At 45.4% G+C, this 52,104-nt stretch overlaps 1 pseudogene; it reads right to left on the bottom strand.

The window, feature by feature from the left end:
* Positions 1-38,979: 38,979 nt before the first annotated feature.
* Positions 38,980-39,099, bottom strand: LOC136656290 (5S ribosomal RNA; annotated as a pseudogene).
* Between the last annotated feature and the right edge of the window lie 13,005 nt (positions 39,100-52,104).

The raw sequence follows: 52,104 nt of genomic DNA, 5'->3' as shown, positions 1-52,104 counted from the left end.
TTTTTAATGCAAACCAACACCCAAAGCCAACCATTACACCAGTGGTTCTCACACATTTAGCACCGGGACTCACTTTTTAGAATGAGAATCTTGTCAGGACCCACCGGAAGTGATGTCATGACCAGAAGTGACATCATCAAGCAGGAAAATTTTTAACAATCCTAGGCTAAATCCTACCCACACTTACCCAGGAGCAATTGTGTATTTCCTTTATCTATGCCAATAAAGGTCTTATGTATGTACTATGTACCCAGGAGCAAGTCCCATTTGCTGTCATTGTTAAAAGAATATACATAGTAGCTTGTTAAAAGTACAGGTCTGTAACATTTCCCCAAATGCAGTCACAGACCATCAAGTCTAATCTATTAAAAATAAAATATTGAAATGAATGGGGACCCACCTGAAATTGGCTCGCGACCCACCTAGTGGGTCCTGACCCACAGTTTAAGAAACACTGCATTACACGAAATGTTAGAATTGCCAACTGGTTTGGGGGGGGGGGGCAGCCTGGCCTGCTCCAGTACAAAAGATTTGGTATGCTAAAATCAGTAGGTGAAGCTTTTTGCAGCATGAAGATAAATTTTTCCGTTGCTAATTGCTGCAGATCAAAGCTCTTTTAAAGTAATAGACACAGAGGCTGGTTCAAAAGTTGGCAACCCAACTTTAGTTGGCAACTAAAAGGAAAGAGCAACATGTTTCATTGAAATAATTATTAGGAGTGAATAATTAGGCAAAAGGGTATCGCATTTCATTAGAATAATTATAATGGATGCTATACAAGTAGACCTGAACAGCCCTCATAATCATCTTCCAGCCTCATCAGCCGTGATAATACTTTTCTTGTTACAGCCAATTACATAGCTGAAAATCTAGCAGAGAACAAGAAAAGAGGCCTGCGCTCCCCCCATCCGTCATGCATTTTATGACCAGATGGGCACTTTTCTGCTATAGGCACCTGGGCTATTTCTCCTTCTTCAGTAGGAGTTCTTCTTTCACACCTGCATGTTTACAGCCAACTGCACCTGATGGAGATCTGTCAGAGTTTTATTTGGAAAGATGCGCAGGGTGACTTCGTGATGTTTTGAAAGCATGACGTTCCCTCCAAAGGAGGCATGACTATATAAGCTGCCTGCTACTGAGACCATTGGTCTATCTAGGACAGCATTGTGTACACCGACTGGTAGCAGCTCTGTAGGGTTTCAGGCAGGGTGTTCACCCGCCTTACATGGAGAAGCTAGACAGCGGCCATGACAAAGAGTTAATTGTGTCCAGTCTCAGGGTCAAAAAGGGGGCCCGGGAGCCAAGGAAGAGGCCCCAGAAATTTCCTGGGATCTTATATTTTCCAATCTCATGGAGGCTCACTGCCTACACAGGATCCCTTCAACCTTTGCTGTGCGGCCTCTGCCGCTGCCATGCCGTATCCAACCTGGCCTCCTCCAAGCCATGCCTGGGCACTTACCATGGGCCGTGCAGCAGCAACCGCAGCCGCAAGCCATATGCACTGGGCTGAGGAATGCATACATTATAGTCTTGAGCACAGTGTCAAATCTGGGATGAAACTCACCTGCTACAATAGGAGCAGCACAGGGACACAGCTGAGGGATTACAGCTGCTGCAGAAGTAAGTTTTGACACCCAGAAATTGCCTGGGATCTCAGCTGGCCTTGTAGAGAGACAGATAGAGGCCGAGCTGGCTGGGTGAGTCGACCTGGGCTCCAGAAATTTCTCAGCTGTTGCTACCCTCCCCCTGCCCTGTTACACCCTGTTCCCTCCCCCTTTGAGAAAAGACTCAAAACAAACTTTGTATGCCCTGGAAGAATTTGTCTCAGGGGCCTGATCCCTGATCCCAGGGATCAAAAGTGAGACCATTTGAATGCAAGGCATGCACTCTGTCACTGAGCTTTTGAGCTCCTTACACAGTGCATCTGCTCAGCCTAGAATGTGCCTGAATCATCTCTTGAGGCTACATATTACAGCAGAAGGACAAATGTTTACAAACTGCTTTTCAAAGTAGCTTGTCTGCAAGGTCTCCTCTTTGAATTTAGGAATCCCTGATAAGCTTTGAGAAATCCTTGTTCTTAAGCTGATAACCACTGTGGGGGGGGGGAGACTCTGCGCCAGTAACAGCAGTGTTACAGGCATAAGTTCAAGAGGTGCAGCCCTCTCCTTTAGCATTGCCACCTTGACAAAAGCACAGAATCCATGCACATTGTAGCAGAAGCCCTTCCTTATGAGTCAGTATGAAATCGTTCATTAGTCATTAACCTAGCATATAATCTTGACTTTTTTTCTCTCCAAGACATTTCTATGGCCGAAGGAGAAAGGGCCCCTGGAACTGTGGCACTCCACACCGTTGCTTAGTTCTCAATCATGGCAAAGTCAGCCCCAGCCTTTCAATAAATTATTTGCTGCATTTATAGACTGACATTGCTGCCACGGTATGCAGGTTGGCTTGTAATTTAGTATTAAATATTTAGTAATAAAAAATACACCTGCCCCCCCCAAACATCTACAAAACAGTGGCGTCACTAGGGTTGGTGTAAGCCAGTGCAGAGGCCAGAGCACCCCCATGATGGACCTCCTCCCATGCAGTGGGCGGAGCAACTCCCCAAGCGGTGGGCATGGTAATGCACCATTGCCCTGCACCTGCTGGGTTTTTTGGCTATAATTTTTGATGGAATAGAAATATTTTAACGTGGTTTATTTCATTGCATTTTGCACGGAATTACACATTGAACGGTATATAACATGATGGTACTATTCAAAAATACCACGATTTTAAAAATTTTGACCAGTGAGCATCGCCTGGTGTGACCCAGACCCCCTGTATTTCCCAGCAACGCCACTGCTGCATAAGGCAAAATATTAAAGAATACAGACTTTTCTCGAGCCATTGATCAGTTCTGGCATGGGAGTTCTTCGGCCTGGGCTACTTCTCATTGCCTTCTGTCTCGCTACGCAGGCTATTAGCCATCTCCTCAAGGGCAGCTGGCTTGAGCTCCTGGCCTGGGCTTCTCCTATTCTCTCTCAGGGCACTTGACTAGCCTAGCCTTTGGCAAGATGAGGAACAGGTGCAATCAAAGCCTGTTTTTCCTGCACAATAAGCTTCCGTGAAATATGATCTATTTCCATGCAAGGCCCTCATGAGCGTTGAGCTCCTTTGAAAAATCTGCTTTGAAATTTGGCCTGTTGAGGCTTTCTGAGCGTTTGTTCAGTTGGTCCGCAATGACGACTGCAGGGGAATCAAGACAAGAGGCCAGTGTTCGGAAGACCACTTTTCAAGCAGGGGTTTTGTAGCTAACACAGATAATGGCCTATGATTCACTTCCCTCCAAGAATGGCTGGCCCGACATTCGTATTTGGGGAAAGGGCTCTAGCTTCGTCACTCCTGATTTAGCTGCTATCATTCTGTCACACTTAGACTGGAGCTCAGATAGAAAACAGCATCTGCTGAGATGAGGCAGAAAAGCAGGCAAGCTGGTTCTGAAGGATTGTTCACGTTTAACTCCATGCCGAATACGTTAAATTTATTTCCAACTGCCAAATTCCAATCACTTAGCCCAGCACTCAGTTCCACTTGTCCCTTTATTAGGTGGACATCATGCAGTGGGGCTGGCAGCACCATTCAGATTAAAGTGACCCCATGACACCCTATGAATACAGCACAAATGCATGCTTTATCACACAGTGAAGGCAAAAGGGAAAAGATACGAACCTCACTGTGCTCAGAGGACTTTGAAAGTCCCCCAGAAACTGTGGCCTGGGGTGCTCTTGTTATGTCATCACTTTTAATCTATCACTAATTACTTGGGAAACACACACACACACACACCATGTTAAGAAAGAATTGCTGCTATTGATGGGAATATATCATTAATTCCAGTCTGGACAGGGTCTCTAAGGAAATGGCAAGTGATCAAAATTCAGCATGGCTAGGCAATCAGTGACTGTTTGTCACACCAGAAATGAGTTACCAGTTGAGAGAGTGTGTTGAATCACTAATGGATCTTCATAAAATCCACATCGTGACCAAGGTGTCGCTTCAGAGGGCAAAGATGAGACATCTTGTGAATAGAACCACATGTAGCTTCTGCTGCTTTATAAAATCCTCCTGTACAGATGTAACTTGTAACTTGTTCAGGCCTATGCCCAGTTGCTGAAGATGGTTTGTCGGAACTCACTTCCTGTTTTCCAATCCTCCTCGGAGGTAGGAGCTGGCTCAGGTAAGTGAAAATCACCCCCATTAGTCCTGGAAGTGGCACGATCCTGGGGATAGTGCTGCTGCCTTTCCCTTCTCCTGCCCCTTAAGGGACAGAGAAGGAACATCTCAAGCTGGGAAATCACAACACCCCAATTTGAGAACCTCTGTCCAAGCCTGAATTCCGATCCAGGCCAAGCCAAGGTGACACCTCAAACAACACCCATATTCAACCCTTTTCAGGAGATTTTGGCATGTGCATGCATTGCCATCTCCTTTACCTCTTCTTCTTCTTTCTTGCCTCATCAGCTACCCACTGCATCTTCAAAATGGCCAGATGAGGAAGATCTTGGGGTTCAGTGAAGGCTCAGAGGAGCAGCACGAAGCTGTCAACTTCCTGGTTGGTGGACAGCTATTGGGAACAGGATTGCGCAGGCCACCCCTGTGCCATCCTCATCCTGCTCGCTTTACCAGGATGGGACAATGTCAAGGTGGAGCAGGGTACCCCTGCCGGTTTGCCATTTCCCACAGCCCAGTGCTGGAAGTGGGCAATTCAGTAGAGCTTATGGGTGGCCTGTCCCTATTTGGGTTGTTCAAGTTCTTGATCAATAAGGGCATGACAGAATGTTGGGAATGTTGATTTGCCCCTAGTCAAAGTTGGGAGAAAGGGAGAAACAAAGAAAAAAAAAACCCATTGTCCTTTTCTGCAATTCCAGGCCAGCCCAGACCCATTGCAGTTACCCTTGCACTTGTAAAAATGCACATTCACGAGCTAATGAAGTGATTAATGCCCCAACTAGTTTGGCTGCAAGAATTTTTAAACATTTAAAATCTGCAGCAGGATGTCCTGAAAATGATTTATACAGCCTTATACTGGCCCTCAGTTCCGTGGCGATTGAGAAAAAGTTAACAATTCACAAATTATTTTCCCCATTTATAGGCTACTTGTTGACACCAAATTAGTTTGGGGGATGAACACAAGATCAATGTGGGGACATAAAGAGGGATGCTGTAAACACCTTCTCCAGAAGCCATCATTGCTTAAAAGGACAGAAACCAAAATGCCAATAGGGGTGAGAGTACTGCTTCATACCTAACAGACATAACAAAATTTAACCTTGGAACAACTAAGAACAAAATACACAGGAAAGTGATTATAATCTGCAGGCTATCAGGAAAGAAGCGGATACTTGAAATATTTCCATTTCTGAGTAGTTGGGCTGCCTACACGCTAACTTTGTCTTAGCTCATGGGAAGATGGAGAATTTTATAGTAATACACTATCTTTTTTTTTTTAATCCTAATACACTATCATTTTAATAAGCCATCCCCAGCTAACACAGAGATTTACTAACACTTCTAGCTCAGTGGGAGGTCTAATACAGCAGGTGTAAGCATGCATTAAACTGCAGTCTAAATTTACCAGGGTCATAGCTTAAAATGAAATGCATGACATAATCATGTGCTGTTTGAGGTTTTACATTAATGGGTTTTTTTATTTTTAAAAACCAGTTTTTGTTCTGTCACAGTCACATTGTTGCAAATAAATGAGCTAGATAACCAGATTGGTGTCAAATAGCATCCCTGATTTGCCAAATATTATCAAATCTCAGTATGGCTTGGAAATAATTCTTAAGCAGTTGTTAGGCACTTTCCAGAGGCCTGGAACCCACGAGAAATTATCTAATAATGTTGTATTAGTAATACTGACATTCCAAGAGAAGCTCTCAAGAATGAAATCACTGTGCCTGTTACACTACACCAGTGATTTCCAAACTGTGGGGTGGGTCGCAATCTGATTTTTGGTGGGTCATGGAAAGATCAGTTAACTACCAAGCCCTGAGGCAATTAAAAAAATCAGATACTGTAGCTGATAATTACTCTGCAAAGAGCTCAGTTCCTGCAGTTTGCAAGCACGTGTAGATATAGGGAGATGTTTTTTCTGGTCTTTTTCTGGTTATTATCACTTATAAATAAACAAAATATTATTTCTTTCTAGATCTCCTTTTTTAAAGACTGATAAACCTGAGTGGGTACCGACAGTGTCATTTTAAAAAGTGGGTCCTGGTGATAACACATTTGGGAACCATGGCACTACATTAAAGAAACAGCAAGAGCCACAAGAAGGGGAATCAGGTTGTGTTAAGTTAAAGACGCAATACAAGAATGTGGCTGTAACCCTATCCACACTAACCTGGGAGTAAGCCCCATTGACTATAATGCGACTTCTGAGTAGACATGCATAGGATTGGGCCATGTATTTCATTTTAGCAGAATGAAAAAGCAAATACACAGTCCAGTCTTTGTAGGAATGATGTTCTTTGGATAGAACCACATTTAAAGAACAAGTTCTCAAAGCAGACTGAATTTTTCTAGTTCACTTTGGAATCCATATATACATAGTACCTTTGAAATTGTTTATGTCAGGGGTCAAGCCCTTGTCCGACCCCTGCCTTACCTGGCTGCAGGCCAGGGGCAGAACTGCCTGGCCATAGAGCCACCACCACCTCTCCAGCTGACCAGGTAAGATGTAGGGCAGCTGGGTGGGAGAGACCGTCCTCCCAGGGCTCACCTGACCTGAGCAGGGCTGAGTCACCATTAACCACCAAAGAGGAGCAAAGTAGGCCAGGGTCAGGGCCCCTTTAAGCCTAGAGAGGGAGGAAGGGGAGGAGCTGAGGGTGTGGCTGGGGAGGATAAAAGCAGGGAGGACTGTGATGACAGGCAGGTCTGGAGAGGAAAGGCAGGAGGCTGGAGCCCCTGCCTGAAGACCAAGGGCCTCAGGTCCTGCCTCCAGGGTGGCGGACTCGGGTGTCATGAACCCCCTCCCCCTGGCTTGGTCTGGGGTTTCCCCTGCAAGGAACCCCAGGGAGGTGGACACCCCACCCAGGGGTCCCATGAGACCATCCAGCCGACCCTCGGCACCCCGCCAGATGATGCCCTGAGACTCCCCCCTTTTCAAGGCACCCCTCACAGTTTATTTTTAATTTTTACTGTGAATGGTATAGTTTGGTGGGGGGGGCACGGTTTTGTTGTGTTTGCTGTAATTACTTTGCTGGAAGGAGGAGGCTATGACCACTGACATCATAAAAATGGATTGAAGAAATCTGTTTCTTATAATTGATTTTTGCATTTGTCACACAGTAGGATAATGTGGTCTGCTGAACCCTTGTTGAATCCAGTCGGCTCTCAAGTGACGGCAACCTTTATTAACAGAGTTCCCTACCAAGACTCAACATAGGTGTACAGTAACATTTCTGGGCTAAAGGAAGAGAAGGAGGTAGGACACTAAAGGATCTGTTTAGCCTAATGAAAACATATTTAAGGGTTCCAAGCTTTCCAAATGAGATTCTCCAACAGGGTGCCAACCAGGAAACCTTCAAAGCAGAGACTCCTGAGCTAGGACTTCCAGAGGCTGCTCCCCTTGAGCTCAATCCCGTCAGAGGGCTGACATCCCCTTTCTCAAGGGTCTCAGGCTCCATAGAGCCTGCTTGCAAATGCACAGACGAGAAGGAGGCAGGACTCAAAAATATCTATTTAATATTTTAAGGGTTCCAAACACGCTATGCATGAAGATAGCAAAAAGGCAACTAAATGCCAAGTTTCAGATCAGAGTTCTTCTCCCTTAGGTTTGCCATTCCTCAACAAAGGAGTGGAATCTGAGAAAGATAGTCCAGACAGGGAGTATGTATTATATAAGGGTCCCAGACTTGAAACATAGCAAGTTGGAACAAGTACTATGCATCCAGAGAGCTGCCCATTGTTCTGAAATACCCGTCGCTAACCCCAGTTGCTGGTTGAAATCTTGGTCTTGTATTGAACACTACCTGCCCCAACTGGCTGGACCTGAGCCTTTTTGCCCATCTACAGGCTCCACCTCTCTGAGACTGGACAACGTGAAGCACAGAGAAGTTAAGATTCAACAGACAACACAGTAAGGACCGATTCATGCAATTCTACGATGGTCTGCAATTGCGTGTGTAGGTACCAGTGGGCATGTGACCTCACTAGAAGCCTGTGGAAGTGCCAATTATATTAACCAGAAACTTCCATATGGAAGTGGATGTGTGACTGTTACAGTTTGCATAATCACAGAGGCTCAATACAAGGCTACCACAATCAAACAAATGATAGTAATTGTGTGTTGATGATTGGCTTGTAGAGGTTCTACTTCATAGAATAAGTTTCACTGAGAGACCACAATAGTCCAGTGGGGTCCAAACCAACCTGTGTGGTCAAAGAGGTCAGGGGGCAGGGACAGGCAGATAAGAATCCGAAAGGTCAGGGAGAGAGGGCATGGTAGAAGGTGGGTGGGTGGTTGAGTATGGGGCCAGTCAGATAAGGCAGCAAGGTGAGACAAGAGTCTGTTAGGCACTCTCTTCTGAAGATAAAGAAGCTCAAACTAGGAAGCCAAGGCCAGGGGAGCTGTTGCTGTCAAGAATATTTATATACAGCATTTCGATAAAAAGTTCCCAAAGCCGTTTACAGAAAAAAAATCTACTAATTAAATGCTCCCTGTCCAAAAAGAGCTTTCCATCTAAAAAGATGCATAAGAAACACCAGCAGTAGCCACTGAAAAGACACTGAGTTGAGGTAAAGCAAGACGGCTATTTTCCCCTGCTAAATTTATGAGGATCACCACTTGAAAAGGTGCCTCTTTGTCCAGTTAGCAGGGTAACTTGACCAGCAGGGATGCTGTTAGCTTCCATTTGATTCTTCCTGGGAGGGCTGGCTGCAATTTAGCTTTTGGCCACAGTGAGGGGGGTGCTGTAGCGCAGCAAAGTTTAACTCAACCCATCCCCCTATGTGTTCTCCTGGTTGTGTAGACTAGAACAGTGTTCTTCAACCTGTGGGTTGTGATCCCAATAGAGCTGAAAAGCATCATTGGGGTGACATTATGGCTACCTTTCAAAGCCAGTGCAAGAGACGGCTTGGATCCAGTCCAATAAAGGTACTGCCCAATGGTGTCAATAGGGTTTGTGTCACCCAGTATAGGAGGCCAGCACATTACGCCCAAGATGGGCTTCCTCCCATGCAGTGGGTGGAGCAATGCCCCGGGTAGCGGGTGTGGTGATACACCATTAGCCCACACCTGTCGTGTTTTTTTTTGGCTACAACTTTTGATAGAATGGAGATACAACCCAGTTTCTTTCATTCAATTCCACATGAAATTATGCATCAAATGACATATAACATGATGGTATTCTTTGAAAATACCCAGATTTAAACATTTTTGACCAGTAGTGGTGTCACCTGGTGCAGCCCACACCCTCCGTATCGCCTAGCAACGCCACTGGTACTGCCTTCTCAGAAAGTTCTTTATATAATCCTGCACAGCCTCTTCTCACCGTCTCACTAATTCTCACAGCTCCTGAGGCTGGTTCTGCTCAGGCCGCACTACCTCACAGGGTTGTTGTGAAGTCACAAAACGTAGAGGGAAATGGGGCAGACGAGGGAGTGGGCTGGTTGGGTCCCAGAAGGGGAGTTGGATCAGCACTGGGTCCCAATAAAGGCTCATTCCTTATTGGGATCATGGCACAAAAAAGGTTGAAGACCACTGGACTGCAGCTTAAGGCACCTGAGTCCTGCTGCCAGACTCCATGGCCCAAGATTCCTGGTGTTGTATACAGTGTAACTGAGGATGCTGGCTACATAAGCCTGCCTAATGAATAAGGATGATTCACAAGATATCCATGCTCATGTGTCACACATCAAAGCAGGGCACGAAGAGCACTTTCAGAAATGTTAAAATGCCACTGTGTTATGAGGCGGGGGGGGGGAGGACTGAAATTCCCCCCTCCCCTTTCTGAACAAATGAATGGCAGAGCATTTGCTTTGACAGAGCTCCATGTACTGAGCCCCAGACATTGACATGCAGGTGGGAACTGTGCATGCAGGGTCTGCTTGCGCACTCCGTCACTCACTGAGCAGGACAGGGGCAGAAAGCTCTCTCAACTTCAGTGTTCTTATATGCACTTAATTCCTAGTTACAGAGGACTGCAAACATCACGTGAGCTGCAATTTGCAATACATCTGGGCATGAATTCCTTTCATCTGTGAAACTGAGTTCCAAGAGCAGGGACTGGAAGAGCCTTAATTGTGTACAGCCGCATAGGTTATTGGCTAAAAGTGTGTAAACAAACAAAAGATGGGCCCTAAAAAATGGTGCACTGGCCAAACGAGCAGCTCCCATTGCAAAGAGTGCAGGGCTGAAGGCTTGTCTCAGCAGCAGGTTGCCCAGGACAAACCCACCTTCAGCTATACATACAAGAAAATAAACATTGCCACAGAGCCTGTATTATACTTCCCAATCAGGAATCCTTGCTGACACAGAGACTGTGTTATACTTCCCAATCAAGAATCCTCACTCCCAGTATGGCTTCTTATTGCCTAGCACAGGGGTCTCCAAACCCCGGCCCGGGGGCCAGATGCGGCCCGTGGCGAACCTCAATCCAGCCCGCGGCCAGCCTCTGATCCCCTGAGAGACTCTGGCCCAGCTGACCAAACACAACTGGAGTTGTGCTTGTGGGGTGGGTGAATGGGGGGGTCCATTTAAGTGTGTGCTTTGGACTGCATTGGTGGTTGGAGAAATCTTGATCATTTGAGCCCATTTATTCATTCACCTAAGTTCCATCTCCAATGTATTTATTTAAATTTTATATTAAATTTTTTTTCCGGCCCTCGACACTATGCCAGATGTTTGATGTGGCCCTTCAAAGGTTTAGAGACCCCTGGCCTAGCACAGTGACACTGGTGGTGAATTGGGTATAATATTGAGACTTAGGGCTTTTCCGACACATTGCATTTTAAGGTAAACTAGATGTTGCTCTTGTTGAGCGCTCAGCTCGTGGACAACGTGCATAGGCAGACTTCAGGATCATGACATCTCTTCTGTTTTGTACTAGAATCCCGACACCCATCAACCAGAGCCAGGTACAAAATAGTGTCAGGGGGTGATGGAAACAGATCAAAATGGTGACTCCGGGGAAATTGTACCCCATGGGCCACAGACTGAAGGTGTGCATACAAATCGATGCTTTTCAATCCAGTATTTTTATTTTAACAAAGAGCACCAGGGGGCCACACAAAATGACCTGAAACCATATTAAGAAAGTTGGGGGGCTTGCACACTTAGGGCCCAATCCTATCCAATTTTTCAGTGCTAGTGCAGTCATGCCAATGGGGCATGCACTGAATTCTGTGGTGGGAAGTCAGTCCTCAAGATATGGGAACATTTGGTCCCTCACCTTGGGCAGAGGCGTCACTAAAGGGGGGGCGGTGCACTACATTTTGCAGAGAGCCTCCCTGTAGCGTGCAAGTGGCTCCTCCCCCCCTTGGGAGCCATTCGCCTCCCACCCCCTACCCACATGGGGGTTTCCCTTACCCCCACCCACATGGCTGCAAAGGGGAGGGAAAGAGCCGCTTGCACGCTGCAGGGAGGCTCTCTGCAAAACTTAGTGCACCACCCCCCCTCTAGCGATACTTCCGACCTCAGGTCTGCATTGCAGTTGCACTGGTGCTGGAAAGTTGGCTAGGATTGGGCCCTCTGTCCTCACTGCATCTTCTAATCTAGCCTGATCACATCTTCCTCTCCCCTACCCTCCACCTACATACTATTTATAATTCTTTAGAAGATTCTATTGAACATTCGTTTCAAATCATTTTGGAGTTGCCACCCCAGGCACTATTTGTTAAAAAAAAAAAAAATTATTCAGGTTGAAAGTATGCATTTACATAAATGTGTGATTTTACCCTAGGATAATCTGCATATGCAAATATAAATTTACATCTTTGTATATCTACTATAGGTCAAAGATTCTAACAGCCTAATATATGAAGGGGTGCACTTTTCTTCTTATGGTTATTTTAAAAAATTGGGGAACCACAAAATCTTGCAAACTGATTGCAAATCAGCCTGTGATCTCTCAGTAGATCTGGGCCTACCTGCTACTTGCCCCTGCTGCACACTGCAGCAGCTATACACATTTTATACATTGTGTGTGATTGCTGTTGGGAGGTACTGAGACCCAAAGAAGTTCAGATCCTGCAAGTGGACATGCAGAAGACCAGTAGTTTGTTGCACAGGGAGTCTCTGCGGGCTGTCTCAGCAAAAGATTTTCCAGACTAAGGGATGACAGTGAATGTGGGAGCTTTATATCAAACAGTGGCAAAGAATTAGCCCTCTGATGCACTCAATCAGTGGTGTGGCCATAGGGGGCACAAAGCACTATGTTTTGCAGGCACCTGAAGGTGCTGTGCAAGTGGTACCTCCCAGTCTGCTTTGGAGCCGTTCTGGATGGTGGAAGCAAAATGGAGGCGAACACCTTCAGGCTCCCATCACCTGGAATGGCTCCAAAGGGGAGGGCTCCAAATGGCTCCAAATGCCACTTGCACGGCGCATTTACACACCTACAAAACTTAGTACTTTGCGCCCCCCTATCTATCCCACTGCACCCAGTTCTCCAGGCTAGGATGATTCCAGGCCGTTCAGAGAGGGGTTTTTTGCTGGAACGCTACATGAGGACCATTCTCATGAAGACCAAATTCACAGTCCATGAGTGGGCATGGACAGGGGTAGGAGTCAGTGCTGGGGCCAGCTGCTGGCAAAGTCAGTAAACATTCAGGAAGTTTAGAGAGGCTTTCATGAGAAGGTGTTTGGCAAAACATAATCCCATCACCACAGTTGTTTTTCTTATACAGTGGTACCTCGCATAACGAATGCCCCGCGCAGCGAAAAACCCGCAGAACGAAAGCGGTGTGCGAAGTTTGGTAACTCGCATAACGAATTTTTATGACTTATGCTTCGCATAACGAATTTTTTTTTTATTGTCCTGGTTTGTCTTAAGGGGGGGATCTTCATGTCCCTTTATGATCCCGTTCACCCTAGTAAGGAGCGGATCTTCATGTCACTTTATGATCCCGTTCACCCTAGTAAGGGGCGGATCTTCATGTCCCTTTATGATCTCGTTCACCCTAGTAAGGAGCGGATCTTCATGTCACTTTATGATCCCGTTCACCCTAGTAAGGGGCGGATCTTCATGTCCCTTTATGATCCCGTCCACCCTAGTAAGGGGAGGATCTTCATGTCAGCTTGCTCCCAGGAAAGGGAGCAAATCCTTGCACAGGATTACAGCCTTCAGACTCCCCACTCAGCATCCCCCCATCACTCATTCACCCTCTCACTGCCCCATTTCCTTCACGTTTCCCCCCATGATCATGGCAAAAGCAAGCAATTGAGTGCAGCTGCTATGTCCTCCCCAGCTTAGAGCACAATCCTGTGCGTGTCTCCTCAGAAGTAAGTCCCATTGTGCTTACTCCCAGGAAAGTGTGCACAGGATTACAGCCTTCAAGCTCCCCCCTCAGCATCCCCCCCGTTTTTGAAATCCTATGTACAGTATGTATGCCTTTAAAGAGCACTTAATAAACACTTTGTAAACCAAATTTGACTTTGTTCTGACTTTTCTTGCCCATAGGAACGCATTAATTAAATTTCAATGCATTCCTATGGGAAAACGCGCTTCGCAAAACGAAAAACTCGCATAACGAAAGGACTTGCGGAACGGATTAATTTCGTTATGCAAGGCACCACTGTATTTCATATGAATGCACCTTATTTGCTCAAGATTCCCACAGAACTAATTAAGCTGGGGCTATTTTTATGGCTCATAGCAACTAATAATATTCTTTCATAATATAGTTCTTCGGCTGACTGTGGTTTTTTAAAAAATAAATGTTTATTGATATTTTACCTATTTGAGCTAATGACTTTGTTGCTATTCAAGGAGAGGAGTTGAGATGTACAATAAAATCCTGGCTTTTAATATAAAAGGTAATTAAAGATTCATTGGTGGAGAACTGGATGGCTTGCGGAATTAACAAAACAGGCATTGCCTTTCAGTCTGGGAGCACTACCTCTACCTTGACCTGAATGAAGAAATGGCCCAGTGGTCCATTTTTAGTGGATTGCTGCCTAGAGGTTTCTATGTCATAATTAGCTTGTTATAATTTAGTTCCCAAAAAACCACTGCTTAGCTAAGCCCCTTATTTAGGACAAAGATTTCTAATTAAAGTTGCCAACTTTTTAGCTTGCGCTCATAAGCTGTGCTTTTGACTATAACCCCGTCTTCAGGCATTTGTTATTTAAAAAAAACAAAAAACAAAACACCTGGCCTGCTGATTTTTGTAGATCATCCTGCTCTTAAAGACACAGAAGCAGTGATGGGGGTTTTCTTCCTGATCAGTTGGCAGCCCTAATTTTAATAGCCATGGGAGTCTAACTTACAGAGACTCTGTGTTGCAATATTATTTCTTTGCAGGGCCAAGCTAGATGAGCCATTTTAATGCGTGCCTTTAAGCTGCATGTATCAGAGTTTCAAAAATCTAAATAGCAGTCAAAGTTACTGGGAGCAGGCAGGGTGATTGGGCATGTGGAATAGGGGAGGAGCTTAAACTCTGTGCCCTGTCATGTTCCTGCCCTGGACCTGCCCAACAGAAAGCCATTGTTGGCCCTGGGTGGGAAGATCCCATTGATACCAACTAGAGCTTTCCTTCTGGGGCAACTAGCAGGCAGAGTTGGTGCTCTGATCTCACAGGGAGTGTGTTAAGGCAAAGGGTCACTACCTCAGTCTGGATTAGACTCTCCATTTGGCTGCCCTTTAGACAAAAATCAAATGAGACACACAACATCAAAGAACATGTGAAAATGTCTTTATCTAGTTTGGTCCTCATTCCTGTATATTTATTTATTTATAGAATTTATAGCCCGCCTTTCTATCCCGGTAAAGGGCACTCAAGGTGGCTTACAAAAGAAATCATATAAAAACATAAAATACTGTGTTTCCCCGAAAATAAGACACTCTCTTATATTTTTTTTGGCTCAAAAAAACACACTAGGTCTTATTTTTGTGGTAGGTCTTATCTTATGTCCTGGGGCTTATGTCCTTATCATGTCCTTATCTTATGTCCTGGGGCTTTCCTGGCTAGGATCCTGGCTAGGATTGCAGCCTGTGAACCCGAGCCTATGTGTGTCTACCAGAGGCGTCACTGGGGGGGGGGGCGGCGCAATAAGTTTTGCAGAGAGCCTGCCTGCAGCGTGTAAGCGGCTCCTCCCCCTCCCTTCAGGAGTAATTTGCCTCCGTTTCCCTCCCCCCCCACATGGCTCCAAAGGGAAGGAGGAGGAGCCACTTGCACGCTGTGGGGAGGCTCTCTGCAAAACAGTGTGCCGCCCCCCCCCGTGTCTACTCAGCAGTAAGCCCATAATAGTCAGCGGGGCTTACTCCCAGGAAAGTGTGGCTAGGATTGCAGCCTGAAGCTGCTGCTCAACATGCTGAGGAGAGCGGACTTGCTGGCACCTCCACGGGGAAGGACACAAAGAGGGAGGGCAGAGAAGGGCCAAGTGCCTGCGGGGCCGCTCCACACCTGGATGAGCGAGCGTGTCAGTCAGTCAGTCAGTCGGCAAGGAGGCCGCGGGCTAGGAGAGTGAGTCGGGCTCCTTCGGACAGGCTGCGGGCAGAGGCGGGCACAGCTTCCTTGTATGTGGGCTGGTGGCGGCAGCGGCGGGAACCTCCCTGCTGCCCCCAGCCTGGGCAGAGGAATACAAGCTGCAGCGTTTGCATCTTCCCCCACAACTAAGAGCAATTGGGTGCCCTCACGTGCTGCGTGCACTCACTACGTGCCCCGTCTACTCAGAAGTAAGCTGAGAAGTGGAGGCGCCTGTCGGGCGGAGATCACAACTAGGTCTTATTTTCAGGGTAGGTCTTATTTTGGGGAAAACAGTATATAAATATGTATAAAAATAAAGTATTAAAAAAATAAAACAATAAAACTTGGAACCCAAAAATTAAAATAAATTTTTTTAAAAATCAACTCACTCTATTAATGGTGGCTGCGCTCCCACCCCCTAACTCCCTTGAGATGTCAACACATTACCCTTCCAGAGGGTTGACCCATAAACCACACAACCTCGACCACACACTCCACTCGGCGTTCAGTCACTCTCACTTCACTATTAAATTATTACTACATACAACACCCCCTCTCACTGAACTCTCTTGCCCCCTGTCCCCCTCTCACGGAGCCAGAGGTCCCCACCTTCTCTCCTGTCTCCCTCTCACGGAGCCAGAGGTCCCCACCTTCTTCCCAGTCCCTCTCTCACTGAGCCAAAGGTCCTTCTGGCTTCGGGGACAGGGGACCTTCTCCCCTGTCCCCCTCTCATGGAGCCAGAAGACACCAGCTTCTCCTTGAGTTCCTTAATCCAAGACCAAAGGTTAACACTCCTGAATCACAATCAAAACTCACTCACATGACACCTCCTCAACCACCCACTCACAATCCTGCATTCAGTCTCACACAAACCCTGATGCTGACACAATGCCTCCTAAGCCCTCCCAGATATCCAATTATAAACAGCAGGGCACTGCATAAAAGGGGAGGGTGTAGTGCTGTCCATCAGGGATCCAAAGATGATGAGCTGCTCAGCAACAAGAGCCACAACAAAGAGTCATACAGCCTCCTGATCCACTGTCTTGATCCACTGGAAAAGAGCCATGTGGCACTTACTAAACTCAACAATTATGATAGATTGACCTTTCTTTTTCCCTAGGAGGGCTGCTTTACCTAGACATGACAGACAGAAATTCTGTCATTGCATGGCATGGAGTTGGTGATGGGAAACACTGGACTTTGTTGAATATCTGCCTGTCACGCAACAGTTAAACCCCAGGAGCACTTTCAGAAGAAAAAGTGACAACCGCACCCATGTTGTCTGTTCAGTTCACCATGAATTATAGACTAGTGCAGTATTATCTATTTGCTATTTTTATGAAATGAAATCAGAAGGCCGACATGCAGATGGGAAGATTTTGCATGTTCTGGGCTAGAACTTGAACAGATGGCTAAAGCATGGCCTGTGAGTTATATTTCACTACATCAACACCCCCTACAGATTCAACGCAACAAAATCAATTGAAGATTTTTCTGACTTTCCTTCTGACTATAGTGAAGTCACACTTCTGACACCCATGTTCTCCTGCAAGGTGGTAGGCAGTGGTGGACCTGCCATTAAATCAAAGGGGCAAGTGCCCCAGGCGCGGAGACTCGAGCGTCTCTAGGACCGTACGGAAGCCTCTCCAAGACTCCCAACATAGTTGGAAACTGTGCTTCCGGTTTGCCGGATGCACAGTTTTAAGCATTGGGGAAGCTCCAGGAGGTTTCCCCTATGCATCCTGGAGTCACGCAAGACACTGTGTACTCCAGGTAAGTGGGGGGGGGGGATTTGTGCGTGGGAGCGGCAGATTCCCACAGGGGCACCATTGTGGACCTTTGCCCTGGAGCATGGGGCAGGGAAGGTCCACCACTGATGGTAGGTACAATATGAGAACTAGAGCAGGGTGCCCAAACCCCGGCCCCGGGGCCACTTGCAACCATTTAGGTCTCCCAATCCGGCCCACAGAGAGCCCTCAGTCTCCAATGAGCATCTGGCCCTCTGGAGACTTGCTGGAGCCTGCACTATCCGACACAACTGCTCTCAGCGTGACGGCCAACTGTTCAACCTCTTGTGTGAGCTGTGGGACAAGGGCTCCCTCCACTGCTTGCTGTTTCATGTCTGAGATGCGGCAGCAAAGGAAAGGCTGGCCTTGTTTTGTGCAAGGCCTTTTATAGACCTTGAGTTATTGTAAGACCTCCATTCATTTATATAAGTTCCATCTCTAATACATTCATTTATGTAAATTTATTCAAATTTGAAATGTAAATTAATTCCTTTTTTTCCCGGTCCCCGACACAGTGGGGAGATGACGTGGCCCTCATGCCAAAAAGTTTGGACACCCTGATCCCCATTTTTCAGTCTTGCTTGCATTTTCAAAGGTTCTTCTTGTTGTGTTATTTCTTGTGGCTTTTCTAATCACACATCTTATAAAATGTTTTTGTCCATTTCCCTATATCTTTATTTTTAAATGTTGCTGAAGGGCCCAATTGCCTGTGGGGGATTTTGCAGGGGAGGGGGGTATGTTAAGAGAAAAACTCTGGACTTTGAAGCTCAGACTGGTTAGAAAGGCTTTAGACCATCAAGCATTTTATGTATATTAGATGATCAAGCAAGTCCAGCTAGAATTTCATCTGCTCATGAATTATAGATACTCTCATCCTGCTCATATCACACACGATTTTGCAAAAGCTTATTTTTCTCTGGTGCAAGAATAATTTAAATATAAAAGTTATATCACCAAAGCCACCAAACCCCTTGCAGTGAATTAATTTCAATGGTCTTAGGATCAATGCTTTGTCATACCACTATTAAACAAACATTTTTTTCACGAATATTTCCAAACGGACAGATCCTTTCTTCCTTTTCGTCAGTCGGTACACTGTTCAGGTACACCAGATTTATAGCATAATGGAAAGACTTATCATGTCAGCTGGAGACATCCGTATATCACCTGGCTGCTCTTTTAGATAGTTCTGTATCCTTCCTGACATTTATAGTTCTGGGAAAAGGAGGCATGATCTTTATCCCTTGGGATCACATTTTCATTTATTTGGATATACAGTCGTAAGCTATTTTGAACCAGAATTTGCAGGAGTTAGATTATGTGAATTCTGAAAGTGCATCCTTCTCTAAATAATCAGTGTTTCAATGTGTGTGTTTTTTTCTTACCATTTCTCATCTAAAATGGAGAGCTTGGACATGTACCACAAGTCTTATAAATTGGTATAATAGTTGTTAGGGAACGATAATTTTGAGAGTATGGGCCAATATTTCTAACAGAACTCTAACAGGACTCTAACTCTAACAGGACTAACCGCATAAAATTATGATTTCCAGAATTTTAGAGGGATTGCCATGACAATAAAACTGGCAATACATTTGACATGGTCATGACCCCGGAGTTAGGCTCTTCTATGTTTTCCTCTAAAGCAGTGGTTCTCAAACTTTTTGCACTGGGACCTACTTTTTATAATGACAATCTGTTGGGTCCCACCAGAAGTGTTGTTACTAACCTGGAAGTGATGTCATAGCCAGAAGTGACATCATCAATTTAACCCTAAGTCACGATCAACTTCAACCCTAAGTCGTGATCAGCCCAAGATCCCATTACATAGTGCATAGCTTGGAATTCAAACATTCCGGCTTGGAAGTCAAAGCAGAATGGAGACTTGGATCCTTCTCCGACCATGTAGCCCTTCCCCTTTGCAGCACCCTATCATCTCACCTATTCAGGACCATGCCCCTCTCCCCTATCGGGAGCCCGCCCAGCCCAGTAGCTCTGTAACCTGCATTTTCAGCTCTGTATTTTCAATGACGGCTGAGTTTGGTGCTACGCTACCCACCTGAAATTGGCTTGCGACCCACCTAGTGGGTCCTGACCCACAGTCTGAGAAACAATTGCTTTAGAGCAGGGGTGCTCAATAGGTGGATCACGATCTACCGGTAGATTGCGAGGCAAAATGAGTAGATCGCGGAGCCCTGTCTCTCCAAACTGTTAATATGTCAGTTTCGTCTAGTGACTAGACGAAACTGACATATTTAGCTGACACTAAACTGACACTGAAACTGACACTTTAGCTGCTCTTCAGGCATGCAGCAACAAAACTGACGAAACTGACTAGACTCCAGCAGGGGCTCCATACATTAAAGGTGATGTCTGTCAGATGCTTCCTTCCCCCCTGGTAGATCTCCGGGCCTTGCTGGGTTTCAAAGTAGCTCTCGAGCCAAAAAAGTGTGAGCAATATCAATTTTTTAAAAATACTGTTTCTGGATTCACCTTGAAAAAGATATTTGGTTGGTTGATGTATTATTATTATTATTAATTATTATTATTATTATTAAATAATAATAATAATAATAATAATAATAATAATAATAATAATAATAATAATAATAATAAGTGTTTATATCCCAGTTTCTATTCCTGTAAACCAGTGTTTCTCAAAGTGTGAGTCGGGACTCACTCGGTGGGTCACGAGCCAATTTCAGGTGGGTCCCCATTCATTTCAGTATTTTATTTTTAATATATTACACTTGATAGTACAAGTATGTCACTGCATTTTGGGAAGTATTACAGACCTGTACTCTTAACAAGCTACTATGTAAATTATTTTAACAATGATAGTAAATGGGACTAACTCCTGGGTAAGAGTGGGTAAGACTGCAGCCTAGGATTGTTAAAAATGGTCCTGCTTGATGACATCACTTCCGATCGTGACGTCACTTCCGGTGTGCCCTGACAGATTCTCATTCTAAAAAGTGGGTCCCAATGCTAAACGTCTGAGAACCACTGCTGTAAACTATTCCCAGGGCAAGGGTATTAATCAATTTCCATGCATCTGTGTTCATAGGCTCGCTTTTCGAGAACAGGCATAATGTTAACGGCAAAAGAGACATTTCTATGAGTAAATATTCATAGAGTCCAACTCCAGGGAACTTGGAAGCAGCTCCTTAGTTTCAGCGTAACCAGAAAGTGGAACAGCAAATGTCTCCAGTGGAACCCCATCTGTCCCTAAATACAACTCATAATCATGTAGATTTTTGTAGCTACGTGATTGAAGGCCTTGTGTATCTGACCATGCAAAGGGCTCCTGAACAACAGGGAATGGAGGAATTATGAGGTGGCTGGGCAGGTTATCTTTTCCCAAGGCATTTGCCCCTGGCTTCTGTTTTATCTCTCTGTTAGCAGCCCTTTTCAATGCTTTCATTAGTCTGGCAACAAGTCGGCAAGACAAAATAACAAGCCGGCGCACATAGAACAGCAGTGCATTTTAATTAAATGCACTTGCCTCCTCCTCTTCCATGTTAAGCAGGTTTGCAGTCCTGTTCAATCCTGTTTCTTATCATTTTTCCGAGGCCTGACTTGTGTTTTCTTCCACTTATCTGTTCCTAAACACTTCCAGTCAGTTTGGTTTATGCTGTAAAGCTGAAAACAGACAAAAGAAGATCTTTTGTATAGAATCCAGTGAGTGTGGAAAGCACTTCACATTGTCTTTACAACAACTTTGTAAGCTGAAGAAGTCTTATTATCCCCATAATGCAGCTGGGGAGCTGAGGCTGAGAGCAGTGGCATCCCTTGGGGGGGTAAAGGGGGAAAATGCCTCATGGCACCATGTCTGCGGGGATGGCACCACCTTCTTCGGCCCCATATGAAGACCTATGGAGGGCCTTTAAACCCCACTTCTGGTTTTTGGATGAAAACCAGAAGTGACGTTTTAGGCTCTTAGAAAGCCTTTTGAGGGTAGGGGAGTGCACGCACAGCCCCCTAAGCCCTCCAAAGGGCCTTTCCTTTAAACTCCACTTTCGGTTTTCAGATGAATGCATGGCCTCCTCCAGCCCTCCAAAGGCCACTGGACACGATGGGGGGGGGCATGGCATTATCTTCTGTGGTGGGGGGGCAGCATTCTGTGGTCCTGGCCCCAGGCAGCACACAGGCCAAAATTGCCAGTGGATGAGAGGGAGTGGCTTGCTTAAGGCCATCCAATGAGTTCATGGTAGAGGTGAGATCAGTGGTGTAGCAAGCAGGGACAGGAGGGCAATGCGTCCCGGGTTCCATGATGGAATGTCCTGTGAGGGGGTACCACATGAGGCCTAGAGAAGATGACAACAGCCACCTCTTAGTGTTTTGATGGCTTTCTGATTGGCTACCACTTCTTAGTATTTCAGCAGCTTCCAGACTGGCTGCTACCTCATAGTGTTTCAGTGGCTTCCCACAAGAAGTGGCAGTTGCTGCCAAGTGTTTTGGCAGCTTCTCAATCAGGAAACCACCAAAACATTAAGAGACAGAGGCAGGATCTGGCCGACACCCTCTTCCTCCTCCTTTGAAGGAAGTCCCGTTAAGTCTCCAAAGGAGGAAGGAACAGAGGCCAGATTGCAAAGCCACCAGTGTCCCCTCTTCTTCTGAGAGAACCTGTAAGTGACATCCTGATATTGCCACCTGGGGCCCAGGGCCCCTAGCTACATTGTGAGGCACGACTAGTGAAACTAGTGACATTCTGATTTACAGCTGAGTCTCTTACATCCCAATCCTCTCCCCCACCATTTGGTGATGACGCAGCCACGATAACAGGGTACATGTTGCATCCAATGATGTGGGGGCAATCGGGAGGCCTGGGAGAGGTAAGGAAAAATAGTTTTTCTCTTGTCTTTCTGTTGGCCACCTGTTGGCCTATGTGTCTCCTTGGACCTATGTCAGCTATATAACTGGTGTAAGTCTAAGGAGTGAAAAGCAGGGGATATGGCTCTGACGGCAAAGGAGATAGCTCAGATGGAGGAAAGCGCTGATGGCTTCCATGGCTCTGACAGTGAGGGGGAGGGGCAGCATACACGGTGCACTGAAGCACCCTGAAAAACTTACTGCTGTGCCCCCCCTGTAGCTATGCTACTGACTATGCTAAGCTACTGACTCTGGATGTGACACTTGCTTGGTCTCGACTATGCACTTCCCTCTGGTCTACATGAACTGACAGTCAGCTCCCTGCCAATTTTGGAGACTGAGTCTCACTAGGGCCTGACACACAGGTTTACATTATGTTATGATTCTTGTCTTGACTTTGTGTACCTTGGCTCAACGATCTCCGACACTCATTCTCTCGATACCGAGCTAAACAAGCGCATCGGTAAAGCAGCTACCACGTTTTCCAGACTCACAAAGAGAGTCTGGTCTAACAAGAAGCTGACGGAACATACCAAGATCCAGGTCTACAGAGCTTGCGTCCTGAGTGCACTTCTGTACTGCAGCGAGTCATGGACTCTTCGCTCACAACAGGAGAGGAAACTGAGCGCTTTCCACATGCGCTGCCTCCGACGCATCCTCGGCATCACCTGGCAGGACAAAGTTCCAAACAACACAGTCCTGGAACGTGCTGGAATCCCTAGCATGTATTCACTGCTGAAACAGAGACGCCTGCGTTGGCTTGGTCATGTCGTGAGAATGGATGATGGCCGGATCCCAAAGGATCTCCTCTATGGAGAACTCGTGCAAGGAAAGCGCCCTACAGGTAGACCACAGCTGCGATACAAGGACATCTGCAAGAGGGATCTGAAGGCCTTAGGGATGGACCTCAACAAGTGGGAAACCCTGGCCTCTGAGCGGCCCGCTTGGAGGCAGGCTGTGCAGCATGGCCTTTCCCAGTTTGAAGAGACACTTGGCCAACAGTCTGAGGCAAAGAGGCAAAGAAGGAAGGCCCATAGCCAGGGAGACAGACCAGGGACAGACTGCACTTGCTCCCGGTGTGGAAGGGATTGTCACTCCCGGATTGGCCTTTTCAGCCACACTAGACGCTGTGCCAGAACCACCTTTCAGAGCGCGATACCATAGTCTTTCGAGACTGAAGGTTGCCAATACTGATTCTTGTCATTTCATTTTCAATTCCTTCCCAAAGAGAGATTGATCTAGCTTGACCACATGTAGCATGACTGTTCCTCCCAGTAGACATGCATCCGTCTTACAAAAGACACTATCAGAAGTGACATGACAGTCTCAGAAGAGAAGCAAATGGCTTGACAAATTGAATTACCATGTGGGCTGTGGAGTTGCGGTGTTTTGCAATTGATGCATTTATAAATGCATTTGCTTTTTACACAGTAACCATTTGCTACTCTGCAGCAAAGCAGAAAGGGGGAATTAACTGAATTTGCAATCCACAGCTGCCTGTGTTCCTCCGAGAAGCTAAGTGAAGGGGACCTCTACAGGAATCATCAACAGACATTCTGCTCTTTCCTTATGTTTTCATACTGAACACGTCCCTCAAGAATTTCAGTTTGCTGCTCGCTGGCAGCTAACAACAAAATATTTGCAACATACATAAAGCTCACTCAGGAATTTGCTTGAAACTATTGTCCTGGTAGTTGCTAGCTTTCCAGGCAGCATTATAAAAACCTGCAGCAGCAAATTTATTCTGCTTTATCTCCCCAGTTCAACTCATTGGCTTGATTCAGATGTAACATCAAACTGTGTTTAGTTGAAAAAAAACAAAAACCAGGATATCAAATCATGGCTTGATCCTGATTTCACAACTATAGTTTTAATCGACCGTAGTTCCCTAGTTCTGGGTGTAACAGAGAACCGTGGTTACTACACAAGTGAAAACAGACATTTTAAAACTCCTATTACATGGAAAGGAAGAGAAGCGGAAGAGGGGACCATACTCAAGATTTGGGCAAACTTGTTCCTGAAAATCTAAATTATAGTTTGAGGCTGGTGACCTGAACAGGACCAGTGTGTTTATTCTTGTCATGCAAAGGTCTTCCATTAAGCCATTTCTGCCCAACACTGCATATCAAGGATCAAATGGATCAACAGGGATCCATTGCAAGAAGGATCAAATGTTTACACCTGTGGGCTGGGCAGAAATGGGTTTGAATTTAGAGCAATTTCACAGAAGGCCATTTAAACCACCTTTCTGCCATTGCCACCGTAGGGGTCAGAAGGTCTTGAGCCCTCTATGGGGAGAGCTACCCATTATTTCTGCACTGCAATTTCCTGTGTTCCCTTCTGCCATAGTTCAGGCAGTGGCACACAAACTTTGAACTAGACTTTGGTTGTTGAACAGAGTGCATAGGCAGGATCATAATGAAAGAGGTGGACCTTAAGATGACCTTTTGGATTTCACCCAAACCCTACTGGGCTGAGGATCCCAGTAACATCCTATATAGATAGTGAGATCTATCTATAGTGACATTAAGGTTGTGCTAACACCTCTGTGCTGAAAGAGGGCCATTCTCAAACATAATTTAGCCTAGACTAAATTAGCCCTGGGGCATTTGGTGGGCCGCTGTGAGATACAGGAAGCTGGACTAGATGGGCCTATGGCCTGATCCAGTGGGGCTGTTCTTATGTTCTTATAGACTGGGAGGTCTCCAAATCTTGGCCCATGGGCCAGATGTAGCCTCCATGATCCCGCCCGTGGCCCCCCATGAGCATCTGGCCCCTCCAAGGGCTCCTGGCCTTGCTGTTAGGGCCCTGTAGTCCTCCAAAGGAGAAGGGAACTCTGCTCCTGAAGGGTGTTCTGAGGGTTGGGGAGCCTGTACAGAGCTTGGAGAAATCCTGGAATGAATGAACATTCATTCATTCATCTAAGTTCCATTTCTAATGTATTCATTTATTAAATTTATTTTTTCAGCCCTCAACACCATGCTAGACATATGATGCGGCCCTCCAGCCAAAACATTTGGAGACCCCTGGCCAGATTAAAAGATTCTTTGCAGTGAAAGAATTGCTTTAAAACCCATCATTCTATTCAAATACACACCTACAGTTCAGCAGATAAACCTTGCTTTCTATTGGGGGGGAGGGGGAATAGATGCAGGCAATTTGTCAAGTGATTCATCTGGTGTGTCATTTTTACACAAGGCTATTTCACACCTGTCAGAGAAGCATTCTCCAAAACCTGCCATGTTCAAAATATGCGCCTGCTTGATGTAAGGCCTCCACCGCAGAACCAGATATTAAGAGATAGTGAGCAAGATATCATCATGCAGCTTCACCGAATATGCCCCGCCTCACAGTGAAAACATCAGGGATGAACTCATCCGCAGCCTGAGGCAAGCACATGCTCAGCACACCACATGTGCAATATGAGAAGAGTCATAATACTCACCTCCTTTACAGATTGTTGACAACTGACAATGTACCTGTCATGCTCTGAACACTCTGAAGTGCTACACAGATGCAAACGTTGGTTGTTCTTTGTTACTGTGCTTGTTGACCTTCTATACACACAGTGGAAATGAGGTGGTCTAGAGTTTGGAGAAGACGGAATGGACTGTACCACTTCAGTCTTTAGGTGGAGAGTTCTAATTCTCCTTGGCATAAATAGGGCCTTGCATAAAGAAAATCAACATCGCATGAAATATTCTCCATGATATCTTAGCTTTTCATGTGGAGAGAGGTGTTTTTTTTGTTTTTTGGGTGGAGAAAATGTATGAGAAAATCCTTGAAAATCCAAATTAAAAAGCAATTAAATGCAAAAAAAAAAACTAATCACTGCACTACATCACCATCTGGTGGCTATATCGGGTTGTTCCATCATTTCTGATACATGTTTTTTTTTCCTGTCAATTTTAGATGAATTAAAAAATTCTGCCAAACATGTTCTTTGTGCATGATTAACAATCAAACCCTACACCAATTGCTTGAAGGAAGAAAGTAACACCTCATTCTTTTATGAATATGGGGACACATCATTCTTTTGTATGTGGAGACTAGCTCTGATTTGTGGTAGCCTTGGAATTGGATGGGAGAGACGAGGGCATGTCAGTCAATGATAGGGACCACAAACAACTTTTATAAGTTTTAAACAAGATGTGGTAAGTTATGAAAGTGAACTGGAAATCGCATCCACTACTTCCAGAAGGCATGAACTGGACTTTGCATCCTGGAGGCTATCTGATGTACAGGGAGGTATCTGTGGATGGTGAAATCCACAAAAGCTGAGACCACAGATAAGGAGGTCCACAATACAGTGGAGTCTCTTTATCCATGGGGGTTCCATTCCTGGACCCCCCCTCCCCCACCACTGAGACAAAAAACCACAAATAATGAAATCCATGGTCTTCGGAGCCATCTTTACTCTGATTGCAACTGGAGCCTTGCTCTGGTCGCGTCCAGAGCCATTCTGAGCCTCAGAGAGGTGGCAATGTGGCTTGTGGCTGCTCCAAGTCGTCCAAAAACTGCTCTGGGGACATTCTGAGCCTCGGAGAGGCCGTGAAAGCCTCTCTGAGGCTCAGAAAACCTCCCAGATGTGACCGGTTCTGGTCGCTTCTGGGAGGTCTGCAGGAAGACAATGCAGGGGTTTGGCATTCACGGTGGGGCAAATCCAAGGATGCCGAATCCATGGATAAAGAGGCCCAACCTGTATATGTTATATACATATACAAACTATGGGAATATTCAGGAACATTTTGAAAAGGGTAAAGGCTACCGCCCACAAAAGTTGACCACTCCTGATCTTGCTCATGGAATAAAGCACAAAAATATCTTACACAGAAGCCAATGTGGTCTGCTGATCTGAACAGAGAGGGGAAAAGTCCTTTTCTTTGTATTACCATCCCTCTGTGTGCCACTGTCATCTGTCCCCTGTGATAACAGCCAGGAAAAATATAAAGTGTCTCATGGCTTGGAGGAAAAACACGTTGTACAGTCCCTCTGGAGACACAAAGCTAAACTTGGCTTGTGGTGTTTTGCCCACAGGGCTTCTTGAGGGAACTTCACAGTTAAACATCCTTTGTCAGCGCTGTCCAGTGTTTATCTTAGTGTGTCACCCTCTGACTCACTGCACAATGCTCAACAATGCGTCCTGTGACCTTTGGCAAATCCAAAGACAAGGGATCCCAAATTTATCCTATTTATCCCAGGAGTGGAGGGAAATGGCCTATTGTAAAGCCACAATGCCGAGAAAGCTAACCATGAGCTGGCTAGACTTCAATAGACTGTGCTGGAAACATAAAAGTGGGAAGATGGAGCCATGAACTACTGCATTACATATTGTCCCCATCCAATAGATTCACACCCTATTTTCTTGCTGTGTGTCTGCCAAATTTTGACCTAACAATGAATCCTATCCTCCAAGTGTAACTATTGACCAGCCAGAATATGTTTTCCAGTCATTGCTTGAATTAATTTCTAGAATTTATGGTGATGGTGATTAGTTTTCAGATATGCAGCTTCACAAGCACAAACCCACTACAATAGAGCAGCTTGGGTGACTTAGGGCACAATCCTAATCCCTTATGTCCGTGCTGGAAAACACCGACATAAGGGCAATGCAGCTCTGAGGCAAGGGAACAAACATTCCCTTTCTTTGAGGAGGTCTCCGTGAGTGACACCCAACTGCAGGATGCAGCTCAAGTCCCATTGGTACCGCTATGCCAGTGCTGGAAAGCACTGACATAAGGGGTTAGGATTGCACCCTTAATTGCATAGTTACTTCCCATGTCCTGAAGTCTGTTTGGGGTAGTATAGAAAATTAGTGTGCCACTGGACATCCCTTATGATGAGCACCAGCATACGTTATGCCTAGAGGTGGGTGAAAATGGTTTTATTTTTTTCCATGGATTTCAGTGTTTTTCTAGGTTAGAAGTGCAGAAAGCAGTGATGTGCTTCCCCCCCAAGGATGTATAAATTATTATTATAAATTATAATCAGTTTAAAAGTGTACTGGGTAGGTGGTATAGTATCAACAGGTGCAGCCACATGCATGTTGAGGTGTTAGGTATCATGGAGAGATGTCAAAGAACAATTTTTTGCAGAGTTGGGTTTGGTTTGGTTTTTTTTACCAAAAATTAGAAGCGCAGAAAGCGGTGTTATGTGTTTCTATTTCGTTATCACCGGAAAAGCCCACCTCTAGTCAGTGACGTCACAAGGGTTTGCATCATCCTGTACAGGAGACCAATGCGTCACCCCTATGATGGACTTCCTCCCATGCTGTGGGCGGTGCAACACCTCAGGTGGTGGGCATGGTGATGCACCTTCACCCTGCCCCACTGGATTTTTTTGCTATAACTTTTGGTAGAATAGAGATATTTCAACACGATTTGTTTCGCTGCATTCGGCATGAAATTACTCATTGAATGATATATGTATAACATTAAGGTATTTTTCGAAAGTACCAAGATTTTAAAAATTTTGTCCAGTAGTGGTGTCTCTCACTCTTCCACACATACACACACCATGCATGTCACCCGGTGTGGCCTTAGCCCTCCTAGTAACCCCACTGCCTCTAGTTATGCCCTGTTATATTATCACACAGAAGCAGTTTTCAGAAACAGTCATCCTTTTTAGAGTAGCATGAAAAAGAGCATAGGACAGGTTGATATGTATAGAAACAGAATGTGGTACAGTCCTTCCTAGACCACACCATTGCAAGTATCAGGTGGCAGATTTGGATATGTCTATGTGGAAACAAACTCCCTCTATGCAAGAAAACTAACATGACAGGGATAATGTTTTAGCTTTATTTTGACAGAAGGCATTGATTTATTACTCCTGGTAGCAGGGCCTCAGAGGAATTTTACCAGGGGGTACAAAGTTTCTTTCGGACCTCTTTGGAAAGGGGGAGGGGGTGAAACAGAGATGGAGAGGGTGGTGATGGGTGAGCAGAATAGGGCAGGGAGGGGTAAAGCAGGGTGAAGGGAGGGTAGAGACCACTGGAAATGTCTTTGGAGCCCACGTCTACCCACGCATGTGGCATCAGTAGTATCCCCAGCATCTCCAGTCATGGTAGTGTCCCCCAGCATTCTGTACAGTTAACAAGTCTGAGTAGATAGGAAAATGTCAAATCCCAGGAAATTTCTGGGCCCTCTCCTTTGTATCCTGGGCCCCCCTTTTGACCCTGGGCCTGGGTACAAATTACCCCCTTTACCCCCCTCTCCTAGGCCCTGCCTGGTAGTTTACAAATGAGAAAGAAAATGTTCAAGGCAGAGGCAACTACAGTACATGGCCTAGAAAGCTCAGGTTGACTCTGAACAAGAGACTCTGAAGGACTCATGAATAAGCCAGCATGGTATGGTGATTAGAATGATCACAAAACACAGGGTGACAGGGCATGTTCCAAAGACACATAGTATATCCATCAAGTTAAGCAGCAAGGGGTCATGGCTCAGTAGCAGAGTGCATTCACTGCATATAAAAGATCCCAGGTTCAATCCCTCATATCTCCAGGTACGGCTGAGAATTAATACTCCTGTCTCAAACTCCAAATCAGTGGTACCAAATACCACAGTGTAGACAATTCTAAACTAAATTGATTAGTAGATTGATTAGCAGAGCCCCACAACTTTTGCAGAGGAAAAATGGATAAAAATGTAATTAAATATAAACAGACACAGCAAACTGTTTGCCGAAATCTTTTTCAGAGATCCTGTTCTGGGTGCCCCCACTCTGAAAGGCTAGGTGAGTAGCAATGGGTGATGATAGGGTACCCCAGTTCTGTTGGGGTACCCCAGTTGTGGAATACGCACCCAGAGCCACCCACTTGCCACTTTCACTGCTGTGATTCAGATGCCAGGTAAAGATAATTTGATTTGCTTTGTTTCGCAACCGCTGATTTTGTGCGCTACTCTGATTTTTAGTAATTTTTAACGGTCTATCGTGGCATACGTCTGAGAAGGGAAGAGTGGCAGGGAGGTTTTCAAAAGAGGGTTAAGATCTGGTATGTGTTCTTGCTGCCAGATCCATCCCCTCCCTGCCTGCCCCTGAATCCTAGTTCCTCCCCCAGAATGCCCAGTTCTTCCCTGTCCCTGTCCACAATCCACCCCCACACTGGCTTACCTGTGACATTTGCAGCAGCTCTAAAATGGCCACCAGCAACGCACTGCTCTGTTCTGCAGTCATAAACTAGCCCAATAGGATTAGGCCGATAAAAACATACTGTATTTTTCGCTCCATAAGATGCACCTGACCATAAGACGCACCTATTTTTTAGAGGAGGAAAACAGGAAAAAAATATTCTGAATCAAATAGTGTAATAAAATATTTAATAAACTATAACAGAATAACATTTGAACCATCCCCCCCTTCTTAGGGTGAATGGGATCATAAACTGGCATGAAGATCCCTCCCTTTATTAGGGTGAATGGGATCATAAACTGGCATGAAGATCCCTCCCTTTATTAGGGTGAATGGGATCATAAACTGGCATGAAAATCCCCACTTTTGGGGTGGGGGGAAGTGCGTCTTATGGAGCGAAAAATATGGTAAATATCATTTCACCTTGTATAAAATAAAGAATACATGAAAAACATAAAGAAAGCAGGTCTGGTGTTTTAGCATCCATGAAGGAAAATGAATAAATGAATATATGAAATGATCTTAGACTGACTCAGACCATCGGTCCATCTGTGTCCACACTGACTAGCAGTAGCCCCCCTGCCCCTGTTGTTTTAGCCCTGGTTTTTCTTCCAGCATTACCTAGGGATGCCAGGGATGGAACCAGGGACCATCTGCATGTGATGTCTGTGCCCCGTCACTACGGCCCTGCCCCATTAAGCTGATTACAGAAGTAGAAAGAGAAGAGTAAAGCAAGAAGTGGTCAAACTATCAAGTCCTGCTACACGGTTTCTATCTACATTGCATCATCCCAATGCATTGCAAAGGGCTGCCTGTATCTCTGTTAACGGTTGTTCCTTCCCACAAACCTTAATATGTACAGAGTGAGTCATCACGGTCGCTGGGATTTTAGTGTACCACTACATCATAATGGAAAGGGACAGGGCAACGTAGTTAATGGTGATGAAACAAGAAATGTTCAAAGATTTTACAGACCTTACAAATGCTGGATGCGTCTACCCTTTCACGATGGGGCAAATGTCTCTCCTGTAATCCAATTCGGCCCATATTCACACAGGCATCGCCCGATCCACCTGAGTGATAGCCGTGATAATGTGTGGTTTCAGTTCCATTAAATCTCTAGGTAGGGGCAACACAAGGCTCTGTCCTTAACGTAGGCCCAGAGGAAATTGAGCATGAAAATGCAGTAGAACCTCAAAAATGGATTCCGTTTTTGCATACTCCAAAATGCAGTAAGCCTTCTCTGTGCTTGATGCCATCCTGATTAAAGGGAACTTCCCCTACAACCAGGGATGCGCAAATTCCCTGTTGCACATGCATACAAAACTTGAACTTTATCTTTCTATCACTATGCGCTGTGTTTTGATATCACTTACCATTACAGATTAATGGGACCAAAATCCCAGAGAGCATTATGACTCGCACTCTATTATTTTATGCATCAACGCTATTTTTTTTTAAGGCAGGATTATCACTACAAGTCCAACCTCCTAATCCACCAGGATTCAGGACCAGAGGATTTAGCTCACTGCGTGTTCCAAACCCACAGTAGATGGCCAGACCTGAGCTCCTAGACACGACCAGAGGTGATCCCTGGTCCCATCCGGGAGTCTTTCTGAGACCCGCAGTGGCCGTGCGCAGCCTCTGTGGGTCTCGGAAATGTCTCTGGTGGTATCAGAAAGGCACCTCCAGTTTTTCGGAAAGCCTTTCTGAGACCCGCAGAACTCTCATGCAGCCTCTGCATGCCTCAGAGGTGTTGGAAAGACGCTTCTGGAGTCTGCGGGCCTCAAAAGATCTCCAGATGCAAACAAATAACACCTCTGGATGCATCCAGAGACAATAGTGGATCAACCCACAGATTTGCTTACCTGCAGGTCTCAGTATCCACAGGGGTTTCAGGAATGGATCCCCCACAGATACCAAGGTCCAACGGCATTTTAAAATAAATGCACACATGCATCTAAGATTTCTTTCGTTTTCACATGTTTACCTTAAAACATCATCCTAGACCAATATTGTGGGCAACTGCCCAAGAAACTATGAATCTCCTTATTAGCGAGCACTGCCATGCAAGTGCAAACTGTCTCACTCATTCTGATTTTCTAGAGCAGTGAACCCTGCTGTGATGTTATTATCATTAGATCATTTACTACTGGTAATTTAGAATCTCATTCTCTTTTCTCAAAAGCTGAATTTCAATAATTGAGCAAGTGTGCCAGGCTGCTGAGCAGGAGAGGAAAAGAATAACAGAAACAAGCAAGGTTGTATAAAGAGCGCTGCCCCCAGGAGACATCTAGTGGCGCACAGCTGCTATGACAGAGGCCTGGATCTCAGCAAAGCAGCAAAAGCGATGGTAGTTATATATAAGAATTACACAGATTTCATACCAATAAAGGTGGAATGAATGAATGAATTACACAGGGCTATTCACACATTATGTTGCATGCAGTAAGAAGCGACTGACTGCACAGGCACACATGTTACAAATTCATTTTCAGTGGAGCTACACAAAGTACCTAGCACAGGGGTGCTCATACTTTTTTGGCTCGAGAGCTACTTTGAAACCCAGCAAGACCTGGAGATCTACCAGAGTTTTTTTACAATGTTCGCGCCATCATAACATATAACATTTATGTGTACAATGTATGTTGGTGTACCTTGCATAACCGCATGAGCCAATATTGCATAACACAACATAATTAACTATAAACATTTTTTGTAATTACTTGAGTTTACTTTGATGACTTGCACTGAAGTGAATCAGCCAAGGATGCATAGCCCAGACAGTAGCTGCTGACAGCCAGCCTTAAGCACACTTCCAAATGTTCATCAGTCATGGTGGAACTTGGGAGACATCTTGGACTTAAAGATCTTCATGTAGGAAAAGGCTGACTCACAAAAATAAGTGGAGCCCTTCCTGCCTCAGGTGCTCTTATATCCCTGAGGGCCCTATTGCCTTCAAGTGGCTGCAGCTGTGCAGCACACTCTGCTGGATGCCCAGGCCGTACCCTTAAAGGGGCCACTGCTGACACCACAGCCTACCTCCTCACCAGATCTTCCTTGATTCCAATACAAGTGGGGAGGGGGAGCAGATCTCTATACAGACCAGTGCAAAAACAAGGGAAAGGTGTGGGGGAGGGAATATCTCTATATAGACATCACAGCAAGACCAGTGCAAAACCCCTTGCACACAGAACCAACAGGTGGAAGTGGGGGGGGGCAGATCTCCATACATACCAGTGCAAAAACAGGGGAAAGGTAAATCATCCCCAGGAGAGTCAACAGGGCTCACTCCCAGGGATGCATGGACAGGAGAGAAGCCTGCCAGCAGCTCCTCTCCAGGTCTACTCATGAGTCACCCCAGCAGAGTCAACAGGGCTCACTCCCAGGGATGCGTGGACAGGAGCTCACTCCCAGGAATGTGTGGACGGGAGAGAAGCCTTCCATCGACTCATTTTGCCTGGCAATTGACTGGTAGATCGGGATCGACTTATTGAGCACCCCTGACCTAGCAGAACACAAGCCTGAGAAGCAACTGAACATAAGAACATAAGAAGAGCCCTGCTGGATCAGGCCATAGGCCCATCTAGTCCAGCTTCCTGTATCTCACAGCGGCCCACCAAATGCCCCAGGGAGCACACCAGATAACAAGAGACCTGCATCCTGGTGCCCTCCCTTGCATCTGACATAAGAACATAAGAACAGCCCCACTGGATCAGGCCATAGGCCCATCTAGTCCAGCTTCCTGTATCTCACAGCGGACCACCAAATGCCCCAAGGACCACACCAGATAAGGAGAGACCTGCATCCTGGTGCCCTCCCTTGCATCTGGCATTCTGACATAACCCATTTCTAAAATCAGGAGGTTGCACATATACATCATGGCTTGCACCCATGTACATAGCCCATTTCTAAAATCAGGAGGTTGCACATACCCTTTATGGCTTGTAATCCGTAATGGATTTTTCCTCCAGAAACTTGTCCAATCCCCTTTTAAAGGGGCCAACTGGTCAATCCCCTTTTAAAGGGGCCAACATGGCCAACTGGTCATGGCCACTTACGCAGGGAGACATAACACAACAACACAGGAAAAAGGACTACAGGTGAGGCCTCAGTATCCATGGGAGATAAGGTTTTGGACCCCCTGCGGATACAGAATACCGCAGATAATGAAATCTGCTGTTTCAGCCCCTTTAAGCCCTCCAGAGGTGACTAGAGCTGTGCTCCTGATGCCTGTGGAGGGCTTTCTGAAGCCTGCAGAGACTGCACACATCCACCCACTGCTTCTGCAGGCTTCAGAATGGCCGTTTTGCCCCCCCCCCCCAGCAACTTTCTGGAGGGAAACCAGAAGTGATAATTTTATGTCTTATAAAGAAATCTGAGGTTCAGGGAAGCCCCTGGAGAAACCCTAAGCCCCGGGGAAGCCCTGATCTGTCTTGGGTAGTGCATTGGAAACCTGCAAAATCTGTTTGGCCTCAGATGAAAGTGAGGAAAGAAATGGACAGGTGCAAAACAGGGAATGATACTCGTCATTCATACCATCTTCAACTTTTCAAAGCCACCCTCTTCCTCCAGATCACCTACTCCCCCATCTCATAAGCAATTTTCCAAAGCCCAGCTAGGCATGAGTGTGAGCTTCTGTGTTTGACAGCACAATCCTAACTTGCGCTGCAAAAAAGGCAGCCCAGTAGAATTGCACTGTATCCAGTGCACGTTTAGGGCTGTCTCTGGCTCAGCCAGGGGCAAGGGGAAACTTTTCCCCTTACCCCAGGGAGAGCCGCAGCACCCCCAATGGGTCTGCTCAGATCTGCGCCAGATCGCAGAAGGTGGAAGAGGTGGCGCAGAGCCAAGCAGAACAAAGCAGCCAGGAGTCACTCTGTGCTGCCTGGGGAATGGGGCTAGGATCCAGCATGACTGCTGGGTCCTGGCTCCGCCTCCCACTCCCCAGCCACCCCTGGGAACGCCCACCAACCGCCTTCCCCCTGCCCTGGAACGCCTCCCTCCTGCCTCCTCCCCGCCCTCCCCAAGCCCCCCCCCAGACCCCTTCATTGGCTGAGCTTGACCGAATCATACTCACCCGCTGCTGCTATCTCTGTGGACCAGTGCACCTCTGTGCGCAGGTGCAGCTTACTTGCATGGAGGCGCAAACATGCCTTATGGCATGTTTGAGACCCTCCCAGGCACAAGGGACTTGCGCCAGCCCAGGGTGCAGTTAGGATTGTGCCCTTAAATCCCTAACATCTCTTTTTTTTTTTTTTACATAAATACTGAGGCTTTCATGACAGAATGTCCAATAGTGTAATTAAAAATATCTAAGCTTGAAGGTCATGGTTCAACACAGTGCCCTTCACCTGACATTTCACCCCCATCTGTGGAGGGTATTCTCAAGGGTTCTTTTTCCCCAAAAAGCAACTGGGGGGATTTGGATCAGGGTGATGGTATGGAAGAATTAGCCCTTTACTCCTACACCAATCACCCAGCATAAATCAACCCTCCAAAACTGCAATGAGCCACCGGGGGAGGGGGGGGCGAAGAGAATTTACAGACACAATTTTGTGCCCTTAAGTTTTGCTTTCTGTGACTTCCAGTAGCTTCAGGGAGAAGTTGGCTCAGGGTCATGTCACAGAGAAAAGTCACCAAGAGTATCCATAACATGGAATGCATGGATCACATCTAATTTGGCCTTAATCAGGATCCAAAACGGTCAACTTGGCTGTGTAGAAAAAAATCTAAAATTGCAAATTTTTACATTGAAGTCTTTTTATTCATGTTTCCTTCAGATTTTAGAAATAACAGTTTGAACTTTAACTGTCCTGAAACAAATCTAAGTTTACGGGTTCCCCTCCCCCTTTCTTATATGTCATCTTTGCCCAGCCAACTGTTTAACAAAATGTCATTTTTTTTTCCCCTGACAGCACATTTGTTGTGTGTTTCCAGCAATGCAAATTGGAAAAAGGGTTCCATTGAATGGAGCTTATTATAGTTCAACAAAGGTATCATTTGGCTAAATGATGAGTTCCAGCTAGTTTTGTGCACAGAATAATAATCTGGTAGAATGATGACAGGGTTCTTCAAAATGCAGATTATAATTAAAATGGGAACCACCGAGAGAGATAGGTTAAAAAAAAAAAATTCAGTCACTGCAAGCTTCAGTAATTGGGTAGATAGAATTTCAAATTGGAAAGCACTGCAGTCATTATAAAGAAAGGTTTTGATTATACATATTTATTCCATGAAGCCAGCAAAGCTTTTCCCTACCAGTTGCCCTACACTGAGGATAACAGCAAGTTTCAAGCCTAATTTTGATTGACAGATGACATTCAAAAAGTCCTTTACCAAACTTCAGAGACTAGGGTTCCCTTAACTTCAAAAGGTCATGATTATATTGCTCATTCTGCCCATATTTTGTCCCTGTTTGCCAATGGGGGAAACCTTGTTAAAATTATGTTAGTGTTGATTGACTAGTGCCATTCTTCAGGAGTTTGCCCTCTTCCCACATGGATGATATACAACAGGATCAGGGGACACTATCCGATGTCACCTCCTGTTGCTGCTTCTGCCACACCCCTTATTGTACAATACATTTCGTAGTTTCCCCAAACTCGGAAGTACAGGACTTTCCAATTTATTTAAGGAACTATGTGAAGGAAGAAACTCCTTCGTTCACACAGTCCCTTAAATAATACCAGAAGTCCCAGGTTTGGGAAAACCACATGACAAGGCATAGCAAGGAAGCAGATGATCCACTTGCTCTTAGAGAGCAAAGTGCAGATCAATGTGGCTCAAGTCTGCAGTGAGCTGGAGGAGGCAGTGACAGCAGATTTGGGGTGAATTTTGCCCCAAATCCACAACCCCTCTCCCACCTCCACTATCCACTGCAGATGCAAGCCCCATCAGGTCACTTCATGGTTGGGCCAACAGTGCCTCCCTAGGCTCTGTAACATCTGTGAGTAAGGAAAGGCTGCATCTGGTCTCTAGTGTGCATTCATGGGAATGCAGGCACATTAGCACCCAGGCACCCTGCAATCCACAGCTTGCTATTTCACGCAGTGTAACTGATGAGATAGATTTCGAACAGCTGACAAAATATTGCAAGGCAACTTTCTGGTTCCAGTGTATCCACAGCCAAAAGATCCATCAGTCTCTTGACTTGAACAACAGAGAAACTGCAGGCTCTTTAGAAGGCTTGACAATTTCCCTCTTATGGTGAAAGACTCAGGGAGCTTTCAAAACAGTGGCAACATCTTCCTTCAGTGGTGGAGGCTGTAGAAGGAAGCTTGCAAAATCATTGCTGTGTTCATCGTCATTTAAAACGATTCACATGGTTACAAGCTTATGAAAACATCAATGTTTTACAGCTCGGGTGAGTCGGAGACAATAAAGATCCTTTTTAAACTGGATAGATGGGGCAGATGAAAAGACTCACTGTCAAATACTTGGTGGCTTTGAGGTATCATTTAAGGCAACAAAGCTCTTTTTTAACTGGTGTATAATAGAAGTTGCTACAATTTTTTTTACATTTGAGGTACATTAAGTTGCAGAAAATGCACGTTTTTAACGCTGCGTGTTCCTGCCACATACCTGCTGTTGTGAAAAGCAAAAAGCAAAACACACAACATGCAGCAATCCTCTTAGATTTCTTTCCTGTTCTAAAAAAATACTCTTGGGTTCTGTATTTTCCAGCATCAGGTATTGCCTTGGGTGCAGCAGCAAAGACTTCAGCCAGTTAGCAAGGCAACCCTAGGACAGACAGCACTCCTGTTAAGAGATGGAAACCAGCCTATCAAGGGGAGTGATTGAGTTGGTGGGAGTCTGTCCCAGGAGCCTGACAGCATCTGAACTCTGAATCAAAGTCAAGTCCTCGTTGATCAGCCATAAGGGTGGCCAGACATGGGAAGAGGGGAGTGGGAATGTGTCAGCTAGCGATGCCCCCCAGATTGATGTCTATGTCCCTAGCCATGTCCATCACGTATCCCTCATTCAGTAATTGTCTACAGAGGCGGGCACTGTAGGTAGGCAGAGTTTGTATGAAAACAAGTCTTGTATTTTAAAACAAACCAGTCTATTTCAGCATCAGCTTTCAGGGACTGAATCCATTTCATCAGATTCCATGTTCCCCGTGACTGGGGTCCCTGACTGGCCAGAATGACCTGCAGCAATGCGGCATCAGATACACTTTTCTGAGCTTGTTGGAGAATGAGGATGGCTTCCCTACAGAATATTGAATGAGGGACTACTACCTGGAGAATGCTGGATAAGTGCAGAGGGTGCCGGCAGAATGCATACGGCTGAGAAACATATCCTGACCTCTCTCTTTCAGACACACATACACAAAGAGTATAACTTCACATGCTTTAATAGTGTCTGATAAAGAGGATGCTGAGATAAATTCGGATCAATAATCAATTAACTAAAATATTGGGCTGGAGACAGACAATAATTTTTAAGGGTATATCTTTCAATGCCAACTTGGTATGGTTGGCAACCTTCAGTCTTGAAAGACTATGGTACAAGCCTACAGCACCTGGTATTCCCAGGTGGTCTCCCATCCAAGTACTAACCAGGCCTGACCCTGCTTAGTTTCCAAGATCAGATGAGATCAGGCACATGCAGGATAACAGTTGCTGCCAACTTATTTCAGTGTTATTCCCCCTCTGATTCTCAAATGTGAGCTGGCCCCCCATGTGTGTGTGTGTCTGAGTCTGTGTGTGTGTATGTGTGTGTGTGAGAGAGAGAGAGAGAGAGACCACTGTGACACATGATGCAATGACAGGGATAGTGGCGTCAGCTCAACTGCCAAAGAATACTCCTTCTTATGCCTCTGCTGCAGTGGCATTACTAGGGAGTGCAGGGTGATGTGGACCCCACCAGTTGAAACACACAGGGCTGGGGGGAGGTGACACCACTACTGGCCAAAATTGTTAAAATCTTGGTATTTTCGAATAATACCATCATGTTATATATCATTCAATGCATAATTTCATGCAGAATGCAATTAAAACACCTCGAAATGTCTCTATTATATCAAAGCCAAAAAGCCAGTGGGGCGGAGCAATGGTGCATCATCACCTCCACTGCCTGGGGTGATGCCCTGCCCATTGTATGGGAGGAGGTGCATCATGGGGCTGACACGCTGGCCTTCCGTACTGGGTTACACGAGCCCTAGTGACACCACTACTCTGCCTTGTTCCATCAAATGCTGGTATATTTGTAAATAAAGCAAATATTATAAAGACACCATTGGGTTCCAGTATCTCTCCTCCATGGAAAACTAACATCCAGGGAGCTCTGCCCCCCCCCCCAAATAGTATGAAATACAGTATCTACATCCACCTTTGAAGAAACTGTAGAGAACTTTTTCACCATCGCCTCTGCTCACATACTTGCCAGGCCTGTCCCTCCCCTCCACTATGCACGTCACATAATGTGGGGTGGTGGGTGCTCAACCCAAACACTTTGTGCACAGAAGCTCAGTTTCGTGCGATGGGTCCTTCTTTGCAGGAGGAAGAATCACACGAATGTACATTCTCCGTACCTACTACCGCCATCAGATTTTGTGTCCGTGGGTGATGCAGAGGTGGGGGCAGGCATCTTCTCCATCACACCAAAAGGGCTCACAGACCCAATAAAGGCACTGAACCAGGCCACAGAGCACATGGGAATAGGGTGAATAACTGCTGGTGGATTTTTCCTTCTCTCCTGAAAAATGGGAGGCTGAGATTGTTTTGACAGGCCGACTTATTTTATGAGCGTGTGTGAGCGAGCAAGCAGGAGAGAACATGCTTTTCCTACCAATGAGTCTGGGAGCACTGATGCACTCCTCTATATTTCACACAAGAGCAACAGGACATACATCACAACTAAAGGCTTCCAGCCTTGTTTTCTAGCAAGGAGCTGGACTTTGATTTGGTTAGTAGGCCAATCCAGGCCTGCCCTGAGGACATGATGAGACCAGCTGCTTTGCCCCCTTAATGCAAGGCTGCTATGCTGCCTCTCTTGAAATGGGAGTGAAAAAAAGACTAGAAGCAAGAAGGGCCTTTTTTTTTCTCATGCCATCATAATTATTATCATGATCATTATCCAATTTATGTACTAATAATAAATTATACATATGCTGTGCAGCTGTACATATGCTGAGATTTTGCAGGAGTACAGAAAAAAGCAGTCTGGTATTGGACACACGATTCAACTTCCCACAAATCTCAGCTTACAGCTTGCTTTTTCAAAAACCAAAGTTTCTAGTCCTCATGACTGCCATGAAACGTGTGCCCTATAAATGTTGTATCTCTGCATGTGTGAATGATTCAGAATGAAAGGTGCATGGTTGAGTATCTCCTGTGGAAAGGGGGAAGATTGGGCAGCACTCCAGTTACCATCTTCAGATTTTGGTAGTTGCTCTTGCTATGGCAAAGGGGGAAAAGTGTACTAAAAATACATAGACGTGGAGGCACATATTTACACAGCTGTAACACTGGCCAGCACCAGGTCAGGCTGCAGTGGAATGGCCTAGTTTGGTTACACTGCACATGCCCTATCTCGTCTGATCTCGGAAGCTAAGCAGGGTCAGGCCTGGTTAGTACTTGGATGGGAGACCGCCTGAGAATACAGGGTGCTGTAGGCTTATACCATAGTCTTTCGAGACTGAAGGTTGCCAATCAGGCAAGGAATGGTCAAGGATGGGCCAAAGCTGAGCTGAGGATGAGGGAGTCTGTGTTGCTATTCTGACGAGCTGATCAGATCACCAGGCTGACTTGAAAATTCTATAGCAGTGACTTTTTTTTCTTTTCACTGACCTCTATGGTCTTCGCCTCTTGCGATGTCACTTCCGGCTTCCAGGAGGCTCTTCTGGGTTCTGTGGCTCTGTTTTTAGAGCAACAACCCTCCATGGAGCTAGCAGATGAAGAGGCACAGACAATCCATTACTGCAGACATTAGCCCTAAAAACAGAGCCTCAGAACCTGGAAGAGTTTTCCAGCAATTTTCAACCTCCATGTTCCAAGCTCCCACAGCACAGCTGCAGAATTTTCACAGCACATTAATGTACTGTAGCAAGCTGTGGCACACCAGTTAAAAATCTCTCTTTTTTAGGGTCCTGAAGTCAGCTAATGTTAACCAGGCTAGTATTGCATCCTAGAGGGCACCCTTACTTCAGGAAGGTTTACATGGCCTGGCTTGCAGAAAGCATGGGTGGCAAGAAAGATAAAACTGCCCTCTGGGAGACTTTTAGGAACCAATCCAACTTTCCAGTGCCAATGAAGCTATGCCAACAGGGTGTATGTGCTGCATCCAGCAGTGGGGAGGCAGTCACAGCTCGCCTTCTCAAAAGAAGGGAACATTTGTTCCCTTACCTTGGGGGCCTCATTGTGGCTGAGAACAAGTGATCAGTGTGAGAACAAGGGTTAGGAAGGGTAAGAGTGGTTCTTGGGGAGGGGGCATTTCTCTGAGATGTCATGGAGGATCATGTTGAGTTGTGCGGGGGGGGGGGAGATAATACGGCATCATTCTTTCTTTGTTCATTATTATTATTATTTTTTTTTTGCTGGTTATCAGAATTAGATATTCTCCATGTACTCAGCCGCTTTGCTTACAGAGGTGCCAAAAGTCCCGAACTAATTTCCACCTGTTACGGGCATGAAGGGAGAACAAATGTTTAACCATTCTCCATTTCCATTTTCCCTTTCCTTCCTTTGACTGAAAACAAAGGGAAGTTCCATCTTTCCCCCAGATGACCTCTCCTTACATTGCTCTGCTTATTTTCTGTTGCTCTCATGCAGTATTTGTTTGCCCTCACTCCTCCCTCAGCAAAGAACTCAAGCTCCTGCTAATGACACCATGGCCCCCTCCCCCAGCCAAAACGTCCTCCTAGCTGGCGAGTGGATCACAGAGATCCCTGTGTCTGAGATGCTAAACCTTGTTGATTAAAGCCATATTGGTATGAATAAGAGAATTCACTTAGAGCCCAATCCTATGCAGGTCTAGGCTACAATGTTATTCACACTTACCTGGGACTAGGCCCTATTTGCTTAGCATTTGCAGGGGGACTTTGCAATCGGGGTGGTGGTATGGGGGCTTTTTAAACTCACCACAGTTCTAATCTAGATCAAGAGCCCCCTCCTCCAGGAGGGAAGGTCTCATTGAAAACAAGAGGAATTTATCTCTTTGCACAACTAGCAGGGACTGGTAGCATAGTGGACGTTAAGCCCCCATCCCTCACACCACAGTCAGACCCATCAGGATTGGAGGAGCCAATAACCTGCAATTTTCATTTCACACACACACACACACACACACACACACACACACACACACACACAGAGAGAGAGAGAGAGAGAGAGAGAGAGAGAGAGAGAGAGAGAGAGAGCGCACCAAATGAAGTGATTAAGATAACTCACCTCTAGTTTGCTTCCTTAATGCAAATATTTGTCTGGCTCTAGCCCATTCTTTATCAATAAATATTTGAACACAACAGACTTGTTCACATTCTCTCTCTCTTTTTTTTTTTTTTTACATCACAAGACAATCCCCTATATTTCAGTGAATGACAGTCATCATCGCTGGAAATGGAATGTCTCCTTTGGTCAGTGATGCTGAACTAGTGTAATTAAATCCCAAGGACCTTCCACCAACTCCTGGAATTTATTTCATACCTGCAAGGTCATTCTAATGAAATTCATTGGCTTTTTGTCAGATTGGGTTGCTTGCAGTGCTCCCGCACATGCACAACTGTTGTGTCCAAACCGCTGTCCAATCCTCTGGTTTTGGATTTTTTTTTTTTTGCAATTATTATTCACACACACACACACACACACACACACACACACACACACACACACACACACACACACACACACTTCAGTACCTTTATTGGCATATTAAAAGTTTGCAATTATTATTTCAAACAGGAATGGAGCTGAGTGTCGTATAACAACCATTCTCTCAGTTCCTGCAAGCTGTTTGCAGGACCCCACAACCAGGTGAAGGATTTGGCACTGGAAAGCACTGGGGAAAAAATGCTTGCCATTGTTAGCTGAAAGCCAAATTCTGTGCATAGTGGTGCGTGTGCACATCTGGCTCATAACAGGCCAAATGCCATCATGTGCAGGTTTCTAACAGGCTGCCATGTGTGCAGATGGTTGCATGAAGAAGGTCCGAGGCAAAAAGAAAAGCATCAATATTGCCACAATACAGGATTGGGATTTTTCCTGGAGTTGGTCAGCCATAGTATTGAGCTGGCTATGGTGTGCCAAAGGACCTGGCATCAGTCCATGTCATGCTCAGGAATCTACCAGGGCCCAAGGAGGTCACTGCTGGTGTGTGTTCTGGCATCCCTAAGGAGGACTGGGCAAGCCAGTGGCAGCAGCTGCACTGGCAGATTCCTTTTCTCCCAGAGACAGCAGCCTTATAGGCAGCTGATGCCACCATGTCCTCCATACATGTCCCATGTAGCACCATGTGCCCTCAGATTCCATGTGCTTCCACACACTGTAGGGGGGAAACAGGCTAGCAACAGGCTAGATTGCTGTTGTTATTGGCCTCCCATCATTTCTGGGAGAACATAAACCCCTGGTTGCTGCTGCACTCACTCCAGGCTGTGGGAAGGGGCCCATCAAGATAGGAGAGGGCCACTGCAGAGCTTCTTACCAAGGCCTTCCTTCTGCTGGATTGCCTCTGCGGTTTTGAACCCCATTTCCTTTCTACAGCGTTAGCATGTGTCTTTGTCCTTTGTTGCCAAGGCAATCTGAAAACCTCTCCTACTGTCAAGATCCTGATCCTGAAATGACAAAGTAGTACCAAGCACTGCATTAGAAAGAGGGCTGTCAAAGCTCTGTGCTTCACCTTCATTTTCATGAAACCGAAAGGCGAGGTTAAGTTTTAAGCAAAAATACAACGCAAATTGTAAATGTGATGCTGGAACAAACAATTCCGAACCTTGACTAACAAAAGTGGCAAGAAGTTTGGAAAAAAAATGCTTATTCACTACATTGCACTATATCACAGTAACTCTGAAAGAGAATCATCAGGGATATAAGCAGCATAGATAATGAGAGTGAGGATAAACAGTACGGGATACATTTACTGTAGCCCAGATGAGACAAGGCCATGAAAGCCACTTATGCTAACAGACCAAATGTTTAATGAAGCAAATGTTATGCCATGCTATGAGTGTTTATAGCCATTTATGCTAAAACTAATCATTTATTCAAATGTTAATGAACCAAATGTTTATGGATGTTTATAAATTAGTTTAAAACAAAATGTTATGTTTATATGTTTAGCATTTCACAAACAAATATTAAGAAATAAGAAAAGTGTTTATATAGCAATACTTATATGTACCGTCAAAGTTTAGGGGTCCACATCAGACCCCTTTGACATCCGAAGCGGAGTGAAGCAGGGCTGTGTTCTTGCACCAACCTTGTTTGGGATTTTCTTCGCTGTCCTGCTGAAGCAGGCCTTTGGAACTGCAACAGAAGGCATCTATCTCCAGACCAGATCAGATGGAAAGCTCTTCAACCTCTCCAGAGAGCAAAGTCCAAAGTCCAGCAGAAATGTCTGCGTGACTTCCTCTTTGCCGACGATGCAGCTATCACTACCCACTCTGCCAAAGATCTCCAGCAGCTCATGGATCGTTTTAGCAAGGCCTGCCAAGATTTTGGACTGACAATCAGCCTGAAGAAAACACAGGTCATGGTTCAGGATGTGGACTCACCTCCCTGCATTACATTCTCTGAGCATGAACTGGAGGTTGTCCATGACTTTGTATTTGTGTATTATATACACAAAGTTAGTATGTTTCCATGTCGATAGTTTTTAATGCCTTCATAATTATAGAGATTGTTTTTTAAAATGTAATCAACATATAAAAAGGCATAGTAATGAATTTTAGCTGTCAGAGTAGTTTGATTAAAGCCTGAATACACAGAATAGTAAAAGCAATTGAAATTTGACCATTAAGGCTGCTCAAGCCATGTAATTCAAAATGCAACCTTAGCAAGAAATTAATTAGAGGGTCTGCCTCACGGACAGCTCATAGACCTGGAATGTGAGAAAAACAACATCTCACAGATAAGACTTCTCTGTAAGACTTCAAAGGACTTAAGGCCCCACCTGTCACTTTAATTGGAACTAGAGAAATATACTACTTAAAGTGAGATTAGAGAACTAGGGGGAGGCAGGAAGCAGGATGCCCTGCACCAATTAATTAGGAAAGCCGATATCTGTTGGCACCAAGAACATAAAATTAAGGGTTATACACAGGTTAGAAGCAGTTTTAATGAGAAGACAATTTATCTTGTTTGACAGACAGAGATAGAGTATTCTAAGATACAGACACTGCAGAGAGAACTGGACAGGAACAAGATAATATGAAAGCCCCTAATTAGCAAACATTCCTGAGAACCTCTGTCAGAGCTAAACGCTGGCAGGGGAGGCTAGATTTAATTGAAATAAAGAGAAAGGTTTCTTAAAAAATCCTTATTTACAATAAGAATTTAGTTTGTCCTGTACTAAATAAATGAATTGAATGAATGAATAAACCTTTATTAGGCATAGATAGAGAAATCATAAAAGCAAACATAATTAGTCCTAATCCCGTTTATCAGAAACGGAGTTAATAATAATATATAATAATATAATATACAGTATTTATATACCGCCTTTCTTGGTCTTTTATTCAAGACTTTATTCAAGGCGGTTTACACAGGCAGGCTTATTAAATCCACGCAGGGATTTTTACAAATTGAAAGAAGGTTCTCTTTTTCAAGAACCACCACATTCAAGGTGTTACACTCCGATCTGGTTTAACATTCTGGCCTCCATCCTCCCACGCTCCGAGCAGATGGAATAGCTCAGCTGCAGCTTGCCAGCTGCTTCAAGGTCGCATGGTGCCGGTGGCCTCGAACTGGCAACCTTGTGGTTGTTAATCTTCAGGCAAATGGAGGCTCTACCCTCTAGACCAGACCTCCTGCCCTTAGTTAAGACACTAAATTATTAATAAAACATTTACAGTTCAACATAAAATATCAATATTTTTGACAAATTACATTAAGAAGGCTTAGAAATCACCAAAAGTAAAAAATTTAGAAATTCCCTCTAGCACATCTGGTGAGCAGTCATTTAGGAGACACTTCAGTTTTGCCTCATCCGAAAGCCCATTCATTTTGCCGAGAAGTGGAGTCATGTAAGTGTGGCGGGATCTAGTGTGCCGAGGACAATAAAAAAGAATGTGTATGATTGATTCAACATTTCCCAAATTACAAGGGCAGAGGCATTCTTTATATGGTATTTGCCTATATCTGCCTTCTGTGACCTTGGATGGAAACACATTGAATCTTGCCAAGGAGATTGCACGACGTTCAGAAGCGTTGATCAGAATACTCAGATAAGGAGCCATTTGCCCATACTTTAGTGGGATAGAGAAATTAAGAGGGGAGCAAATTCTAGAAGCAAGTTCAAAGACGTTTTGTGCCTCAATGTCTAGCATTCTTTGCTTTACCCTTTGATAAACTCCAGGGAATGGATAGAAACTTAAAAAATCCAATGAAAAACCAATTGATTCGATTTTTGATTTAATTTGCCTATACCATTTAGAAGAACCAGACTCAGATAGCATTCTGGATAGGAGACTGCCTGGTTTCACGTTATAATGTAATTGGAGCCAATAGCGTATGGTTAAAAGCCATGCTCTTGATACTAAGAGCGATTGTCCGGTCTCCAAACATAATGCAGAGTATGGTACAGATTTAGGTAAACCCAGGATAGCCCTCAAAAATTTTGCTTGGATACTCTCAAGGGTGTGATTTATAGCGCTAATCCAGATAGGGCACCCATACAGGAGCTGTACCGATACCTTGGCATTAAATACCTTGAGAGCAGCTGGTATATAACGATTGCCCTGACTAAAAAAGAATCGATTGGTGCTCTGCAAGGTGACACGGGCCAAGTTGGTAACCAATTTTTGATGAGTACCCCAGCAAAGATTGTAGTGGAAGTGAATTCCAAGATATTTAAAGCTTTTGACCTGTTCCAGTTTCTCCCCTCCAACAGACCAAGTGCCTGGGCTCCATGATTTTGAAAAGACCATAACTTTGGTTTTCTGAGAGTTCAGTTCAGGTTTGTTACATTTCAGATAGTCAGAAGTTATATTTAAAAGTCGCTTAATAAATGAAATTACACCACCATACAGATCACATAAAGAGAATTAACAGAGGAAAGACCAAAAGGCTTGGTTTAACCAGTGATTGATGAAACCAGACAGAAAGGACACCAGTTCTGTAATAAATGAGTAAACAGTGGTTATTGGAAACAGTGTTTTCTACTATATTTGGAGTCTGTAACTTGAAACTAACCAATCCTGAGAAAGCCTCCATTTCTGGTGTAACACATCAGCCAATGAAATGTAAGACTCCTCAAACAAAGGAGCCAAAAATGAATATAAGGGAGAGGCACACACTGAAAAATTGCTTTTCTCTGAGAGCTCTGAGAGCTCTCACATGGCTCTCATTGCTAGGAATGCCAATGGTCTGTCTCAGTATAAGGTAGCTTCCTATGGAACACCGGCCTGGGGAACAGACATCAGCAGCTCCCAGAAGCTTCATCAGACACCACTGCTTCTTTATAAAATTAGCGCTACGTACAGTGGGCCCTTGGTATCCACGGAGGATCCAGGACCCACTGTGGATACTAAATTCTGTGGATAATGAAATCCATAAGGGGCCCATATGGCACCACAGTTACTGACTAGGGGTCACACTCATAAGAACATAAGAACAGTCCCACTGGATCAGGCCATAGGCCCATCTAGTCCAGCTTCCTGTATCTCACAGCGACCCACCGAATGCCCCAGGGAGCACACCAGATAACAAGAGACCTCATCCTGGTGCCCTCCCTTGCATCTGGCATTCTTTGGGGCTCCTCTGCCCTTCGTCCCACTGTCCCGCTCAAGGAGAGGCAGATTAGACAGGGAAGGGGCTTTCTTTCCTTCCAGGACGTCAGCGCAAACTCCCCCCCACCCCGTGATAAAAAACTTTGTACCCCCTGATAAAATTCCTCCCAGAGGCCCTGTGTGAATCTACCTAATGATTGTATCATCCAGCCCATATCTGATCAACTTGCTGGTTAGGAAGTCACTTTGATCCTGGCCTCTCTGCACCTCTGAATACCTCCCCGATGCAACCAGAAGCTACTTTCAGTCACATCCAGGAAGTATTCTGAGGATTGCCAACTGCAGCCTCAGCATCTGTGGATATTTAAATCCACAGATAAGGAGAGGCCCACTGTATATTACAGTCTGAAGGCATTCTGGGGTTTCTGTTCCTGGAACTCCCAGATGCCGAAAACTGGAAATAATGAAATCCCCAGTGGGGGTTGGCATTCTCTGGGCTGTGTTCTAAAGCCCAGGGAGGCCACTCACAGCCTTCCCGAGCCTCAGGAGGCTTCTGAAGGCCATAGAAAGACCTTAGAAGCACACTTCTGGTTTTTTTAAAAAACGAGAAGCATGCTTCTAAAGTCTTTGGGGGGCTCTGAAGCTTGGAGAGGCCATGTGCAGCCTCTCCAGGTCTCAGATCACCTCCCAGGCGCAACCAGAAAATACTTCCAGTCTCATCCAGGAGTACAGGTCAGCCTCCAGGACCTGCAGTGGGTCAGATCCATGGGTCTCGAATTGGCTGATAAGGAGGCAAGACCTGTATATAATAGTTTTCTCAGTGTATAATACTGAGTTGGCCACCTTGGAGGTCCTTAATCAAGCCAGGGGAAGGAATAAAAATCTTTTGAAACCAACAAATGAATTCTGTACCTTGGATCACAGCTCTTGATAGCTCCCACGTTTTTGGTGCTAGTTTCGCACATTCTACTGCATGAGCATCAAAGCAAAAAGGATGTTTTGTTCGAAAGGCCATTTAAAGCATGTCCTACATATATTCCAAGAGATTGTAGCAAGAACATGAAATGAAATGAGCATATTTTAGGAAAGGGAATTATATGATTGTGTTTTCAGAACATACTGTTCTCAGTACAACATTCATGACCGTCTCTTTCAAATTGTTATCTTGCATTTGCTTGGAACACAACGCAACTAAATGAGCTGCACCAGTTTGCTAAGAGAGATATAAGATGTAGCTCCAAGTGTGGTCTTTTTTATGTGTGGGGAAATTGCCCATGATTTAGAATATTTAGATAGCAATTTTGCTTTAAGATGTGATATTTTCTTGGTTGTTGTGTGGCTGAAAAGCAGAAATGTAGCTTAGCCATAATCCAGTAAAAATGGGCAAAAATGGTTGGCAACCTTCAGTCTCGAAAGACTATGGTATAAGCCTATAGCAGCTGGTATTCCCAGGTGGTCTCCCATACAAGTACTAACAAGGCCTGACCCTGCTTAGCTTCCGAGATCAGACAAGATCAGGCACATGCAGGGTAAATACGTAAGTTATTTGAACACTGACACAAACACATTGACCTAATCTCATAAGCTTCCACCCCCCTCCCACTAATGGCTTTTTAAAATTAAATCTTATACTGGTCCCAAAAGGCTAGAAGTGTCCCTGAGAGACCAGAAGGCAAAATTTAATTGCAAAGTAAGGGGGCTGTAGCATCCAAACGTAACATCCGAAGGTCCTACCCAAGATTTGCTTTCAGTCACTGTACTGATGATGTAGCTGGATCAAAGATGTGCTGCGCAAAACCATCATGTCCACACCCTTGTCCCACCAGTTGTGAGTGTTGCAATGCCTGCCCCAAACATTTTGGTGTGCGAAAATCCAGATGGTCCCTCCACCCTGGTAATAACATTCCAATAATAAATTGACCTTGCTGCCTTTTAACATTCATTCATTCCAGGTGACCACCCCAAGTTGCTCAATGGTAGGGCCAGCCCTGAGATATGGAAGCTCTTTGCTGAAAGGGAGCTCCAGATTGAAGCAGGGCCTTTCTGTTTTTTTCCCCCAAAGCTAGGAGTGATCTCCCCAATGAGATGACAAACTAAGGGCCCAATTCTATCCAACACAGGAGCAGTGGCAGTGGCACCACACAGCTACTGCTGGATCCTGTGCTGGATCCAAGCAGGCTGGAGGTCTCCTTGAGGGAGGGGGACATTCTTTCATTTACCCCAGAACACCCCCGTCTGCTCAGTGGGGCTCCTGGAGTCCTTTTAACATTTGCAAGTCCTTTGCAAGACTCCTTCACCAGCTATTTCTGGCGCAGGTTTGAGAAGCCCCATGTTGGGCTTGCAAGGCAGATATGGGGATAGGATTTGGCGTAGGAGGCCTCAACCAGTCCCACCTCCCACCCAGACCTGTCCTTCCCCCTGTTCTGCCCTCCCTCCACCCAGGAAATCCTCCCCCACACCCTCCCCAGGCTCCTGCACCACTTAGCACTTACCTGTGCTCCAGTGGCAGTCCGCTGGTAAGGTAATTGGGGTCCCGCTGTGATTTCCCCGCCATCGCCACTTGCTCTCTGGGTGGTTGCAGCACCAGCGCTAGGGCAGCAGAGGATCAGGTTGAATATAATATAACCTAAAAATTGTCACTAAAACAGCCATCAAAACAATAACAGAGAACATGTTTTTGGGGAAGTGAAGGTTAGTAAAGGAAGAGTTCAGACTGGGTTCCAGGTAGCAAAGAACAGGAAGGAAAACAGAGGGCACCCCTGGAGCAGAAAAATACCTCATCATATCTGATTGCTCTTCTCATCAACGCCCTGTTTTGCTGTTCATGCTGGGGAATTCACCCTGCTGAGACCAGACAAAAATGAAATAAGGATGCCAAGGCTGTGATGGCAATTGACATTGTATGACAACTTGCTGTCAAGGTGGATCTGCAAGCACTGAACAGATCCTCCTGTTTGTTGCAAAATGTGGTCCCAATTCTTTTTCTCTCTTTTTGTTTGTGGCTTTCATGTTCTTAGCACTTAGTAATGAGTTAAGAGGTGAGTAATGAGTTAAGACAGGGGTGTCCAAACATTTTGGCAGGAGGGCCACATCATCTCTCTGACACTGTGTCAGGGGCCAGGAAAAAAAAAAAAGAATTGATTTACCATTAAAAATTTGAATAAATTTACATAAATGAATATATTAGAGATGGAACTTATATGAATGAATGAAGGTCTTGCAATAGCTCGAAGCCTATAAAAGGCTTTGCGCAAAGCAAGGCCAGCCTTTCCTTCGCTGCCACTGCTGCATCACAGACGTGAAACAGCAAGTAGTGGAGGGAGCCCTCATCCCACAGCTCAGTTGAGAGGTCAAACAGTTGTCCTCTTGCTGAGAACAGTTGCGTCTGGCAAGCACAGGCTTCAGCAAGTCTCTGGAGGGCCAGAGTTTCATTGGAGACTGGGGGCTCCCCGAGGGCCTAATTGGGAGCCCCCGAGGGCCGCAAGTGGCCCCCGGGCCGGGGTTTGGGCACCCCTGAGTTAAGAGATGACTAATGACTAGTAGTTGCCTTGCACCTGAGAGGTTAGTGTTCAGCAGGTTTCCATTTAGCTTCGATGGGGGTTAGACAATAGACACCAGTCCTACACTTCATTGACGCCTTTTCTCAGAATCCTTTATTGAAAGGGTCCAGAAAGGAAAGGCGCGTAATTCGTCTGTGAAACTCCTTGCCACAAGAAGTAGTGACGGCATCTTGCTTAGATGCCTTTAAAAGGA

Source organism: Tiliqua scincoides, chromosome 6, assembly GCF_035046505.1.
Source record: "Tiliqua scincoides isolate rTilSci1 chromosome 6, rTilSci1.hap2, whole genome shotgun sequence".
NCBI classification, from domain to species: Eukaryota; Metazoa; Chordata; class Lepidosauria; order Squamata; family Scincidae; genus Tiliqua; species Tiliqua scincoides.
This window is presented reverse-complemented; position numbering and strand designations above follow the sequence as displayed.